We start from the raw sequence: 72,089 nt of genomic DNA on the forward strand, positions 1-72,089 counted from the left end.
AAGCATACAGTCATATCGCAAAGTCCTCAGCATCCAAAGAGTTCTTAATATACAGTACTTACGTTGGCTAGAACAGAACAGGTCAAACCTTGCTATATGATAAAAACACAGCAGATAAGAAAACATGGATTCATATAATCATGGACCAAAAGATTATCCAGTGATATGAGCACATTTTTTTCTAAAATTCAAACCAGAATGCTCTGCAAGTTGGGAAGTCTCCTTATGCATTTCCTAAATCTAGTTTATTGTCTAACAGATTTCAGGATACAGAATGCATCAGTGCTCCATCCCTTATATGATAGCTTTTCCTGTTAATCAAGTTCTTAATTACCCATTGCTTTAGTACTAAGGACAGAGTATTAAAACTGCAGAGATATCTGCATGCAGTTTAGACATATGTTCAAGATAAGCTTCCAATAGTGGATCTGAATTTATTATAAGGACATTTTTGAGATTTCTGTATACTCAATTATCTCTCAACTGTACAGATTTTCACAGAATGTGCAGATTCTTGGCTCATATTTTTGGCCTGTTGCTCTTTTTTCCTGGCAAATCACTGGAATGATCTCAGGATTTAAGTCACTAAACAATGACATACATTTGAGTTTCAGACTTCAAATCCTTCAGAAAATGTATATTAAAACAAATCCTGTTCTTTATAAACTTTCTAGGTTTATAAGAGCAACATTTAAAATATATCCCTATTTGTACCCCTTTTTGTCAAGCTTTGTCCAGATTTTTTGCATTAACAGGTTAAGAGGTAGTCCATTGCAGACAGGCCTGAGTTGCAGTCCTGCATTCTGTCTCAACACTTTCACATATGGAGAACAAGGGTGAAGTGTGAAAACAAATGATGCATTGCTATCATCAATGACTATAGTATAGTTTGGAGTTATATGACAAACTGCAATAAATTGCTTCACTAGCCAATAATAAACAGTCCTGCCCTTAGTAATATGGTGTCTTGATTGTTTGGAATGCATTTAAATACGTAGGTTCTACTTATACTTGTGATCCTAAGCTTTTTTCTTAGTGGAAAGCATATCAAGCATTCTAAATCAAGTGAAAAAGGATTTATCCAAATGGAGTTTAACCTACAGGCCCAGGTTTCAATATTTACAATGAACATCCTCTCCAAAATGTTATTTATATTAAATAACAAAATCTCTCAAATTAGGAATATGATTCTTAACCAAATAAACAAGATGGTGATGGACTTCATCTGGAACTACTGAAACCACAGATGTAGTCTTAATAAACTTGCAGGTACTATTGAAATAAAGATTGAAACTCTTTGAGTTTAACTTTTTACTACATAGTGAGCAGATGCTCAAAACTACTGAATATATTGGACCACATACATAGCATGCTCCCAAACCTCAACTCTGGTATGGGCTTTGCTCCTTCAGAAGGAGGCTAGAAGGGACAAGAGTAACCTTACGGCATTATCCTTCCTGGAAGTCTGATAGTATCAGGTAAATACATTTCCAAACCCACTAACCAACTCATTACAGATGTCTCCAAATTCAGTGAGAACATTCAATATCAAAAGGGAATTTAGATTCTTCACCTTGCCTCCTATTAGAATTTTAAGAGTCTTACATTTAAATGCCAAAACTCAGGAAAAAGTTAAGTGCAAGCCTTATAACATTGCAGCAAAGTGTGAAACTCAATGTTACACCGAAACAGTGTTTTTAGGAGACAAAGCCCACAGCATTACCAATGTGGGAGCTGTACCCCTCACAACCCAGTTATTTATATATACTAACTCTGAGACTGCTGTAGCTCAGAGAAGAGTGAATACTCCAAGATCAATATATGTTACTCCTAAATTAATGTATCTTTAAACTGAACTTAAATTTGTGCTGTCCCAAAGGTCACACTTATGGTTCTCAAACATGCAATGGAAACCTATACAGCCTATGTGTAATAATTACAATATAACTGTAACTAACCAAATGCTGATGTTGCTTGTTTTCACCAGTTTTTAGGTCAAGTCAGTAATGGACTTTATGGAGAAATATAGGCATAATCTGGATTTTTTTCTAATGGGCAAGTTCATTTCCAAAGGAATCTCCTCAAGATCCAAAGAAGTTACTCTACCACTGTATTCTTCCCTTTTTAGACCCTTCATCAAATAAAATGCACTCTTTGATATGTACAAATCAAAACATATCATTCAATTCAATTGGCTTCAAAGATTTCTAAGCAAGAAGACTAAAGGCTTTAAATTCTTCAACTGTCCCAGTAGATTAGCAGGATTCTCCTTATACTCCATGGCCTACCAAATGTTCTGTGGTTATACTCTGTGGCCTACCAAATGCTCTGTGGTTATACTCCATGGCCTACCAACTAGCCCATAGTTATAGGCCGTGGCCCACCAAATGCTCTGTGGTTACCAAGTCTTTTTTTTTTGGCCCATGAAAAACACAGCACTATCTGACCTCCTATTCTTCCCAAAACCAGTGGGCCTACAAACACCTGAAATAGGGACCTAACTCTACACCAACAAATAAAGAAGACTCACTAGAGGGAAAGGCACCTAACTCAATTATATTCCAAGCCCATGGAATAAGTTACATTGACAGGTCAAATAAAGTACTTCTTTGGCTATATATAAGGCTAGTATTGATGACTGGATGGCTACAAATTTACACCAGGGTTATAATAAACAGCCCTGCTTGATTTGGAAGGTGACCACCGTGATGTCCCCACCAATGGTCCAGTAAGCAAGGAGCCTCAATCCTCACCAATGGCAACAGTGGGGAACATACACTGGGATGATGACAAGTACACACACACAGTGTTTCCAGATGCAGTTCTCTGCATCAAGTGCAATTTCCCATAAGAGCATGCAGAGACCACAGTCAGTCCAGGGCTGGTTTCTCCCTCTTTCTCCAGATCCCCAGTAAGACTTCCCACTGGCACAGCAATAAAGTTGAGATCCCAGCTGAGTGGTCATTCCAAGACTTCCAGCACTCTCTCTGTCTCACCAGTGCTTCGTGTCCCTGCCCAAGTAGCTGACAGGTTTGATTTATACACACACACACACACACACACACACACACACACACATGCGTGCGCACACACACACACACACACACACACACACACACACACACACACACACACACACTCCCATGAGAAAGGCTGGCACAGGTTTACTAGCAATGCCCTCTTCTGCCCAGACTATAAGGTAGTTATCACTGTCACCAGTCACATCCTTATCAGCTACTTTAACGCCCTTAGCAAAGGTTGTCCAATCTTGCTGTTTAATGTTACTATCAACACAAATGGTAGTTTGACCAAGAGCAAAGCTATTAGGAGTGGCCTACGCAGTGTCACCATATAAATATGCAAGTACTCTTAGAACTTAAATATGTCTCACAAATATCAGCCACAATGAAAGGTTTAAATATATGTAATAACAAATAATAAAAGAACAAGAAATACTAAGTAAATAATCACAGTTACATCAGAGTTCAAAATCACAGGAAATATTTAAAACAACACTGCAGGACAGTTTGAAATAAAGAAAAAAAATCTAAGCTATACTTCACTATATTTCTGATTGTATCTAAGAGAAATTACTGTATCCTAGTTAACATACTTACAGAGCAAGCAAGACACATGTGATGAATGGGTCTTCCAGCTGATTTTGTCAGGTCAAAGAAAATACAGAATACCTAGTCTCTCTCAGAGAGTTCTTAAATTAATATCTCAAATATTACTGCTGGGATAGCTTACAGGATGACATCACTTCATGTCATCTAACTCTATCCCAGGTAAAACCCCCATTGATATGTCTGGTACCTTTAGCATCTACTTGTAAAAATACATAGACAAGGCTTTTCTTAGATTTAAGGCAGATCAAGGAAATCATAAAACAATAAAAACACTTCCAAGACAATACAGTTAATCTCTAGTTCTGGACATTGTGTCTGCTACTGCACAGAATCTGAAAAATAACACCCTTTTGTATGGCATGGTTATAAAGTAATTTAATTTCAACTATTTTTCTGAAGTTTTGCAAGTTAACCTTCTGTATTCCAGTTTCCCCTTTTAAAATATATACATTTAAACAGTTACGATAGTGCATGTACAGTACATTTCTGTTCTGTTCCAGTAGGGTACACTGTGGATACATTTTTAAAGCTCAGTACTTTGCAACCCTTTTCAACACACACTTCTGTACCAACACTTTAATATACACATAACATACAGTTCTAATGCAGTTGTAATACAAGCATATTAATCATGTTGATATTCACAAATGACATATAATTATTTATAAAATTCCAGATAGCTGGGCTGGCAGTGTCTCCTTTTGTGACAACCACTATAAGGTAACAAGAACTTTTAAGTGTGTCTATTTACAGATGCATATGATTTTGTGATCACTATGATTGCCTGCCTACTATTTCTGTATGTTCCTTTGTTTCTGTAGGTTTTCCTTGTAGAGGGCAGAAGATAAAATAGTAAAATCTGACACAAATCACATCTCAGATGTACAGTAAATGACTTCATGAGCATGCAGTAGAAATCAGCAGCACTGTCAATAAAATGCAGCTGAGAAATTCATACTAATAGCATAGAAATTACTGTGTAACTAGATACTCCTACTAAACAACAAAAAACGTGCTGCAGCAATTAGTCACTCATTATCGCTAAAGGTGATATGTCAAAATTATTTTAATATGTACATATTTGCATATATTGTCACAGAAATCAATTTTAGAATTAAGCCAAGCAGATGTAGGGGAGAATTTATTAACATCTTTGAAAATAAATCACAGCATGTTCCTTTGTCAAATGGGCTTCAAGATTTTTCTTAAACTTTGAGAGATTACTGAGTGCTTTTAGTTTGCTTGCCATTTTATATCATGACACTGGATTAATTTTGCAGGAGACTTTTTTGTGTAAGTTAGTGTAAAGTTAGATCTTACCAACTGCATGTCATTATGATCTCATATATCATGATAATACCTCTCAACCTCTTAAAGCAAGAAATCTGTACAAAGCCAAAACTAATGGGGGACAAAGGTCTCAGAATAGGGACACTTTTAAAATATTGTTTTGACAAACTTAGAAAGTTGATAGAATGACAGGTTTTACATTAGTACCAATTTTCTGAAGGATATAATGTCTGAAACTCAAATGTCTGCTATTATTTTCTGACTTCTGTCTTCACTGATTTGCCATTGATTCGGCAGAAATTATGAGAAACAGACCAAAAATATGAGGCAAAAATCTGGACTTTCTTTGAAAATCTGGGCAGTTGAGAGGTATGAATCAGTGATGTATATTATAAGAATATTCTTTAAATCACATAGTAATTTTTAATCAGTAATTTGAAGGTAAGAATATTTCACAGAAAGATATCTCAGGCAGCCATACAGACAACTATTTGGCCTTGTTTAATGTTAAACAGTGATGCTCAACAGGCTTAGGTAAATTAATAAACCTGACCATTTTATTATGACTAGTTTACAGTAAACTGAAGCTAACTTCTTAACTGTCGAGTTATAAATCATTTCACGACTATTCTCTACTGTAACACAAACATTCTTGTTAAATATTAAAAATGCAGGGCATGGAGTAGATTTAACTAACATGTATTTCAGAAATCCATCCATCCATTCACAACCCCTTTTACCCATTTTTATACATGGGGTCAGGGTGTCACTTCAACAATGACAATCATCTAGAGCCAAGGTTCACATGCCACTAACATTTTGCAAACAGTGACTGAGTTTTATAAACTGCAGTTGCACCCAAATTAGCAGACAGAAATCAATAAATACTGCTGTCATGTTGGTAGTATTTACTTAGTACATCAGAGACCTATTTTTATTTAAACACATTGTTTTACTTTGGGACATTAGTAACTGAAAGCTAAAATTGTTGATGATTTCCAAATGTTTAAATTAATGAGTTCATTGTATGAGTTCATTGTATGGATAGATTGTTTTACTGTTGTCAGAGGTGCTCCATTATCTTTTACATTTTGATTGTAGAGGGTGTCTATATCAGAGAGTTGTTCACTGTCTGTGGCAGATTGCATTTTAGGACCCAAGAGACAATCAGAATAGGTAGCAGCATACAAGGAAAGCAGGCAATTCATTAGGTCTTGCCCAACCACACATTTCTATGACATGAAATCATGTGCATTTTAGTAAACCACCTGGTGTTCTAGTTTTAAATGTGGCCTGCCATGGTGACTATATCATTGTAAACACCCTCTTATATCTGTGTTGTATGTTACATCTATGTGGTTAAAACAATATGAGACCAAATGTCATTTTCTGCTGTTTACTACATTTTGAAATTTTGTATATCTTGCATGGGTTAAAATAACCTTTTCACATATTTACTGACTTTACGGCAATGCCCTAATCATGTAACTCATGTCTTTTATATATTTAAATCAAAATAAAAAAATAAAACTGAAGTGTGTATTAATCAAAATATAGAAATTATAAAAATCATGAATACAGAAAAAAGCACCAGTGTGGAAACACAGCAGTCACAGTTCAAAATATCCAAAGGTAAAGGAGGCAGCAAAAAGCAGGCAGCAGGTAAAATAAATCCAAGTTTAATGCATATACAAACTGGGGAGCGCTTTCGCTATGGAATCATAGCTTCTTCAGACTCTAATAAAGCAGCATCTTCATGGAACATTTAGATAACAATATCATAATACATAAACCAATCAGGAGCTAAAACTAATAAAACAATTAAATAGTTAAAGCTGAACTCACTGAAGAAGTGAACCCAGCAAAAAGAGGTAAACATTACTTTTTCCTTCTCCTTATGGCTTTTAAAACAGGTTTCAAGGGTACAAATTCATTTAAGCCTAACCCCATATAAGAACACAGTTTGGCTGTTCATCTTGCTTCACATCTGAAGGAACTCAGAGTGTAAAACAACTAGTAAACAAAAAGGCACTAAGGTAACATAACAGGTAACCTCACAAAACATTTATTAATCCACAATTTGATGAATGAAGAAATAAAAACACAGCAACTTGAACTGACTAAGCGCTTTCACCCTCATGGGCATCTTCAGAGTCAGTTAACTTCAGTAAAAACAACCTTTAAATACAGCTATCAAATTGTGGATTGATAAAGGTTTTGTGAGGTTACCTGTTATGTTACCTTAGTGCCTTTTTGTTTACTAGTTGCTTCACATCTCTCTGTTTCACTTTCAGCATTGCCTAACCTAGCATTCTCATATATAATATCTAACACAATAAAAGAAAACCTGTGTGCCTTACCTTGCATCTGAACTTGCTTAGCTAATACAGACAGTGTTACCTTTATTTATACAATATATATAGTTCCTAATACGTTCACAAAACTGACGGTTGGTTTTGCCAACATAAAATGAGCTGCATTGCTCACAGTTAGCTAAATAAACAACATTCGTGGTGTCACAGTTAACCATAATATTTAAAAAATATTATTTCCCTGTCTGTGGATGAACAAATGCATTACCCTCTCTGACATACTGACAGAAATTGCAAGTGCCACATTTTTTGGTACCCTCTCCCTGTTGTCCAAAGCCCAACTTGTCCGGATAACACAACAAACTCTTTAAATTCACCATATTCCTGTAATAAAACTTGGGAGATGTGCCAACTAATGCTTCAATAGATAAATCAGAAGTTAAAATAATCCAATTCTTTTTAATTACATCAGTAACTTTATTTATGTGACTGGAAAAAGTCATAAGGCTCTTAAGATTTTACTCCTTCTAACTTGTGTATGTGGGTCCTGGGTGGGGGTCATAAAATAAGGTCTCCCAATACCCTTCCTAAGCTGGCAGGCTCCACACATACCCTTAGCTATCTCAGTCCCTTTCTAACCCATATGCTCAAGATCATCCTTCAGGGTCATAATAAATTCCTCAAAGTCATGATCTTTAACATGTAGCCTAGAGGCCCTTAACATTTGTCCCTTCACCACATTCTCAAATATAAGGTTACACTTAATGGGGACTATTAATGCTCTAATGGATTATTCTAGGAAGATAAACTTAAAATGTTTGTTTCATGATAAAACTAGTATGAAAGTAGAGCTATTTAAGAAACCTAGCCTATTCAATCCAAGTCTAAGGTCTGAATTAGAAGCCTTTCTCCTAATATGTGAAAATGATGTGAGAAATTTCTTAAATGCTAAGTCTAAAAATAAATTTTACAATTTAACAGTGGCAGAAAGAAATGCCTTATTTGTGTTAAAAAGCAATAGAAGTTTGTATATCAGGAAAGCTGACAAAGGGAATGCTATGGTGGTAATGGATATAAATTATCATTGTGGTGACTTAAAAAAAAGATGTTGAGTGATACAAAATTTTATATGAAGGTTTCTTGGGCAGAAGTAGTTAAATCATATAATATGATTGATGCTTGTGCCAAGGAATGGTGGATGGAACGATTGATTACCACAGAGATGGCAGATTATTTAAAAATTTGGAGACCTACGTTGGGAAGATTTTTTGGTCTGCCCAAAGTGCATAAAAGTGTAGACAAACCTACTTTTAGGCCAATAGTGGCCAGCCAAGGCAATAAAACAGAATCCATGGCCATTTTTGCGATAAGTATCTGCAGAAGCTGGTATGTCATAGTGATTCCTATATTAGGTATTCTTTTCAATTTAAAGATTTTATTACTAACTTAGTAGTAGAAGATTCCATGATACTGGTTACGGCAGATGTTGTGTCTTTATATACCACCATTCCCAATGTCGAAGGGCTTGAAATGGTAAATAGAGAAATACTTTCATCTAATCATTTCACATGTGGAGAACTCAGACTATTGACTTCAATTTTGGATGTTATTTTAAGTTACAATTTTTTTTTTGATAATGAAATATATAGGAAAAAGAATGGTGTGGCTATGGGGACTGTAATGGCCCCCAGCTACACTAATATATTTATAATGGGCTGAGAAAATGAATTTGTGTTTAATTCTGTGTTTTGCGATGATGTTATATTTTATAAACATTTTATTGATGATTTGTTCTTATTATGGATATGGAGTATGGAAAGATTATTTGAATTTTTAACACATTTAAATAGTGTTTCTAGTTATTTAAGATTTGTGTATAATATTAGTAAGGATGAGATTAGTTTTTTGGACCTGGTGGTTTATAATCTGCCAACAATTTAAAAGTTAGGTTTTTGAAAAAAGAGTTACAAAGCAACAGTTATCTTCTTTATAGACCAGTTGTAGTGGTTATATTTTGTTGTTGTTTTTTAAGTAATTAAAGTGAACTTGTTTTATTTGGAAGACAGTTGGCATGTTTTAGCTAGGATATTAGCTATTTCATTTGTGTCAGAGAGTGTGGTATTATTTTGGACTAGCTCTAAACACCATTGGTTTTTAGTTCTTAACTTCCTGACATAATTAAAGAAAGATTTGCAGTTATTTTTGGGCTTAGTGGCTATTTTAAATTCATACTCAGTGCTGGGTTTCCTAATGGTTCCCTTAAGTTCTTTGTTAGCCTGCTTACATGTGCTCTATAGGTAGGTATAATGAGACCTCTTATAAGCATTAAGCAGCTTCTTTCTCTTGTTATATAATTTATTTATACAGGCATTCCACCACAGGGTTTTGTTTTTAAACTTATTATTTTTGTTGTGCATAGAGACTGCCTTATCAACACAACTATTTAAGTCGTAGTAGAAGTCAGAGGCATCAGTACCAGCATTAGCAATTAGATCCTTCAAAGCAGGATTACAGCAGAATTTATTTAAGTCATCAAGTAACTGAAGAAGGTTTGTTTTTGAGAAGTCCATAAACACAGAGCTAATTAATGAGAAGTACCATTAGGTTTGAAGGAAAAGGTCATTAAATTATGGTCTGAATTAACAAGACATGATGATATATATTGAGCTGTGAGAGAAAGGACCATATTTATAAGGACTAGACCCAGGATATGAGGGCCCCTAGTTGGATGGTTAACTATTTGTGAAAGAGAGTTTGCATTTACAATGTCAAAGAAGTGCAGAGGATGTTGACCATTAGCAGTGTAGAACTTGTGTGTGTGTGTGTGTGTGTGTGTGTGTGTGTGTGTGTGTGTGTGTGTGTGTGTGCGTGCGCGCGTGTGTGCGCGCGCGCGCGTGTGTTTGTGTGTGTTATATTTATTTATTTATTACATTTGTTGAGGCCTGTTTTCAGGGGAGACCTGAGGAGAAAAGCTTCACAGTAATATATGACAATACAGAAACATAGTAACATTAGTACAATAAAATTATTTTACAACATCTAGAAACAGTAAAAATCAAAAACAAGGTCCTTTTAACAAGTGGAGACCCAGGGGTAAGACACCACAGTAGAACAATACCAACAAGTAATAGTAGATATAATATAATATAATTAGTAGAGCTATACAATTACATTTTCCAGAGACAATCAAGTAGCAGTAAATATAATACAATCAGTGGGACTGTACAAGAGTAAAAACACTACACAGAATATAAGTTAAAGTTAGCAAAATAGATGTTAGACGGTCAGGTGAGAAAGGTAACTAAGGGTGGAGAAGTAGATTAACCTGAGGAGAGGCAGGAACACAGCCAGAGACTAGTGAGGTGTTCTTTTAGGAGTGATTTGAACTCGTTACATACAGAATTTTTTGTTACTGTGTCAGGAAGGGTGTTCCACAGTTTGGCAATTTTGTGTGAATAGAGGGAGTCACCATGTTGGCTGTGGGAGTTGGATACTTTAAATAGGAGTTTGTTGGAAGATCTGAGGGATCTGCTATTAGCATTAGGTTGAACTAAAGAGAAGATAGCAGAGTAGTTGTTGGGGTGGTAGATTATTTTGTGGGCTAAAGACAGTTGATTAAGAGATAGAAGGTGGGGGACCTCTAGCCAGTTTAATGTTGAACGAGCTGAGCAGTGGTGGGACCTGGGAGGGTGATTAATGGCAAATTCAGCAATTTTATGGTAACATGGTTCTAGATTGTTGAGGTCAGATTTTTGATGATTTGTGAATATGAGAGAGCCATAGAGAATGGTAGATAGAAGGTGTGAGTGAGCAGTGGCTAGTCTCGTATTGGGAATTAGGAATGATTTGGTTCTGTATAGGGTACCTAGTTTGATGAGGACTTTTTTGATGGTTTGGGTAAAGTGTATGTCAAAATTCAGGTTGTCTTCTATGATGACACCTAAAAGTTTAGTGTGGTTAGTAGGGGCAATTTTGGTACCATTTCCAGAGGTGATTGATAGTGAAAACTGGGAAGTCTTGTGTTTTTTGGTACTAAAAACTATGATTTTGGTTTTGTTGGAATTTAAAATTAGTTGATATTGGGAGAGGTAGGTTTCAATGTCCTGAAAAGAAGATTGCATTTTTAGTTGGAGTTCTTGGGGTGAGGTGGCAGAGCAGGTAAGGGTAGCATCATCAGCAGATGACTTCTTTGAAAGATGAGATCTTGAAAACCATGGATCACCGATAGTTTATGTAGGGAAAACAACCACTTGTCCACCAGAGCAAAATAATAAAAATGAACATATTTAAACCCACCCAAATGGGGAGCTTTAAACCCCACACCACCCTAACTAAATATACCAACTCCGAGATTGCACTACAGTGGGGAAGAGGGCAATGTTCACCATGGTGGCCAAGTGGTTGTATTCCCTATGTAAAATATCAGTGATCAGTGGTTTCAAAGAGTTTGTCTTTTGAAGAAGTTATCAGGATTTAGTAATTCAAGTAAGTGTAATTTCAATAAATGAAAGTAGACCCATATATATATATATATATATGGGCTCCATACACTAGATCGAATTTTCACTAATTTGAATTAGTGCATGGAATGCTCACTGCAGCGAAAGTGCACTTAATCGAAAGTGCACTTACGCGAAGTTCAGTACAACGAATGGGTGTTGTACTGAACTTCCGTGCAGTACTCACGGACCTTAGGGTTAGGGCACGGGTCATAGTAAGGGGATAGCCCATAGGGCTATCCCCTTACTATGAACCATGCCCTCTAAGGTCCATGATGACTGCAGCGCAGTGAAGGACATAGCAATGTCCTCCACTATGGTGCAATAGTTATGAACCTTAGGGTTAGGGCATGGGTTAGGGTAAGGGGATAGCTTTACTAACTATCCCCTTACCCTAACCCGTGCCCTACCCCTAAGGTCTATGACTTTCACACCATAGTGGAGGACATAGCTTGTTTTTTATGTCCTCCACTGTGCTGTGGTGTTTTCAGTGAAGTGCACTTACGCAAAAGTTCACTTTCGTTAAAGTGAACCTTCGCAGAAGTGAGGCTTCCTATTACAAGTTCGAAGTAGTGAACTTTCGTTCTTGTAACAGGAATCCATATATATATATATATATATATATATATATATATCAAAAACTTCTTTGATGTGTAATGAGCATGTGTACATATAGATTACTACTTTTTTAACACATTGAAAAAGTAACAGAAAAAAGAAAATTATTAATGTAAGAACTATGTATAACAAGTCCTAAGTGCCATTTTATGATTTTAATTACTACAATACCAGTATTACACATCACTATGAACTTAAGCTTATGAGTGAAATTTATTGGTACTATTTCTTGCCCTTGTTGATTTAGCTTATCTTTATTTGTATATATTTGAGTTTATTGGAGTATGTGATCAAGAAGTATACTTCAAAACTGTGTATAGTAGGACCATTCGCTATGGTTATTAACTATGAACATATGAGTCATTGTAACTTAAATTGCCATTTGTTTAAAATCATCTCATGATGCATTTGATCTGTTATGCCAGTTTTGTGATATGTATAGCTTCATCAATGAGAAAAGAGTAACTAAAACATGTATTTTCTGTTTAATTAGTACCAAAAGATGAATGTGTAAAAGAGCAAATTCCCAGAACATAGTAGTCTTTTTGTAGTCCATCTTTTTTAGTCTGACCTTTAATGAACACCACAACTTATATGAATATTTACAGCTCCAAAATATATGCAATATATCAGCTCTTTGGACTTCACAGTGTGAACAGTTTGGTGAAGATGTGGAACAGTATTTATTTAAGTTTTACAGGAGTTAAATACACATTATTTACTATCATGAATTGGGTATACATACTTTTTTAAAAGGGAGTAATTTTAAGGATAGTTGAATTGATTGAGTTTTCTGATTATTTTGAATTGTAGTTTGCAGTTTGGACCAGTAGTCTGAATATAGGATATTATCTTGATATTTTATAGCTATGATTAATTTATATGTATTTGCTAGCATTTTATTTTAGTGGAACATATTTCACAGCACCTTACAAAGATATATGTTGTTGTCATTAATATTTGGATCCTCTAAGTGAGATGAGGTAATTTCCTTGATCTGTCTTAATATAACTAACTAGCTTTTAGGAAGGTTTAGGGCATTTCTCAAATCATTTATTGAAAGATTTTTATAATTATAAATGCCTAATATCTTCATTTCTTTAACTAACGGGGTAATTATTTAAGCTTAACATATAATTATTTAATTTAAGATTTAGATTAAGGTGATTTGGTTGTAAAATTTTAAAAGGACAAGTTACATTTAATGATTTATTTTTTTGCAAAATAGTTATATTTTTAGACATTTATTTTGATTCTACCAATGTTTTCTTTATTGAGGAAGGGTATGGCTTTAGGGTTATTTTTAGAATTAATTGTTAGAGTACACCATACTTTTACCCAAATAGGACTCTGTTCTGTTTTTATTGGACAGTAATTGGAAATTACTATAATTCCACTAGCATTTATTATATCATAATAGAGCTTAATGTCAGGGAGACCGCAAGCCACCAATCTTTTTGGGACAAATCAGTTTTTGGTAGCTAATACAGATCAATTATAGCTTCCATATAAATTTAGAGAGATTTGCTTTTACAGTTTTGAAGAATTTATTGGATGTTATTATATTAGTCACATTAAATTGGAACAGCAGTCATGGTAGTATATTCATTTTCATAATAGCCACCTTTGACAACAAGAGGAATTTTAAGTTGCTCCATCTGAGAATGTCTTGTTCAAGTGTTTTCCAAAGTTTCATTAAATTATTTTGACAGAACTTATTTGGGTCATGGCAGAAAGATATACCCAAATATTTCAATGTATCGTTTAGTTTAATGTCAGTCTCAGGAAAGTAATTTATTAAGTTATAATTTGGATTTAAAGGAAAAATAGTTGATTTATTCAAATTATCTTTATAATTAGAACATTTTGAATTTGTTTCAATGAAGTGCTGAGTTTTTGCTAGGTCATTATTAAAATAAAGGTTTAAGTCATCGGCAAAAGCCATTAATAAAAGTTTTGTATTATTTATTATAGGAAAATAGTGAAAAGTTCTTTGGGAAAGAGCAGTTATATATATATATATATATATATATATATATATATATATATATTAAATAACCATGGGGACAGTAGGCACTCTTGTCTTGTTCCATTAATAATTTTTAGTGGAGATGAAGTAGTCTTATTTGTATGTAAAGTTGTGTATGCATTTGCATATAGAGTTTTTATTGAGTTTATAAAAGCTTGCAGTAGGCTGAAATACAGCCTATTTTTTCCTGTTGAAAAAAGACCATCTAAATTGAGTCTATCAAAGGCTTTGGAAGCATCTGGAGCATGCACAAATATTGAGCTGTTATTTTGTCTAGATAATAAAATCAGCATATCCAAAGTTATTGTGTGGTCACAGGTTTGTCTGCCCTGAAGAAAACCCGATTAGTTAGGTGAGACTGTACTTGGCAATAACAGTTTCAATCTGTTTTCCAATAGTGAGGGAAATATTTTAATATCTATGTTTATAAGAGAAACTGGTCTATAATTTAGTAGCTTTTTAGTGTCAGTATTTTCCATGGAGATAAATATTGTTTTAGACTTCTTTAGATATAGATTTGTTATCCCATTTTTTTAATGTAACTAAATAGGCAAATGGGAATTATGTGCTTTTTTGACTAAAAGTTTTATAAAAGTCTGTTGTACAGCCATCAGGTCCAGGGGTTTTCCCATCATAATATTGTTTATTATGTATAGGATTTCTTGTAAGGTGAAAGGTGCTGTAAGTAGGTTATGCTGACTTTGGTTAAGTTTAGGAAAACCTAGCTGATTTAAAAATTAATCTTTTTCTTGTAGAGTAAATGGTGAGTTTTGCTTACCATAGAGTTGAGAATAAATGTGTTCAAAGATTTGAGTAATTTTGATATTTGAATTGTAAGTTTTGTTTTGGTATATGATTTCGTTATTAAAGGAGAAGCTTTATTAATATTTATCATTCTTGCTACTATTTTTGATGTAACTTGTGTCCATTCAGAATATCTAGCTAGCATTTTCATTTCACTGAATGATGCTTGAGTCGTATATAATAAGTAAAGTTCTTTCTGGAGATAATTTTTTTTCTATGTTTGAACTGTAGTGTTGATCAAGTCCTTGTTCAAGTTCACTGATTTTTTCCCTTCAGTGTTTTTTCTTTTGACCTATAGATTTTTTTTTATATCGAGATGCTTTCTTAATAAGTATACCCCTGATCTGGGCTTTAGCAACAGCCCATTGTATATCAAAAGGAATATTGGAACTAGAAAGGTTGTTCATAAACTCATCAAATACCTCATTAATTGCCTTAATAGTATCTTCTTTCTGAAGTAATGTAGGGTTAAGAGTCCAGTTATAGCCTCTCCTTTTGATATTTGATGTATTGGTCCAGTTAACAATAAGCTTAATTCTAGAATGTTCTGAAAATAATTGTGGTTCTATGTGAAAGTGGATATTTGAATCTCAAAAAAAATTTCTGAAATCAAGAAGAAATCCAACCTCGCCCAAGTTGTATAACAATATGAGTAGAACATAAACTTCTTTGATGTTTCATTTGTCTTCTAAAAGTTGAAGGGGGTCAAATAAACTGAAATCTATTTTTAAGTCTGAAATTGCTGTTGAAGCATGAACATTATATGTTTTACTTCTACTTGTCTTGTCAGACACAGGATCGTTAACTGCATTCCAATTTCCCCTTATAATATAATAATAATTAGGGAATTGGCTTAGTATTTTATAAATTGACATTCTAAAGTTATGTTGTTTGGCACAAGGTGCATATAAGTTCAGCAATAGTATATGTTTATTCAGAAATGTATTTTTAAAAACTACATAACACCACCCCCCCTTCCTCATCTGAGTTATACTGTAATATGTCATCCTTTAAAGACGTTTTTAGGATAATTACTACAGCAGTACTGTTTGACTTAGTACATGATTCAATTACACCCCCAATCCATGTTTTACCCAACTCTTGAGTCCATTGACCCAGCATCATGTGGGTCTCTTGAACAAATATTATTTCAGCCTTTGATTTGAATGCTAAGTAAAAAAATAAGCTTATTTTCTTTTTCATTTGTATTCCCTTTCACGTTCCATGAATCAATTGCCCACATTAACACTCCCATTAAAAGCATAAAATGGGATGGTGAGATAATCTTTCCTCAGACCATATGTTCCATTTTTATTGCAGAAATTCAAAGAAAAAGAAAATGACACACAGCACTTACGTCTTCCTGCTATTCTCCTGTGCATAAACCACGCTCCAAACGTGCCAGGAAGAGAATAAACTAACAATGCATAAAGAACCATACAAGTGAACAGCATCAGAATCTCGCATCCACCTATGTTCTTCATGCCTTACCATTTTCATCCTGATATTTGAAATAAAAAACATTCTTAAGCAGATTATAATAGCCCCACTATAAAAAATAAACTTGCAGTGTGTTAAAAGACAGCAGGAATATTTTTCAATCATTGTTTAAATTTGAGCAGGTTAACATCAAATAAGTGAACAAATTGATTTTATTTCAACAATTCATATTTAACTTGGTGGTTTTCTTATCTATATTATAAAATCAGTGAAGATATGTTATAAATAATAAAAACATTTACAATTTGAAAGCAAGGATAAACTTTAGTGCTTTCTTTCTCATATAAAATAGCTCCAGTACATATGAGCACTTTTGCAGGGACTTCCTTATGAAAAATGGCAGGAAGTGCACTGTATAAACTCTGTTGAGTATAAACAGGACCCAGGAGACCTCATTGCTGTTAAGAATGTTAGGTCAGCACAGACAAAACTCCAATACAAGACATGTTGCATTTATACCCTAATATTGTCCCATAATTGCAGTTATTTAGTTAACAAATCTTAGTTTCCACCTTTTACAGTATGTCCACTGGTATTTGGTATATGGTCTTCCTATAATACTTTAACAGTTAACCTTCATTCAGACATTTTGTTAAAAGCATTCATAAAGGCTTGTTTCACTTCTTTAGGTGACTCAACCAAGTATTTAGTTCCTTTCTCCTGGAATACTAAGGTAGTGGGGTATCTCATTTGGAATTTGATCCTTTTTGGGATCAAAAATGCACAACATTGTGATAGTTTTTGTCTAACTTGTTTGATTTGATATGGTAAATCCTGGGCAAAAGTAATTTTATTCCCATTCCATGTTAATGTTATTTTCTTTTTAGTAGCTGTTAGAATTTTAAAAGCATCTTGGTAATTTAGGATTCTCATGTATACTTGTCTCAGTTTATCCTGTGTTTGTACTGCTCTAAGTGCAAGGTATGCTCCCTCAATGGTAATTTGGTTAGATGCTGTCTGTTTATCTAGGAGACAGACGATAATTTGGTATAAAACTTCAATTAGTTTTAATTGTACTTTTCAGGTAACCCCTCATATCAAAATGCTATTTCTTCTACTTCTTGCTTCCAGGTCTAGGATTTTTTGTTGTAGTTCTTTAAAATAGTTTTAGTGTTAGATCGTGTTATTTCTTGCATCTGGTTATTTTTTTTTTCATTTTCTAGTGTTTTAGCTTCTGTTTTTTCTAATCTGTCAACTATTTGGTTTATTGTGTCTCCAAAAGTCTGCAGTTGGTCTGATAATTTTTGAATCATTGTTTGTCATGGTTGTAGCACCATTTTGAAGTCTACCAAGCCCATAAAATTGACTGTTTTCAGTTTGTTTTTGATCTTTTGGCTTTCCGGCTGTCTGGTAGTTCTTGGTTGTTTAGAAATAATTTATTTTTCTGGAGTGGTTATCACTGAAAATTTAGGTTTATATGTTTGTATGTCCATGGTTTCTGTTTCTTTTGACATCCTGTATTTCCTTTTGGTAATGCATGGTTTCTCTTCTTTGCAGCCCATTGTATCAGAGTTTCATCAGGAAAGTCATCTGTACTTCACAGGTAAGTTTCTGTATGTTAATTTATTTTTTTCCTCCCATTTTATGAAGCTTGCTGGTTAGCAGATGGTTAAGCTACCCTTTAAAAAGCATTTTGGAGCTTAGCTGACCATGGTTGCACTGGTTTATGTGTTGTGTCCCTGCTGTTTTCGTCAGAGCCACAATGATGCAGTGTTCACAGGTCGGCTGCCATTTTCTTCTCCCAGGCCAGCCAGTTTTTGATGGATAGTTAAAGTTTCCCATTTGAAAGGTTTTGGGTTTAATGGGAATTTCAGCTAATGTGTTAAGATAGCTATTGTGCTCAGACGGGGACACATAAGGTGTTCTATAGGTGGCTATGAAATTGTAATTAGTCTTGTTTAGGGTGATTTGAACTTCTAGTTCACATGTGGTATTTCAAGGAATCTGTCATGAGGTGATGATATCCTGACAAATATTGAAACTCCCCCATAATTGCCAGTGTGTCTGAAGATGTGATAGGCATTATAACCAGGAAAATACATGGTGCTTTCATTGCTCTGAAACCATGTTTCTGTAACTATACATATATGAATGTGTTCAAGTTGCAGGAAAGCCACAGTCCTGACATTGAGTATAACCACATTAATATGTTAAAGTTAGAATTTACTATGCTGGAATGTAATCATATGGACAGCAAAGGCTTTAGCCAGAATGCAAAAGTCTTGGTAAGAGAGATGAAGTCTTTCCCGGGCAAAGCAGGAAGGTTTGTCAACCATCTCATACAAAGCTGACACATACTGGATCCCACATAGAATGACATCAACTACATAGCCAATTATTAAAGACAGTTGCATTATCTTTGAGTCTCTGCATTATTCTGTGTGATGGAAAAATACCACTCAAACCCAGTGTCCTTCCTGCCTCAGATACATGCATAGTGAGCTCAGTCATATCCTTCTGCATGTCCTCCTGGTAGAGTGTCTAAGGTTGTTCACCCCCATGTGTGCCACTATCAAGTCATAGTCATATTTCTTAGGATGGGGGCATCTAACAGCCCTTGTTACATCCCAGATCCTGTTTCCAGAAAGACAGCTGTCACCCTATTCTTATCCAGCATGGTGAGCATGGTGAGCATGGTGTCCATGTGCCTTACAACAGATTCACCTATAACTAAAACATTCACACAGTTTAATGCAGTTTCAGTGCATAAGGGCTTTAGGTCTGGACCCTTGTGACTCTTAACAGGCATGCATCTTAGGTGTGGATGTGAAGGGGGAACATGGCTGTGTTGCTGTGTATACTAAAGTCTGAGGTTTCTTTGTCTTTAGCCTGGGAGGCTTAGGTAGTGCCCTCTTAACATCCTCAGCATAACTTTGTTTAGTGGAAGTGCTCTGTGCTGTGCTTGTATGGGTGTTCTACTTACCAAATGTATTCTGAAATGAGAAGGTAGCCTCCAAGTTAAGTAAATACTTACATCTCTCACATATTGAATCATTGTGGAGTAGCAGCGAAGATTTTTCTGTAAGCATGAGGTAGTTACTACACTGCCTCAAAATACCTAATGCTATCAGGCTGACTACAGAAGGGGAAATAGCTAAGATTCCATACTGTCCAGTACAAATGAGAGGTTATAGGACAGCTGACTAAGATTCCATACTGCCCAGTAGGGATGAAAGGGTATAGGACAGCTGACTGAGATTCCATACTGCCCAGTACAAATGAGAGGTTATAGGACAGCTGACTGAGATTCCATACTGCCCAGTAGGGATGAAAGGGTATAGGACAGCTGACTGAGATTCCATACTGCCCAGTACAAATGAGAGGTTATAGGACAGCTGACTGAGATTCCATACTGCCCAGTAGGGATGAAAGGGTATAGGACAGCTGACTGAGATTCCATACTGTCCAGTACAAATGAGAGGGTATAGGACAGCTGATTGAGATTCCATACTGCCCAGTACAGATGAAAGGGTATTGGACAGCTAAGATTCCATACTGCCCAGTACAGAGGAAAGGGTATTGGACAGCTAAGATTCCATACTGCCCAGTACAGAGGAAAGGGTATAAGATAGGTTAAGAAGAGGATAACTGACTGGGCTAGAAAAAAAGTGATAAACTAGCATGTGGTTAAAGGATTAAATAATGAGTTGTGACTACTGTAGAACTGCCAATGTGAAAAAAGAATTGTAAACACAACAGACTGTGTAGAGTCAATAAGAAAATCAGTAACAGTGGCAAATTCAGCTAAACAGCTTCACCCAATAGGTGAATGTGGCTTCTACCTAGCCAGTGGAAACCAACAATGGATAGTCTAAATCAATGGATTTGGATGCAGTAACTGTTATAGCTACAGATAATGTGTAGGAATAGTTTCAAGTTTAGTAACAGGATAGCAGTCAGTCAAGTAATAAACATATATCACAAACGTAACTCTCCACTGTTGTACTGTAGACAAATAGCTTTAAATGTCAAAAACACTATAGTAATTAGAGCAAGCAGAACTTCAACAATACAAATGATAAAAAAGTGAAGTCAGTTACTCAGATAATAACTAAATGTCTTTGTATATACTTAGAGTGAGCAAAAGACAACACTACAGTTTTATCTTAAGTAATGCCAGTAGTAACAGTACCAAAGCAGCAAGGCGCAATTGTGCAGTATTAAGTAAATCTAATACTACTACAGTCAGCAAATCAAAAGTGAACAGCAGTAGAATATAACCAAGGAGAACTCACTGAATATACATGAATGCATATCTCACAACTTTTACCTCCAGAATTTGGGGCAAAGCAAAGAATAACTAGGGAAAGAAGGACCCAAACTAGAGGCATTTCCCTTCTACAACACACCATCTGGTTAACACAACCACTAATAATGTATAAATATGAGACACAACACCAGAACAGACAGTGTACTTCCAAGCTTCAGCAGTCACTAAATGCTACCACCACCACCCCCACCACCCCACCATAATAGAAATACTGGTTTAAGCATTGTCTGATGAGATTGTAGTCAAATGAGTTTGGCCTGGATGATGCTGAGCTTTTAAGAATGTATGGCTGGAATATCAAAGCTGATCTGGATAATGTTGGGTTGCACTCCTTCTGATGGTCAAGCCATTGCAAATGGACATGATCAGTGATTAATACTAATTTCCTATTCAATAAATAGTACCTTATTTATGTATTTATCTACCTAGACTTTGTTGACTGAATTAGTTCCATAAAGCCAGTTTTAATGGCCCACTTTACGGCTAGGCTTTCTCTCTCTCTCTTTCTGTCTTTAGCTGTATAACATCTCTCTGGACTGCTGAATTCTACATGTATATAACAGATGGAGCGCTCACTCTTATCTCATCCTCATCTACTTTCTGAGACAAGACTGCACCTACCCCTACTTCAGAGGTATCTGTGTGCATTAAGAACTGTTTATAAAAGTCTGGAGTTACTTGTGCTGCTCTGAACACAGCATATTGTTTAGCTGGTCAAAGGCTTGTTCTCCCTCAACTGTACATTTATCCTTCAAGCATGCCTTATCCTTGATCAGTTCAGTAGTGGGACAAGCAACAGCAGCAAAATTAGGAGTAAATTATGATAATAGCTAGCCAGTCCCAAGAAGACTTTTACTTGTTGTTTAGTGGTCAATGTGGGCCAGTTTTGTTTGCTTCAATTTTCTTTGTCTGTGATTCTACTGACGCTTAGCCTATTACATAACCCAAGTAGAAAGTTTCTGCTATGTTTAGCATGCACTTAACTGGGCAGCACTCAGCCCACTGTGATGCAGGGAATTCAAAATGGCTTGGCTATTATTAAGCTAGCTTTCCCAATCTTCAGAAAATATTACTGTATCCTCCAGGTAATGTGATGAATATCTGCTAGAAGATGTAAAACATTGTTCATCAGCCTCTGAAATGTTGCAGGTGCTTGAGGAGAGTCCATCTGATTTCACAAAATTCTGCTTTTTCTCCCTTACCTTCTGGAGCTAGTGTAATTTTCCAATAATCTTTGGTTAGGTCCAAAAGAACAGAAAACTAGTCCTGTCCAATTTTTCAAATGTCCATCCTCTCAGGGCATGTGATATGAAACAAATTGAAATATGCTGTTTATTGAAAATGTTTTTTCTGGAAGCCGCGGTGGTGCAGCGGTAGCGTTGTTGCCTCACAAGAGGTTCTCCCATTCAATTCTTGGCTGGAGCATCTTCTGTGTGTAGTCTGCATGTCCTCCCCGCACTCGAGTGGCATTCAAAAGACATGCATGAATGGGTGTGCCTTCATTGAAGGTTGGGCATAGGGCTGGCACCTCGGCACCATAAAAATTGACTGCCAATCATTAGCGGACATTGAATATTTTTTTCTGTGGAGCTTTTTTCTCCAGGTCTCTGATGAATGAAAAGAATATTTTCTGCCCATTTAGAAAATAGAAATAATTAAATATATTTTTCTGAAGTCATTGTAAAACTTTATAGACCCATAAGGTATGCGGACAGTACAGTAGGGCTTCATTTATTGTATATTTTTTGAGTCTCTCTCTTAAATGTTTAACATTGGGTTCAGGTATTTGGATTTGTTTCAAATTTAGATTCTTATCTGCCACAATTCCCTGTTGTGCTGAATTAAACTGATTCTGCTAGGCAACTCAGAAAATACATCTTTATTCACAAGTACACATTTCTTTACTTCTTGTTTCTGAGACACTGAAATATCTTATTTACTTTGACTTCAGGACAAAGATTCATCTGTAATCATATTTACCACAGAAACTTCAGATTCCCTCTGAGGTTTACTCATTACTTCCACTGGAGTTCTGGAAGTTTGCACTGTAACTTCCAATGAGTGGAGCCTAAACTTTCAGATTATGCCATATTTCAAACAAATGTTCATACCTCTGGAATAGGGGTTATTAAAGATATACATGGCAAACTCTTCAGCACAAACAATTTTTATAGTGGTAGTATTCATTAGGTTCTACTTCTTAAACTGGATTTTCTAAGTCACAGTAAACACAGTAAATATTAAGTTTGCAATATTTTGTAAACAACTTAAAATATTTCAGCAACCACTCCAGTTAGACACACTGTCGGCAGCATTTTTTTATCTGAGAGCTTTCATACAAGGTAAAAGAAAAACTGGAGTTCTGGACAACACGGCTTAAAACTTTAATAAACTTCAGTAAAAAATGTAAGTGCTTTTGCAGAAAACAAACTCGCTTCTTCAGACCATATAAAAAGTTGCACAAACCACATAAGATATATATATATATATATATATATATATATATATATATATATATATATAAATAAATATATATATCTATATAAATATATATATCTATATAAATATATATATATATATATATATATATATATATATAAAAGCTGCAGTGGTACAGCGGTTGCATTGTTGCCTCACAGCAAGAGGTTCTCCCGTTCGATTCTCAGTTAGTGTGCGGGGAGTGCCTTCTGTGTGGAGTCTGCATGTCCTCCCCGCAGTCGAGTGGCCTCCGAAAGACATGCGTGAACAGGCATGCCTTCGCTGAAGGTTGGGTGTTGGGCTGGCAACTCGGCACCATAAAAATCGACTGCCAATCCTTAGCGGACCGGAGTTCCGCTGTGGCGACCCCTTACCGGGAAAAGCCGAAAAGGCCAACAACATATATATATATATATATATATATATATATATATAAAATTCAAAAATACATTATCTAATGAAAACAATCTTCCAGCCTAAAAACACAGCCCACTGGAGCAACGAACTCGCCAGTAAAACAAGTTTGGCATAGCTATTAGCACAAGCTGTGTCCATAGCTATGCTGACTCTTTGGAGAAAAAACTCATTGTGAAATATAAAACCGTTGTTTTCTAAAATAAAATAAATCAAAATATAAATCAAATTTATCTTCCCAACTGTGAAATCAGTGTTCTTACTTAAATATATCCTCACGTTCCTAAATCATTAGGAATAACAGTGAAAAAAGACATCACACCAAGTGCCACTAATTACACATCATTATCCGTGGGATATGATAGATACCATTGGTAGAAATCATTCAAAAAAATTCTTAGTATCCTTAAGCACAATAACAATATTGTCCAACACTTTCCTTAAATTGTTTTCAACAAAAATCAAAAGTTTCTCTGTAACCCATCCCCTGCTGGACACAATTGGACACATGGGTGGTATATGGACATCTTTGTGGACCTTAGGAAGTCCATATAAAGTCAAGGTCACAGGATGTTCCACTGTAAAATATTCAAACAATTCTTGTTCAATAGAGCTGTCTATCAACAAATCATATACTAAAAAATGTACGCTATCTATAACACATGTAACAAAACCCTTGTTAATTTGCAAATACATGACATTGTCAGAAAACATTTCAGACATGCTGTTTAAATAAAATTTCTTGTCCATCACAACCACTCCCCCTCCTTTATCACACGGACGTATAACAAGGTGGGGAGCTGAACATAGCTCATACAAAGCTTTTCATTGCTGTGAAGTCATGTTATAATAAGAATGTTTATATCCAACTGTTAAATGCTCTCAAATCTCATTCTCATTTAACCCTATAAAAGCCTGCAATTGAGTATGTATCACAGGATTAGAAGTACTGGTTTTCCTAAAAATATCAAAGTCACCATCTTCCGATTGTGGATATAGTAAGGAATGAGAAAAGTTTTGTGAAATCAGTCTCAAGTCTACCAGTATATAAGTCAAGTCAGAAGCCCTACTAGGGATAAAATTCAAGCCTTTGTTCAAAACCAAAAACTGTTCATCAGTCAGTTCAAAGGAAGAAATATTAAAAACGTACCCACTTGATTTTGTAGCATGTTGCGAGTTACCATCCCCTATGTTCTCCCTGGATGGTCAAGCTGCTGCACATGCCCCTTCCTCGCTTGACTCTTCACGCATCCTGTCTTGTAATCTCTGTTGATGGGTAAAGGGTCTGGAAGTGAAAAAGACAGTGACTGTATTACTTAATGAAGCAGAAGTAGATGGAGGCACAGGAGCAGACACTCTAATGGCATTATCATTGTCTGAATTCATAGGTGCTCGAGTGGAGGCTTCTTCTGTTTGTACAATAGCAATGTTAGTGTTGCTTACATTGCCATGACCCAGACTGTCCCTGGGTCAAGAGAAAACATTCTTAAAATCTCATAAATCCTGTTGAAGTTTCTTAATCTTAGTGACTTGAAGCCATTTTTCATACATAGCATCTTGTTCATATAAATCATCCAAACTGTTTCTATAAATATTCAATATGAATTTATTCACAATATCAGACTGTAAAGTCTGACTCTCCTTTACTAATGATGTTTCAATATGTAAAAAATAGTCAGTGAGTAACTGCATATAATCAATTCTCACCTGAAGTATAATGACAGCCAGCATTTGAGTAAATCGGGGTACTGAGTGCCATAATCTAGAAACAGAAATTAGGCATGCTCTACCATCATAACCGCTCACTCCCACTACTAAACTTGTACTCTCTAACACATTCCTCATTCCTTCTCTCCTATATGGTGCCTCACTTCTTACCAACCTTCAATCTTCGCTAAAAACAAAGCTATCCTCCTGTCATAACAAAATTTCTAAGTTTGCTACCGGCTATAAATCCTCCTCCCACCACTGCAGTGCCCTTCACAAACTAAATTGGCTCAAACTTCCTAACCATCTTACCTATATTCAACTTACTCATGCCCAAAAACTCATCTTTAATCCCTCCATCTGCCCCTACCTTGCCTCCTTCTTCAAAATGCACCCACCCAACAGACTTTTAAGATCCAATAACCAGAATTTGCTTGAACTACACAAGTCTGCTCGTCCTCCAGGCAAACACCTATTATCCTTTTCCCTAGGTCACCTCTGGAACTCCCTGACACCTCTTATTCATACTACAGACAAACACTCTACCTTTAAGACCCTGCTTCATTCCCATCTCAAAACCCTCTGAGAATGTTCCTGCTCTCATCTCACATGACTCACCTCTTTTTCCCCATTTCTCACACTCCTTTACTTCTCTCTTCTCTTCATCATATGGAGCTTCTCTAACTGCTACCATCTTCAGTTTTCTCATTTACTCCTACTCTTGCTCTACTTTTTTTTTCTTATTGTCCCACCTTTATTATATTCAACAATTAACACCTCTTATCCCCCATCCTACTTTAACTATGCTAAGATTTCATATAAAACTGTAATGTCAACCCTCTGTTATCTGGCATTCTAACAACTTTAGCAGGAATATGCACCAATGGATTTTTTTTATTTTAATTGACTGTGTGTGTGTGTGTGTGTGTGTGTGTGTGTGTGTGTGTGTGTGTGTGTGTGTGTGTGTGTGTGTGTGAGCGTGCGTGCATGCGTGTGTGTGTGTGTGTGTGTGTGTGTGTGTGTGTGTGTGTGTGTGTGTGTGTGTGTGTGTGTGTGTGTGTGTGTGCATGTGTAATTTTACCTTTTGTTTTTTTGACTGTATTTTCACTGCAGTCATGGATTTTTTGTCATGTTGTGTAATACCATCGTTCTTCAATAGTATTACATAAATGTAAATGCATTGTCTTCATATTATATTGTTGTTCATGGAGCTTTTCTCCCCGGGACTCCATTGAAAATGGGCTCTTCTTGGCCTAATAGACTATCCCAGTAAACAAACTGTAAAATAAAATAAATAAATAAAATAAAATAAGTAGGCATTTTTAAGACATGTAGGCCCCGTGGAATCACCCTATGGTGAATAGCTGCTTCCAAATGAAGCCTCTACCATTGCAAAAGTTTATATTAAAAATGTTTACCTTCCAGCTCTTTGTATTGCATGCTAAAAGCAGCCTGAGAGGCATTATCAACAGCTGAATCATCACCTGGACCATCCTCATAGTTTCACCTGCCTAGCAGCAAGAGGAATACATGACAAGAACCTTTGAGGCACTTCACTTTCAAATGGACTGATTGCTTCATTTGTAAATAGATCATAGTAAGCTTGCTTTAATTTATGCTTATATAAATGTTTATGCTTCCTGTTTAAAGTGAGTCAGAGTTAGAAAATTACTTTGTATGTCTTTTATATGGTTCTTGCTAGAAGACATGTACAAGAAACAGCTTAATCGAAGTAGACTTGCACTGTCTAAGAAATGTACTAAAGAGCACTCATATCTGTGTCATCTCTTTATTTCTGATTTAATACACAAGGGACTTCTTTTTAGCAGTGGGTATTAACATAAATATTTTCATGTTTTAGTCTGAATTCCCTGAGAAGTACATTTCTGTTATATGCTCTCTATTGTACATCCTGTGTTCACTCTCCCTTGCTTTCTCTGTATACACACTCACACACGCGCACGCACACACACACACACACATATATATATATATATATATATATATATATATATATATATATATATATACATATATACTGGATTATACATTTTAATGCAGTTGGGGGGCCTGGGCTAAATGAATTAGCAACTACACTGTTGGAAACTATTGGTGTTCTAATTGAAGTGTGATTCTCAAACAATCTGTAAATATATTGCTAAATGATAAGTATATTTCTTGGCATTTTGCCTGACTGAATTATTTTATATATCTTCTGTCATTGTTTTCTGTTTGTCATCTGTCCTGAAACAGTTTTTCCCTCCCTCCAACCCTATTCTTGTGGTGTTGTTATAGTTGGTGGCTTTGCAGTTGCCCGCCCCTACTGTAAATTTGATCTGGGACACCCCACCCAGTCTAGTGTTCACTTTACTTAATAAAGAAAGAACATTTGAAAAGGTTAACCCACTTAGGTTCTTATCCTTGAATTATCTTATTCTCCTCCTTCCTCTCTCCTTGCACTTTACTAACAAAAAAATTGCACTTTATTCATCTGCTTTTACTGTATTTGTGTTTCTTCCTACTTTTGTCTCTTCTTAAAAGTATTCAATTGTATTTATGCTGCTGCATTTATTAATGCTTGGTAGTAACCTGATTAAATTGTAACTGTTATTCTAAGCCTTTTGGTTTAAGCACTTGGGCTTCGCACCATTTGTTTTACATTAAGAAGGTTTGTGGTCTGCACAGTTGTGGCAGGACAGGTAGCTTACATCCTTCTAAGCTGGGAATTGCTAATTGAAGGCTTAGTGTCTGTTATTCTAAAAGTGTATTAGGTCTGGTTTAAGCACTTGGGCTTCAGGCCAGTTATTTTACATTAAGAAGGTTTGTGGTCTGTACTCTTTTGGGAGGAGAGACTAGATTCTGCCCTTCTGAGCAGGGAATTTATGGTAAAGGGTTATTGTACCTGCTTATTTGAACTGTTTCTGAAATTAGTATGCCTTGTTTGCTTTAGCATATACTAGATTCAGGCCTGCTGAATCTAGATTTTTTTATAACTTGAGCATTAATCCAGGCCATCTTTTTGGAGAAGGTTCTCCTGCACCCTATTGGCAAGAGTGTGCAGTTAGAACTTGTCTGATTGAAGACTGTTGGAACAGGGCTCAGTTTTGAGCTTTTTTACTGGTTAATTGGGTAATTTGTTTAAATCAGTTTGCTCATTTTCTGTTATATAAAAATGCACTTTATTCATCTGCTTTTACAGTATTTGTGCTTCTTCCTACTTTATTATTTTATTTTGCTTTTGCTGCCTGTTCTTAAAAGTACTTAATTGCATTTATTCTGCTGCATTTATTACTGCTTGTTAGTAGCCTGATTAAATTGTAACTGTCATTCTAAGCCTTTGGTTGAAGCACTTGGGGTTCAGACCAGTTGTTTTACATTAAGAAGGTTTGTGGTCTGCACTGTTGTGGCAGGACAGGTAGCTTACATCCTTCTAAGTTGGGAGATGCTGATTGAAGGCTTACTGTCTGTTACTTTAAAAGTGTATTAGTTCTGGTTTAAACATTTGAGCTTCGGGACAGTTATTTTACATTAAGAAGTGTGGTCTGCACTCTTGGAGGAGAGGGTAGATTCTGCCCTTCTGAGCTAGGAGGTTCTGGTTAAAGGCTTATTGTGCCTGCTTATTTGAATTGTTTCTTTCTGAAATTGCTACACCTTGTTTGCTGTAACATAGACTAGAATCAGACCTTCTTCTTGTTTAAAGTGAGTCAGAGTTAGAAAATTACTTTGTAAGTCTTTTATATGGTTCTTGCTAGAAGACATGTACAAGAAACAGCTTAATCGAAGTAGACTTGCTCTGTCTAAGAAATGTACTAAAGAGCACTCATATCTGTGTCATCTCTTTATTTCTGATTTAATACACAAGGGACTTCTTTTTAGCAGTGGGTATTAACATAAATATTTTCATGTTTTAGTCTGAAGTCTCTGAGAAGTACATTGCTGTTATATGCTCTCTATTGTACATCCTGTGTATCACTCTCCCTTTCTTCTCTGTATACACACTCACACATGCGCACTTACACACACACATGCACGCACGCACACACACACACACACACACACACACACACACATATATATATATATATATATATATATATATATAAGCACATATACTGGATTCTACATTTTAATGCAGTTGGGGGCCTGGGCTAAATGAATTAGCAACTACACTGTTGGAAACTCCTGGTATTCTGGCTGAAGTGTGATTCTCAAACAATCTGTAAATATATTGCTAAATGATAAGTATATTTCTTGGCATTTTAACCTTTTCAGAGTTTTGCATTGTCTTAATTTTGCCTGACTGAATTATTTTATATATCTTCTGTCATTGTTTTCTGTTTCTCATCTGTCCTAAAACAGTTTTTCCCTCCCTCCAACCCTATTCCTGTGGTGTTGTTATAGTTGGTGGCTTTGCAGTTGCCCGCCCCTACTGTAAATTTGATCTGGGACACCCCTCCCAGTCTAGTGTTCACTCTACTTAATAAAGAAAGAACATTTGAGAAGGTCAACCCACTTAGGTTTGTATCATTGAATTATCTTATTCTCCTCCTTCCTCTCTCCTTGCACTTTACTAACAAAAAAATTGCACTTTATTCATCTGCTTTTACTGTATTTGTGTTTCTTCCTACTTTATTACTTTATTTTGCTTTTGCCTCTTCTTAAAAGTATCCAATTGTATTTATTCTGCTGCATTTATTAATGTTTGGTAGTAACCTGATTAAATTGTAACTGTTATTCTAAGCCTTTTGGTTTAAGCACTTGGGCTTCGGACCATTTGTTTTACATTAAGAACGTTTGTGGCCTGCACTGTTGTGGCAGGACAGGTAGCTTACATCCTTCTAAGCTGGGAATTGCTAATTGAAGGCTCAATTTCTGTTATTCTAAAAGTGTATTAGGTCTGGTTTAAGCACTTGGGCTTCAGGCCAGTTATTTTACATTAAGAAGGTTTGTGGTCTGTACTCTTTTGGGAGGAGAGGCTAGATTCTGCCCTTTTGAGCAGGGAATTTATGGTTAAAGGGTTATTGTGCCTGCTTATTTGAACTATTTCTGAAATTGGTGTGCCTTGTTTGCTGTAGCATAGACTAGATTCAGGCCTGCTGAATCTAGCTTTGTTTGTTTAACTTGAGCACTAATCCAGGCCATCTTTTTTGGAGAAGGTTCCCTTGCACCCTAGTGGCAGGAGTGTGCAGTTAGAACTTGGCTGATTGAAGAATGTTGGAACAGGGCTCAGTTTTGAGCTTTTTTACTGGTTAATTGGGTAATTTGTTTAAATCAGTTTGCTCATTTTCTAATGTTATATAAAAAAATTGCACTTTATTCATCTACTTTTACAGTATTTGTGCTTCTTCCTACTTTATTATTTTATTTTGCTTTTGCTGCCTGTTCTTAAAAGTACTTAATTGCATTTATTCTGCTGCATTTATTACTGCTTGTTAGTAGCCTGATTAAATTGTAACTGTCATTCTAAGCCTTTGGTTTAAGCACTTGGGGTTCAGACCAGCTGTTTTACATTAAGAATTTTTGTGGTCTGCACTGTTGTAGCAAGACAGGTAGCTTACATCCTTCTAAGTTGGGAGATGCTGATTGAAGGCTTACTGTCTGTTACTTTAAAGGTGTATTAGTTCTGGTTTAAGCATTTGAGCTCGGGGCAGTTATTTTACATTAAGAAGTGTGGTCTGCACTCTTGTGGGAGGAGAGGTAGATTCTGCCCTTCTGAGCTAGGAGTTTCTGGTTAAAGGCTTATTGTGCCTGCTTATTTGAACTGTTTCTTTCTCTAATTGGTACACCTTGTTTGCTGTAACATAGACTAGAATCAGACCTGCTTCCTGTTTAAAGTGAGTCAGAGTTAGAAAATTAATTTGTATGTCTTTTATATGGTTATTGCTAGAAGACATGTACAAGAAACAGCTTAATCGAAGTAGACTTGCAAAGTCTAAGAAATGTACTAAAGAGCACTCATATCTGTGTCATCTCTTTATTTCCGATTTACTACACAAGGGACTTCTTTTAGCAGTGGGTATTAACATAAATATTTTCATGTTTTAGTCTGAATTCTCTGAGAAGTACATTGCTGTTATATGCTCTCTATTGTACATCCTGTGCTCTCTCTCCCTTTCTTTCTATGTATACACACGCACACACGCACACGCACACACACACACACATATATATATATATATATATATATATATATATATATATATATATATATATATATATATATATATATATATATATATATATATATATATATATATATATATGTATACATATACTGGATTCTACATTTTAATGCAGTTGGGGGGCCTGGGCTAACAACTACACTGTTGGAAACTCCTGGTGTTCTGGCTGAAGTGTGATTCTCAAACAATCTGTAAATATATTGCTAAATGATAAGTATATTTCTTGGCATTTTAACCTTTTCAGAGTTTTGCATTGTCTTAATTTTACCTGACTGAATTATTTTATATATCTTCTGTCATTGTTTTCTGTTTGTCATCTGTCCTGAAACAGTTTTTCCCTCCCTCCAACCCTATTCTTGTGGTGTTGTTATAGTTGGTGGCTTTGCAGTTGCCCGCCCCTACTGTAAATTTGATCTGGGACACCCCACCCAGTCTAGTGTTCACTTTACTTAATAAAGAAAGAACATTTGAAAAGGTTAACCCACTTAGGTTCTTATCCTTGAATTATCTTATTCTCCTCCTTCCTCTCTCCTTGCACTTTACTAACAAAAAAATTGCACTTTATTCATCTGCTTTTACTGTATTTGTGTTTCTTCCTACTTTTGTCTCTTCTTAAAAGTATTCAATTGTATTTATGCTGCTGCATTTATTAATGCTTGGTAGTAACCTGATTAAATTGTAACTGTTATTCTAAGCCTTTTGGTTTAAGCACTTGGGCTTCGCACCATTTGTTTTACATTAAGAAGGTTTGTGGTCTGCACTGTTGTGGCAGGACAGGTAGCTTACATCCTTCTAAGCTGGGAATTGCTAATTGAAGGCTTAGTGTCTGTTATTCTAAAAGTGTATTAGGTCTGGTTTAAGCAAATGGGCTTCAGGCCAGTTATTTTACATTAAGAAGGTTTGTGGTCTGTACTCTTTTGGGAGGAGAGACTAGATTCTGCCCTTCTGAGCAGGGAATTTATGGTAAAGGGTTATTGTACCTGCTTATTTGAACTGTTTCTGAAATTAGTATGCCTTGTTTGCTTTAGCATATACTAGATTCAGGCCTGCTGAATCTAGATTTGTTTGTATAACTTGAGCATTAATCCAGGCCATCTTTTTTGGAGAAGGTTCTCCTGCACCCTATTGGCAAGAGTGTGCAGTTAGAACTTGTCTGATTGAAGACTGTTGGAACAGGGCTCAGTTTTGAGCTTTTTTACTGGTTAATTGGGTAATTTGTTTAAATCAGTTTGCTCATTTTCTGTTATATAAAAAATGCACTTTATTCATCTGCTTTTACAGTATTTGTGCTTCTTCCTACTTTATTATTTTATTTTGCTTTTGCTGCCTGTTCTTAAAAGTACTTAATTGCATTTATTCTGCTGCATTTATTACTGCTTGTTAGTAGCCTGATTAAATTGTAACTGTCATTCTAAGCCTTTGGTTGAAGCACTTGGGGTTCAGACCAGTTGTTTTACATTAAGAAGGTTTGTGGTCTGCACTGTTGTGGCAGGACAGGTAGCTTACATCCTTCTAAGTTGGGAGATGCTGATTGAAGGCTTACTGTCTGTTACTTTAAAAGTGTATTAGTTCTGGTTTAAACATTTGAACTTCGGGACAGTTATTTTACATTAAGAAGTGTGGTCTGCACTCTTGGAGGAGAGGGTAGATTCTGCCCTTCTGAGCTAGGAGGTTCTGGTTAAAGGCTTATTGTGCCTGCTTATTTGAATTGTTTCTTTCTGAAATTGCTACACCTTGTTTGCTGTAACATAGACTAGAATCAGACCTTCTTCTTGTTTAAAGTGAGTCAGAGTTAGAGAATTACTTTGTATGTCTTTTATATGGTTCTTGCTAGAAGACATGTACAAGAAACAGCTTAATCAAGTAGACTTGCTCTGTCTAAGAAATGTACTAAAGAGCACTCATATCTGCGTCATCTCTTTATTTCTGATTTAATACACAAGGGACTTCTTTTTAGCAGTGGGTATTAACATAAATATTTTCATGTTTTAGTCTGAATTCTCTGAGAAGTACATTGCTGTTATATGCTCTCTATTGTACATCCTGTGTATCACTCTCCCTTTCTTCTCTGTATACACACTCACACACAAGACTTACACACACACACACGCACACACACACACACACACACACACACACACACACACACACATATATATATATATATATATATATATATATATATATATAAGCACATATACTGGATTCTACATTTTAATGCAGTTGGGGCCTGGGCTAAATGAATTAGCAACTACACTGTTGGAAACTCCTGGTGTTCTGGCTGAAGTGTGATTCTCAAACAATCTGTAAATATATTGCTAAATGATAAGTATATTTCTTGGCATTTTAACCTTTTCAGAGTTTTGCATTGTCTTAATTTTGCCTGACTGAATTATTTTATATATCTTCTGTCATTGTTTTCTGTTTCTCATCTGTCCTGAAACAGTTTTTCCCTCCCTCCAACCCTATTCCTGTGGTGTTGTTATAGTTGGTGGCTTTGCAGTTGCCCGCCCCTACTGTAAATTTGATCTGGGACACCCCTCCCAGTCTAGTGTTCACTCTACTTAATAAAGAAAGAACATTTGAGAAGGTCAACCCACTTAGGTTTGTATCATTGAATTATCTTATTCTCCTCCTTCCTCTCTCCTTGCACTTTACTAACAAAAAATTGCACTTTATTCATCTGCTTTTACTGTATTTGTGTTTCTTCCTACTTTATTACTTTATTTTGCTTTTGCCTCTTCTTAAAAGTATCCAATTGTATTTATTCTGCTGCATTTATTAATGTTTGGTAGTAACCTGATTAAATTGTAACTGTTATTCTAAGCCTTTTGGTTTAAGCACTTGGGCTTCGGACCATTTGTTTTACATTAAGAACGTTTGTGGTCTGCACTGTTGTGGCAGGACAGGTAGCTTACATCCTTCTAAGCTGGGAATTGCTAATTGAAGGCTCAATTTCTGTTATTCTAAAAGTGTATTAGGTCTGGTTTAAGCACTTGGGCTTCAGGCCAGTTATTTTACATTAAGAAGGTTTGTGGTCTGTACTCTTTTGGGAGGAGAGGCTAGATTCTGCCCTTTTGAGCAGGGAAATTATGGTTAAAGGGTTATTGTGCCTGCTTATTTGAACTATTTCTGAAATTGGTGTGCCTTGTTTGCTGTAGCATAGACTAGATTCAGGCCTGCTGAATCTAGCTTTGTTTGTTTAACTTGAGCACTAATCCAGGCCATCTTTTTTGGAGAAGGTTCCCTTGCACCCTAGTGGCAGGAGTGTGCAGTTAGAACTTGGCTGATTGAAGAATGTTGGAACAGGGCTCAGTTTTGAGCTTTTTTACTGGTTAATTGGGTAATTTGTTTAAATCAGTTTGCTCATTTTCTAATGTTATATAAAAAATTGCACTTTATTCATCTACTTTTACAGTATTTGTGCTTCTTCCTACTTTATTATTTTATTTTGCTTTTGCTGCCTGTTCTTAAAAGTACTTAATTGCATTTATTCTGCTGCATTTATTACTGCTTGTTAGTAGCCTGATTAAATTGTAACTGTCATTCTAAGCCTTTGGTTTAAGCACTTGGGGTTCAGACCAGCTGTTTTACATTAAGAATTTTTGTGGTCTGCACTGTTGTAGCAAGACAGGTAGCTTACATCCTTCTAAGTTGGGAGATGCTGATTGAAGGCTTACTGTCTGTTACTTTAAAGGTGTATTAGTTCTGGTTTAAGCATTTGAGCTTCGGGGCAGTTATTTTACATTAAGAAGTGTGGTCTGCACTCTTGTGGGAGGAGAGGGTAGATTCTGCCCTTCTGAGCTAGGAGTTTCTGGTTAAAGGCTTATTGTGCCTGCTTATTTGAACTGTTTCTTTCTCTAATTGGTACACCTTGTTTGCTGTAACATAGACTAGAATCAGACCTGCTTCCTGTTTAAAGTGAGTCAGAGTTAGAAAATTAATTTGTATGTCTTTTATATAGTTATTGCTAGAAGACATGTACAAGAAACAGCTTAATCGAAGTAGACTTGCAAAGTCTAAGAAATGTACTAAAGAGCACTCATATCTGTGTCATCTCTTTATTTCCGATTTACTACACAAGGGACTTCTTTTTAGCAGTGGGTATTAACATAAATATTTTCATGTTTTAGTCTGAATTCTCTGAGAAGTACATTGCTGTTATATGCTCTCTATTGTACATCCTGTGCTCTCTCTCCCTTTCTTTCTATGTATACACACGCACACACGCGCACGCACACACACACACATATATATATATATATATATATATATATATATATATATATATATATATGTATATATATATATATGTATACATATACTGGATTCTACATTTTAATGCAGTTGGGGGGCCTGGGCTAACAACTACACTGTTGGAAACTCCTGGTGTTCTGGCTGAAGTGTGATTCTCAAACAATCTGTAAATATATTGCTAAATGATAAGTATATTTCTTGGCATTTTAACCTTTTCAGAGTTTTGCATTGTCTTAATTTTACCTGACTGAATTATTTTATATATCTTCTGTCATTGTTTTCTGTTTGTCATCTGTCCTGAAACAGTTTTTCCCTCCCTCCAACCCTATTCTTGTGGTGTTGTTATAGTTGGTGGCTTTGCAGTTGCCCGCCCCTACTGTAAATTTGATCTGGGACACCCCACCCAGTCTAGTGTTCACTTTACTTAATAAAGAAAGAACATTTGAAAAGGTTAACCCACTTAGGTTCTTATCCTTGAATTATCTTATTCTCCTCCTTCCTCTCTCCTTGCACTTTACTAACAAAAAAATTGCACTTTATTCATCTGCTTTTACTGTATTTGTGTTTCTTCCTACTTTTGTCTCTTCTTAAAAGTATTCAATTGTATTTATGCTGCTGCATTTATTAATGCTTGGTAGTAACCTGATTAAATTGTAACTGTTATTCTAAGCCTTTTGGTTTAAGCACTTGGGCTTCGCACCATTTGTTTTACATTAAGAAGGTTTGTGGTCTGCACAGTTGTGGCAGGACAGGTAGCTTACATCCTTCTAAGCTGGGAATTGCTAATTGAAGGCTTAGTGTCTGTTATTCTAAAAGTGTATTAGGTCTGGTTTAAGCACTTGGGCTTCAGGCCAGTTATTTTACATTAAGAAGGTTTGTGGTCTGTACTCTTTTGGGAGGAGAGACTAGATTCTGCCCTTCTGAGCAGGGAATTTATGGTAAAGGGTTATTGTACCTGCTTATTTGAACTGTTTCTGAAATTAGTATGCCTTGTTTGCTTTAGCATATACTAGATTCAGGCCTGCTGAATCTAGATTTGTTTGTATAACTTGAGCATTAATCCAGGCCATCTTTTTTGGAGAAGGTTCTCCTGCACCCTATTGGCAAGAGTGTGCAGTTAGAACTTGTCTGATTGAAGACTGTTGGAACAGGGCTCAGTTTTGAGCTTTTTTACTGGTTAATTGGGTAATTTGTTTAAATCAGTTTGCTCATTTTCTGTTATATAAAAAATGCACTTTATTCATCTGCTTTTACAGTATTTGTGCTTCTTCCTACTTTATTATTTTATTTTGCTTTTGCTGCCTGTTCTTAAAAGTACTTAATTGCATTTATTCTGCTGCATTTATTACTGCTTGTTAGTAGCCTGATTAAATTGTAACTGTCATTCTAAGCCTTTGGTTGAAGCACTTGGGGTTCAGACCAGTTGTTTTACATTAAGAAGGTTTGTGGTCTGCACTGTTGTGGCAGGACAGGTAGCTTACATCCTTCTAAGTTGGGAGATGCTGATTGAAGGCTTACTGTCTGTTACTTTAAAAGTGTATTAGTTCTGGTTTAAACATTTGAGCTTTTGGACAGTTATTTTACATTAAGAAGTGTGGTCTGCACTCTTGGAGGAGAGGGTAGATTCTGCCCTTCTGAGCTAGGAGGTTCTGGTTAAAGGCTTATTGTGCCTGCTTATTTGAATTGTTTCTTTCTGAAATTGCTACACCTTGTTTGCTGTAACATAGACTAGAATCAGACCTTCTTCTTGTTTAAAGTGAGTCAGAGTTAGAGAATTACTTTGTATGTCTTTTATATGGTTCTTGCTAGAAGACATGTACAAGAAACAGCTTAATCGAAGTAGACTTGCTCTGTCTAAGAAATGTACTAAAGAGCACTCATATCTGCGTCATCTCTTTATTTCTGATTTAATACACAAGGGACTTCTTTTTAGCAGTGGGTATTAACATAAATATTTTCATGTTTTAGTCTGAATTCTCTGAGAAGTACATTGCTGTTATATGCTCTCTATTGTACATCCTGTGTATCACTCTCCCTTTCTTCTCTGTATACACACTCACACACGCGCACTTACACACACACATGCACGCACGCACACACACACACACACACACACACACACACACACACACAGATATATATATATATATATATATATATATATATATATATATAAGCACATATACTGGATTCTACATTTTAATGCAGTTGGGGGCCTGGGCTAAATGAATTAGCAACTACACTGTTGGAAACTCCTGGTGTTCTGGCTGAAGTGTGATTCTCAAACAATCTGTAAATATATTGCTAAATGATAAGTATATTTCTTGGCATTTTAACCTTTTCAGAGTTTTGCATTGTCTTAATTTTGCCTGACTGAATTATTTTATATATCTTCTGTCATTGTTTTCTGTTTCTCATCTGTCCTGAAACAGTTTTTCCCTCCCTCCAACCCTATTCCTGTGGTGTTGTTATAGTTGGTGGCTTTGCAGTTGCCCGCCCCTACTGTAAATTTGATCTGGGACACCCCTCCCAGTCTAGTGTTCACTCTACTTAATAAAGAAAGAACATTTGAGAAGGTCAACCCACTTAGGTATGTATCATTGAATTATCTTATTCTCCTCCTTCCTCTCTCCTTGCACTTTACTAACAAAAAAATTGCACTTTATTCATCTGCTTTTACTGTATTTGTGTTTCTTCCTACTTTATTACTTTATTTTGCTTTTGCCTCTTCTTAAAAGTATCCAATTGTATTTATTCTGCTGCATTTATTAATGTTTGGTAGTAACCTGATTAAATTGTAACTGTTATTCTAAGCCTTTTGGTTTAAGCACTTGGGCTTCGGACCATTTGTTTTACATTAAGAACGTTTGTGGTCTGCACTGTTGTGGCAGGACAGGTAGCTTACATCCTTCTAAGCTGGGAATTGCTAATTGAAGGCTCAATTTCTGTTATTCTAAAAGTGTATTAGGTCTGGTTTAAGCACTTGGGCTTCAGGCCAGTTATTTTACATTAAGAAGGTTTGTGGTCTGTACTCTTTTGGGAGGAGAGGCTAGATTCTGCCCTTTTGAGCAGGGAATTTATGGTTAAAGGGTTATTGTGCCTGCTTATTTGAACTATTTCTGAAATTGGTGTGCCTTGTTTGCTGTAGCGTAGACTAGATTCAGGCCTGCTGAATCTAGCTTTGTTTGTTTAACTTGAGCACTAATCCAGGCCATCTTTTTTGGAGAAGGTTCCCTTGCACCCTAGTGGCAGGAGTGTGCAGTTAGAACTTGGCTGATTGAAGAATGTTGGAACAGGGCTCAGTTTTGAGCTTTTTTACTGGTTAATTGGGTAATTTGTTTAAATCAGTTTGCTCATTTTCTAATGTTATATAAAAATTGCACTTTATTCATCTACTTTTACAGTATTTGTGCTTCTTCCTACTTTATTATTTTATTTTGCTTTTGCTGCCTGTTCTTAAAAGTACTTAATTGCATTTATTCTGCTGCATTTACTACTGCTTGTTAGTAGCCTGATTAAATTGTAACTGTCATTCTAAGCCTTTGGTTTAAGCACTTGGGGTTCAGACCAGCTGTTTTACATTAAGAATTTTTGTGGTCTGCACTGTTGTAGCAAGACAGGTAGCTTACATCCTTCTAAGTTGGGAGATGCTGATTGAAGGCTTACTGTCTGTTACTTTAAAGGTGTATTAGTTCTGGTTTAAGCATTTGAGCTTCGGGGCAGTTATTTTACATTAAGAAGTGTGGTCTGCACTCTTGTGGGAGGAGAGGGTAGATTCTGCCCTTCTGAGCTAGGAGTTTCTGGTTAAAGGCTTATTGTGCCTGCTTATTTGAACTGTTTCTTTCTCTAATTGGTACACCTTGTTTGCTGTAACATAGACTAGAATCAGACCTGCTTCCTGTTTAAAGTGAGTCAGAGTTAGAAAATTAATTTGTATGTCTTTTATATGGTTATTGCTAGAAGACATGTACAAGAAACAGCTTAATCGAAGTAGACTTGCAAAGTCTCAGAAATGTACTAAAGAGCACTCATATCTGTGTCATCTCTTTATTTCCAATTTACTACACAAGGGACTTCTTTTTAGCAGTGGGTATTAACATAAATATTTTCATGTTTTAGTCTGAATTCTCTGAGAAGTACATTGCTGTTATATGCTCTCTATTGTACATCCTGTGCTCTCTCTCCCTTTCTTTCTATGTATACACACGCACACAAGCGCACGCACACACACACACACACACACACACACACACACACATATATATATATATATATATATATATATATATATATATATGTATACATATACTTGATTCTACATTTTAATGCAGTTGGGGGGCCTGGGCTAACAACTACACTGTTGGAAACTCCTGGTGTTCTGGCTGAGGTGTGATTCTCAAACAATCTGTAAATATATTGCTAAATGATAAGTATATTTCTTGGCATTTTAACCTTTTCAGAGTTTTGCATTGTCTTAATTTTACCTGACTGAATTATTTTATATATCTTCTGTCATTGTTTTCTGTTTCTCATCTGTCCTGAAACAGTTTTCCCTCCCTCCAACCCTATTCTTGTGGTGTTGTTATAGTTGGTGGCTTTGCAGTTGCCCGCCCCCCACTGTAAATTTGATCTGGGACACCCCTCCCAGTCTAGTGTTCACTCTACTTAATAAAGAAAGAACATTTGAGAAGGTCAACCCACTTAGGTTCGTATCCTTGAATTATCTTATTCTCCTCCTTCCTCTCTCCTTGCACTTTACTAACAAAAAAATTGCACTTTATTCATCTGCTTTTACTGTATTTGTGTTTCTTCCTACTTTATTACTTTATTTTGCTTTTGCCTCTTCTTAAAAGTATTCCATTGTATTTATTCTGCTGCATTTATTAATGCTTGGTAGTAACCTGATTAAATTGTAACTGTTATTCTAAGCCTTTTGGTTTAAGCACTTGGGCTTCGCACCATTTGTTTTACATTAAGAAGGTTTGTGGTCTGCACTGTTGTGGCAGGACAGGTAGCCTACATCCTTCTAAGCTGGGAATTGCTAATTGAAGGCTCAGTGTCTGTTATTCTAAAAGTGTATTAGGTCTGATTTAAGCACTTGGGCTTCAGGCCAGTTATTTTACATTAAGAAGGTTTGTGGTCTGTACTCTTTTGGGAGGAGAGACTAGATTCTGCCCTTCTGAGCAGGGAATTTATGGTAAAGGGTTATTGTACCTGCTTATTTGAACTGTTTCTGAAATTAGTATGCCTTGTTTGCTTTAGCATATACTAGATTCAGGCCTGCTGAATCTAGATTTTTTTGTATAACTTGAGCATTAATCCAGGCCATCTTTTTTGGAGAAGGTTCTCCTGCACCCTATTGGCAAGAGTGTGCAGTTAGAACTTGTCTGATTGAAGACTGTTGGAACAGGGCTCAGTTTTGAGCTTTTTTACTGGTTAATTGGGTAATTTGTTTAAATCAGTTTGCTCATTTTCTGTTATATAAAAATGCACTTTATTCATCTGCTTTTACAGTATTTGTGCTTCTTCCTACTTTATTATTTTATTTTGCTTTTGCTGCCTGTTCTTAAAAGTACTTAATTGCATTTATTCTGCTGCATTTATTACTGCTTGTTAGTAGCCTGATTAAATTGTAACTGTCATTCTAAGCCTTTGGTTGAAGCACTTGGGGTTCAGACCAGTTGTTTTACATTAAGAAGGTTTGTGGTCTGCACTGTTGTGGCAGGACAGGTAGCTTACATCCTTCTAAGTTGGGAGATGCTGATTGAAGGCTTACTGTCTGTTACTTTAAAAGTGTATTAGTTCTGGTTTAAACATTTGAGCTTCGGGACAGTTATTTTACATTAAGAAGTGTGGTCTGCACTCTTGGAGGAGAGGGTAGATTCTGCCCTTCTGAGCTAGGAGGTTCTGGTTAAAGGCTTATTGTGCCTGCTTATTTGAATTGTTTCTTTCTGAAATTGCTACACCTTGTTTGCTGTAACATAGACTAGAATCAGACCTTCTTCTTGTTTAAAGTGAGTCAGAGTTAGAAAATTACTTTCTATGTCTTTTATATGGTTCTTGCTAGAAGACATGTACAAGAAACAGCTTAATCGAAGTAGACTTGCTCTGTCTAAGAAATGTACTAAAGAGCACTCATATCTGCGTCATCTCTTTATTTCTGATTTAATACACAAGGGACTTCTTTTTAGCAGTGGGTATTAACATAAATATTTTCATGTTTTAGTCTGAATTCTCTGAGAAGTACATTGCTGTTATATGCTCTCTATTGTACATCCTGTGTATCACTCTCCCTTTCTTCTCTGTATACACACTCACACGCGCACTTACACACACACATGCACGCACGCACACACACACACACACACACACACACACACATATATATATATATATATATATATATATATATATATATAAGCACATATACTGGATTCTACATTTTAATGCAGTTGGGGGCCTGGGCTAAATGAATTAGCAACTACACTGTTGGAAACTCCTGGTGTTCTGGCTGAAGTGTGATTCTCAAACAATCTGTAAATATATTGCTAAATGATAAGTATATTTCTTGGCATTTTAACCTTTTCAGAGTTTTGCATTGTCTTAATTTTGCCTGACTGAATTATTTTATATATCTTCTGTCATTGTTTTCTGTTTCTCATCTGTCCTGAAACAGTTTTTCCCTCCCTCCAACCCTATTCCTGTGGTGTTGTTATAGTTGGTGGCTTTGCAGTTGCCCGCCCCTACTGTAAATTTGATCTGGGACACCCCTCCCAGTCTAGTGTTCACTCTACTTAATAAAGAAAGAACATTTGAGAAGGTCAACCCACTTAGGTTTGTATCATTGAATTATCTTATTCTCCTCCTTCCTCTCTCCTTGCACTTTACTAACAAAAAAAATCGCACTTTATTCATCTGCTTTTACTGTATTTGTGTTTCTTCCTACTTTATTACTTTATTTTGCTTTTGCCTCTTCTTAAAAGTATCCAATTGTATTTATTCTGCTGCATTTATTAATGTTTGGTAGTAACCTGATTAAATTGTAACTGTTATTCTAAGCCTTTTGGTTTAAGCACTTGGGCTTCGGACCATTTGTTTTACATTAAGAACATTTGTGGTCTGCACTGTTGTGGCAGGACAGGTAGCTTACATCCTTCTAAGCTGGGAATTGCTAATTGAAGGCTCAATTTCTGTTATTCTAAAAGTGTATTAGGTCTGGTTTAAGCACTTGGGCTTCAGGCCAGTTATTTTACATTAAGAAGGTTTGTGGTCTGTACTCTTTTGGGAGGAGAGGCTAGATTCTGCCCTTTTGAGCAGGGAATTTATGGTTAAAGGGTTATTGTGCCTGCTTATTTGAACTATTTCTGAAATTGGTGTGCCTTGTTTGCTGTAGCATAGACTAGATTCAGGCCTGCTGAATCTAGCTTTGTTTGTTTAACTTGAGCACTAATCCAGGCCATCTTTTTTGGAGAAGGTTCCCTTGCACCCTAGTGGCAGGAGTGTGCAGTTAGAACTTGGCTGATTGAAGAATGTTGGAACAGGGCTCAGTTTTGAGCTTTTTTACTGGTTAATTGGGTAATTTGTTTAAATCAGTTTGCTCATTTTCTAATGTTATATAAAAAATTGCACTTTATTCATCTACTTTTACAGTATTTGTGCTTCTTCCTACTTTATTATTTTATTTTGCTTTTGCTGCCTGTTCTTAAAAGTACTTAATTGCATTTATTCTGCTGCATTTATTACTGCTTGTTAGTAGCCTGATTAAATTGTAACTGTCATTCTAAGCCTTTGGTTTAAGCACTTGGGGTTCAGACCAGCTGTTTTACATTAAGAATTTTGTGGTCTGCACTGTTGTAGCAAGACAGGTAGCTTACATCCTTCTAAGTTGGGAGATGCTGATTGAAGGCTTACTGTCTGTTACTTTAAAGGTGTATTAGTTCTGGTTTAAGCATTTGAGCTTCGGGGCAGTTATTTTACATTAAGAAGTGTGGCCTGCACTCTTGTGGGAGGAGAGGGTAGATTCTGCCCTTCTGAGCTAGGAGTTTCTGGTTAAAGGCTTATTGTGCCTGCTTATTTGAACTGTTTCTTTCTCTAATTGGTACACCTTGTTTGCTGTAACATAGACTAGAATCAGACCTGCTTCCTGTTTAAAGTGAGTCAGAGTTAGAAAATTAATTTGTATGTCTTTTATATGGTTATTGCTAGAAGACATGTACAAGAAACAGCTTAATCGAAGCAGACTTGCAAAGTCTAAGAAATGTACTAAAGAGCACTCATATCTGTGTCATCTCTTTATTTCCGATTTACTACACAAGGGACTTCTTTTTAGCAGTGGGTATTAACATAAATATTTTCATGTTTTAGTCTGAATTCTCTGAGAAGTACATTGCTGTTATATGCTCTCTATTGTACATCCTGTGCTCTCTCTCCTTTCTTTCAATGTATACACATGCACACGCACGCACACACACACACACACACACACATATATATATATATATATATATATATATATATATATATATATATATATATATATATATATATATATATATATATATATATATGTATACATATACTGGATTCTACATTTTAATGCAGTTGGGGGGCCTGGGCTAACAACTACACTGTTGGAAACTCCTGGTGTTCTGGCTGAAGTGTGATTCTCAAACAATCTGTAAATATATTGCTAAATGATAAGTATATTTCTTGGCATTTTAACCTTTTCAGAGTTTTGCATTGTCTTAATTTTACCTGGCTGAATTATTTTATATATCTTCTGTCATTGTTTTCTGTTTGTCATCTGTCCTGAAACAGTTTTTCCCTCCCTCCAACCCTATTCTTGTGGTGTTGTTATAGTTGGTGGCTTTGCAGTTGCCCGCCCCTACTGTAAATTTGATCTGGGACACCCCACCCAGTCTAGTGTTCACTTTACTTAATAAAGAAAGAACATTTGAAAAGGTTAACCCACTTAGGTTCTTATCCTTGAATTATCTTATTCTCCTCCTTCCTCTCTCCTTGCACTTTACTAACAAAAAAATTGCACTTTATTCATCTGCTTTTACTGTATTTGTGTTTCTTCCTACTTTTGTCTCTTTTTAAAAGTATTCAATTGTATTTATGCTGCTGCATTTATTAATGCTTGGTAGTAACCTGATTAAATTGTAACTGTTATTCTAAGCCTTTTGGTTTAAGCACTTGGGCTTCGCACCATTTGTTTTACATTAAGAAGGTTTGTGGTCTGCACAGTTGTGGCAGGACAGGTAGCTTACATCCTTCTAAGCTGGAAATTGCTAATTGAAGGCTTAGTGTCTGTTATTCTAAAAGTGTATTAGGTCTGGTTTAAGCACTTGGGCTTCAGGCCAGTTATTTTACATTAAGAAGGTTTGTGGTCTGTACTCTTTTGGGAGGAGAGACTAGATTCTGCCCTAATGAGCAGGGAATTTATGGTAAAGGGTTATTGTACCTGCTTATTTGAACTGTTTCTGAAATTAGTATGCCTTGTTTGCTTTAGCATATACTAGATTCAGGCCTGCTGAATCTAGATTTGTTTGTATAACTTGAGCATTAATCCAGGCCATCTTTTTTGGAGAAGGTTCTCCTGCACCCTATTGGCAAGAGTGTGCAGTTAGAACTTGTCTGATTGAAGACTGTTGGAACAGGGCTCAGTTTTGAGCTTTTTTACTGGTTAATTGGGTAATTTGTTTAAATCAGTTTGCTCATTTTCTGTTATATAAAAATGCACTTTATTCATCTGCTTTTACAGTATTTGTGCTTCTTCCTACTTTATTATTTTATTTTGCTTTTGCTGCCTGTTCTTAAAAGTACTTAATTGCATTTATTCTGCTGCATTTATTACTGCTTGTTAGTAGCCTGATTAAATTGTAACTGTCATTCTAAGCCTTTGGTTGAAGAACTTGGGGTTCAGACCAGTTGTTTTACATTAAGAAGGTTTGTGGTCTGCACTGTTGTGGCAGGACAGGTAGCTTACATCCTTCTAAGTTGGGAGATGCTGATTGAAGGCTTACTGTCTGTTACTTTAAAAGTGTATTAGTTCTGGTTTAAACATTTGAGCTTCGGGACAGTTATTTTACATTAAGAAGTGTGGTCTGCACTCTTGGAGGAGAGGGTAGATTCTGCCCTTCTGAGCTAGGAGGTTCTGGTTAAAGGCTTATTGTGCCTGCTTATTTGAATTGTTTCTTTCTGAAATTGCTACACCTTGTTTGCTGTAACATAGACTAGAATCAGACCTTCTTCTTGTTTAAAGTGAGTCAGAGTTAGAGAATTACTTTGTATGTCTTTTATATGGTTCTTGCTAGAAGACATGTACAAGAAACAGCTTAATCGAAGTAGACTTGCTCTGTCTAAGAAATGTACTAAAGAGCACTCATATCTGCGTCATCTCTTTATTTCTGATTTAATACACAAGGGACTTCTTTTTAGCAGTGGGTATTAACATAAATATTTTCATGTTTTAGTCTGAATTCTCTGAGAAGTACATTGCTGTTATATGCTCTCTATTGTACATCCTGTGTATCACTCTCCCTTTCTTCTCTGTATACACACTCACACACGCGCACTTACACACACACATGCACGAACGCGCACACACACACACACACACATATATATATATATATATATATATATATATATATATATATATATATATATATAAGCACATATACTGGATTCTACATTTTAATGCAGTTGGGGGCCTGGTCTAAATGAATCAGCAACTACACTGTTGGAAACTCCTGGTGTTCTGGCTGAAGTGTGATTCTCAAACAATCTGTAAATATATTGCTAAATGATAAGTATATTTCTTGGCATTTTAACCTTTTCAGAGTTTTGCATTGTCTTAATTTTGCCTGACTGAATTATTTTATATATCTTCTGTCATTGTTTTCTGTTTCTCATCTGTCCTGAAACAGTTTTTCCCTCCCTCCAACCCTATTCCTGTGGTGTTGTTATAGTTGGTGGCTTTGCAGTTGCCCGCCCCTACTGTAAATTTGATCTGGGACACCCCTCCCAGTCTAGTGTTCACTCTACTTAATAAAGAAAGAACATTTGAGAAGGTCAACCCACTTAGGTTTGTATCATTGAATTATCTTATTCTCCTCCTTCCTCTCTCCTTGCACTTTACTAACAAAAAAATTGCACTTTATTCATCTGCTTTTACTGTATTTGTGTTTCTTCCTACTTTATTACTTTATTTTGCTTTTGCCTCTTCTTAAAAGTATCCAATTGTATTTATTCTGCTGCATTTATTAATGTTTGGTAGTAACCTGATTAAATTGTAACTGTTATTCTAAGCCTTTTGGTTTAAGCACTTGGGCTTCGGACCATTTGTTTTACATTAAGAACGTTTGTGGTCTGCACTGTTGTGGCAGGACAGGTAGCTTACATCCTTCTAAGCTGGGAATTGCTAATTGAAGGCTCAATTTCTGTTATTCTAAAAGTGTATTAGGTCTGGTTTAAGCACTTGGGCTTCAGGCCAGTTATTTTACATTAAGAAGGTTTGTGGTCTGTACTCTTTTGGGAGGAGAGGCTAGATTCTGCCCTTTTGAGCAGGGAATTTATGGTTAAAGGGTTATTGTGCCTGCTTATTTGAACTATTTCTGAAATTGGTGTGCCTTGTTTGCTGTAGCATAGACTAGATTCAGGCCTGCTGAATCTAGCTTTGTTTGTTTAACTTGAGCACTAATCCAGGCCATCTTTTTTGGAGAAGGTTCCCTTGCACCCTAGTGGCAGGAGTGTGCAGTTAGAACTTGGCTGATTGAAGAATGTTGGAACAGGGCTCAGTTTTGAGCTTTTTACTGGTTAATTGGGTAATTTGTTTAAATCAGTTTGCTCATTTTCTAATGTTATATAAAAAATTGCACTTTATTCATCTACTTTTACAGTATTTGTGCTTCTTCCTACTTTATTATTTTATTTTGCTTTTGCTGCCTGTTCTTAAAAGTACTTAATTGCATTTATTCTGCTGCATTTATTACTGCTTGTTAGTAGCCTGATTAAATTGTAACTGTCATTCTAAGCCTTTGGTTTAAGCACTTGGGGTTCAGACCAGCTGTTTTACATTAAGAATTTTTGTGGTCTGCACTGTTGTAGCAAGACAGGTAGCTTACATCCTTCTAAGTTGGGAGATGCTGATTGAAGGCTTACTGTCTGTTACTTTAAAGGTGTATTAGTTCTGGTTTAAGCATTTGAGCTTGGGCAGTTATTTTACATTAAGAAGTGTGGTCTGCACTCTTGTGGGAGGAGAGGGTAGATTCTGCCCTTCTGAGCTAGGAGTTTCTGGTTAAAGGCTTATTGTGCCTGCTTATTTGAACTGTTTCTTTCTCTAATTGGTACACCTTGTTTGCTGTAACATAGACTAGAATCAGACCTGCTTCCTGTTTAAAGTGAGTCAGAGTTAGAAAATTAATTTGTATGTCTTTTATATGGTTATTGCTAGAAGACATGTACAAGAAACAGCTTAATCGAAGTAGACTTGCAAAGTCTAAGAAATGTACTAAAGAGCACTCATATCTGTGTCATCTCTTTATTTCCGATTTACTACAAAAGGGACTTCTTTTTAGCAGTGGGTATTAACATAAATATTTTCATGTTTTAGTCTGAATTCTCTGAGAAGTACATTGCTGTTATATGCTCTCTATTGTACATCCTGTGCTCTCTCTCCCTTTCTTTCTATGTATACACACGCGCACACACACACACACACACACACACACACACACACACACATATATATATATATATATATATATATATATATATATATATATATGTATACATATACTTGATTCTACATTTTAATGCAGTTGGGGGGCCTGGGCTAACAACTACACTGTTGGAAACTCCTGGTGTTCTGGCTGAAGTGTGATTCTCAAACAATCTGTAAATATATTGCTAAATGATAAGTATATTTCTTGGCATTTTAACCTTTTCAGAGTTTTGCATTGTCTTAATTTTACCTGACTGAATTATTTTATATATCTTCTGGCATTGTTTTATGTTTCTTATCTGTCCTGAAACTTGTTTTTCCCCCTACCACCCTATTCTTGTGGTGGTTATTATAGTTGGTGGCTTTGCAGTTGCCCGCCCCTAATGTAAATTTGATCTGGAACACCCCTCCAGTCTAGTGTTCACTCTACTTAATAAAGAAAGAACATTTGAGAAGGTCAACCCACTTAGGTTCGTATCCTTGAATTATCTTATTCTCCTCCTTCCTCTCTCCTTGCACTTTACTAACAAAAAAATTGCACTTTATTCATCTGCTTTTACTGTATTTGTGTTTCTTCCTACTTTATTACTTTATTTTGCTTTTGCCTCTTCTTAAAAGTATTCCATTGTATTTATTCTGCTGCATTTATTAATGCTTGGTAGTAACCTTATTAAATTGTAACTGTTATTCTAAGTCTTTTGGTTTAAGCACTTGGGCTTCGCACCATTTGTTTTACATTAAGAAGGTTTGTGGTCTGCACTGTTGTGGCAGGACAGGTAGCCTACATCCTTCTAAGCTGGGAATTGCTAATTGAAGGCTCAGTGTCTGTTATTCTAAAAGTGTATTAGGTCTGGTTTAAGCACTTGGGCTTCAGGCCAGTTATTTTACATTAAGAAGGTTTGTGGTCTGTACTCTTTTGGGAGGAGAGACTAGATTCTGCCCTTCTGAGCAGGGAATTTATGGTAAAGGGTTATTGTACCTGCTTATTTGAACTGTTTCTGAAATTAGTATGCCTTGTTTGCTTTAGCATATACTAGATTCAGGCCTGCTGAATCTAGATTTTTTTGTATAACTTGAGCATTAATCCAGGCCATCTTTTTTGGAGAAGGTTCTCCTGCACCCTATTGGCAAGAGTGTGCAGTTAGAACTTGTCTGATTGAAGACTGTTGGAACAGGGCTCAGTTTTGAGCTTTTTTACTGGTTAATTGGGTAATTTGTTTAAATCAGTTTGCTCATTTTCTGTTATATAAAAATGCACTTTATTCATCTGCTTTTACAGTATTTGTGCTTCTTCCTACTTTATTATTTTATTTTGCTTTTGCTGCCTGTTCTTAAAAGTACTTAATTGCATTTATTCTGCTGCATTTATTACTGCTTGTTAGTAGCCTGATTAAATTGTAACTGTCATTCTAAGCCTTTGGTTGAAGCACTTGGGGTTCAGACCAGTTGTTTTACATTAAGAAGGTTTGTGGTCTGCACTGCTGTGGCAGGACAGGTAGCTTACATCCTTCTAAGTTGGGAGATGCTGATTGAAGGCTTACTGTCTGTTACTTTAAAAGTGTATTAGTTCTGGTTTAAACATTTGAGCTTCGGGACAGTTATTTTACATTAAGAAGTGTGGTCTGCACTCTTGGAGGAGAGGGTAGATTCTGCCCTTCTGAGCTAGGAGGTTCTGGTTAAAGGCTTATTGTGCCTGCTTATTTGAATTGTTTCTTTCTGAAATTGCTACACCTTGTTTGCTGTAACATAGACTAGAATCAGACCTTCTTCTTGTTTAAAGTGAGTCAGAGTTAGAAAATTACTTTGTAAGTCTTTTATATGGTTCTTGCTAGAAGACATGTACAAGAAACAGCTTAATCGAAGTAGACTTGCTCTGTCTAAGAAATGTACTAAAGAGCACTCATATCTGTGTCATCTCTTTATTTCTGATTTAATACACAAGGGACTTCTTTTTAGCAGTGGGTATTAACATAAATATTTTCATGTTTTAGTCTGAATTCTCTGAGAAGTACATTGCTGTTATATGCTCTCTATTGTACATCCTGTGTATCACTCTCCCTTTCTTCTCTGTATACACACTCACACATGCGCACTTACACACACACATGCACGCACACACACACACACACACACACATATATATATATATATATATATATATATATATATAAGCACATATACTGGATTCTACATTTTAATGCAGTTGGGGGCCTGGGCTAAATGAATTAGCAACTACACTGTTGGAAACTCCTGGTATTCTGGCTGAAGTGTGATTCTCAAACAATCTGTAAATATATTGCTAAATGATAAGTATATTTCTTGGCATTTTAACCTTTTCAGAGTTTTGCATTGTCTTAATTTTGCCTGACTGAATTATTTTATATATCTTCTGTCATTGTTTTCTGTTTCTCATCTGTCCTGAATCAGTTTTTCCCTCCCTCCAACCCTATTCCTGTGGTGTTGTTATAGTTGGTGACTTTGCAGTTACCCACCTCATGTAAATTTGATCTGGGACACCCTCCCAGTCTAGTGTTCACTCTACTTAATAAAGAAAGAACATTTGAGAAGGTCAACCCACTTAGGTTTGTATCATTGAATTATCTTATTCTCCTCCTTCCTCTCTCCTTGCACTTTACTAACAAAAAAATTGCACTTTATTCATCTGCTTTTACTGTATTTGTGTTTCTTCCTACTTTATTACTTTATTTTGCTTTTGCCTCTTCTTAAAAGTATCCAATTGTATTTATTCTGCTGCATTTATTAATGTTTGGTAGTAACCTGATTAAATTGTAACTGTTATTCTAAGCCTTTTGGTTTAAGCACTTGGGCTTCGGACCATTTGTTTTACATTAAGAACGTTTGTGGCCTGCACTGTTGTGGCAGGACAGGTAGCTTACATCCTTCTAAGCTGGGAATTGCTAATTGAAGGCTCAATTTCTGTTATTCTAAAAGTGTATTAGGTCTGGTTTAAGCACTTGGGCTTCAGGCCAGTTATTTTACATCAAGAAGGTTTGTGGTCTGTACTCTTTTGGGAGGAGAGGCTAGATTCTGCCCTTTTGAGCAGGGACTTTATGGTTAAAGGGTTATTGTGCCTGCTTATTTGAACTATTTCTGAAATTGGTGTGCCTTGTTTGCTGTAGCATAGACTAGATTCAGGCCTGCTGAATCTATCTTTGTTTGTTTAATTTGAGCACTAATCCAGGCCATCTTTTTTGGAGAAGGTTCCCTTGCACCCTAGTGGCAGGAGTGTGCAGTTAGAACTTGGCTGATTGAAGAATGTTGGAACAGGGCTCAGTTTTGAGCTTTTTTACTGGTTAATTGGGTAATTTGTTTAAATCAGTTTGCTCATTTTCTAATGTTATATAAAAAATTGCACTTTATTCATCTACTTTTACAGTATTTGTGCTTCTTCCTACTTTATTATTTTATTTTGCTTTTGCTGCCTGTTCTTAAAAGTACTTAATTGCATTTATTCTGCTGCATTTATTACTGCTTGTTAGTAGCCTGATTAAATTGTAACTGTCATTCTAAGCCTTTGGTTTAAGCACTTGGGGTTCAGACCAGCTGTTTTACATTAAGAATTTTTGTGGTCTGCACTGTTGTAGCAAGACAGGTAGCTTACATCCTTCTAAGTTGGGAGATGCTGATTGAAGGCTTACTGTCTGTTACTTTAAAGGTGTATTAGTTCTGGTTTAAGCATTTGAGCTTCGGGGCAGTTATTTTACATTAAGAAGTGTGGTCTGCACTCTTGTGGGAGGAGAGGGTAGATTCTGCCCTTCTGAGCTAGGAGTTTCTGGTTAAAGGCTTATTGTGCCTGCTTATTTGAACTGTTTCTTTCTCTAATTGGTACACCTTGTTTGCTGTAACATAGACTAGAATCAGACCTGCTTCCTGTTTAAAGTGAGTCAGAGTTAGAAAATTAATTTGTAGGTCTTTTATATGGTTATTGCTAGAAGACATGTACAAGAAACAGCTTAATCGAAGTAGACTTGCAAAGTCTAAGAAATGTACTAAAGAGCACTCATAAATGTGTCATCTCTTTATTTCCGATTTACTACACAAGGGACTTCTTTTTAGCAGTGGGTATTAACATAAATATTTTCATGTTTTAGTCTGAATTCTCTGAGAAGTACATTGCTGTTATATGCTCTCTATTGTACATCCTGTGCTCTCTCTCCCTTTCTTTCTATGTATACACACGCACACACGCACACGCACACACACATATATATATATATATATATATATATATATATATATATGTATATATATATATATATATGTATACATATACTGGATTCTACATTTTAATGCAGTTGGGGGGCCTGGGCTAACAACTACACTGTTGGAAACTCCTGGTGTTCTGGCTGAAGTGTGATTCTCAAACAATCTGTAAATATATTGCTAAATGATAAGTATATTTCTTGGCATTTTAACCTTTTCAGAGTTTTGCATTGTCTTAATTTTACCTGACTGAATTATTTTATATATCTTCTGTCATTGTTTTCTGTTTGTCATCTGTCCTGAAACAGTTTTTCCCTCCCTCCAACCCTATTCTTGTGGTGTTGTTATAGTTGGTGGCTTTGCAGTTGCCGCCCTACTGTAAATTTGATCTGGGACACCCCACCCAGTCTAGTGTTCACTTTACTTAATAAAGAAAGAACATTTGAAAAGGTTAACCCACTTAGGTTCTTATCCTTGAATTATCTTATTCTCCTCCTTCCTCTCTCCTTGCACTTTACTAACAAAAAAATTGCACTTTATTCATCTGCTTTTACTGTATTTGTGTTTCTTCCTACTTTTGTCTCTTCTTAAAAGTATTCAATTGTATTTATGCTGCTGCATTTATTAATGCTTGGTAGTAACCTGATTAAATTGTAACTGTTATTCTAAGCCTTTTGGTTTAAGCACTTGGGCTTCGCACCATTTGTTTTACATTAAGAAGGTTTGTGGTCTGCACAGTTGTGGCAGGACAGGTAGCTTACATCCTTCTAAGCTGGGAATTGCTAATTGAAGGCTTAGTGTCTGTTATTCTAAAAGTGTATTAGGTCTGGTTTAAGCACTTGGGCTTCAGGCCAGTTATTTTACATTAAGAAGGTTTGTGGTCTGTACTCTTTTGGGAGGAGAGACTAGATTCTTCCCTTCTGAGCAGGGAATTTATGGTAAAGGGTTATTGTACCTGCTTATTTGAACTGTTTCTGAAATTAGTATGCCTTGTTTGCTTTAGCATATACTAGATTCAGGCCTGCTGAATCTAGATTTGTTTGTATAACTTGAGCATTAATCCAGGCCATCTTTTTTGGAGAAGGTTCTCCTGCACCCTATTGGCAAGAGTGTGCAGTTAGAACTTGTCTGATTGAAGACTGTTGGAACAGGGCTCAGTTTTGAGCTTTTTTACTGGTTAATTGGGTAATTTGTTTAAATCAGTTTGCTCATTTTCTGTTATATAAAAATGCACTTTATTCATCTGCTTTTACAGTATTTGTGCTTCTTCCTACTTTATTATTTTATTTTGCTTTTGCTGCCTGTTCTTAAAAGTACTTAATTGCATTTATTCTGCTGCATTTATTACTGCTTGTTAGTAGCCTGATTAAATTGTAACTGTCATTCTAAGCCTTTGGTTGAAGCACTTGGGGTTCAGACCAGTTGTTTTACATTAAGAAGGTTTGTGGTCTGCACTGTTGTGGCAGGACAGGTAGCTTACATCCTTCTAAGTTGGGAGATGCTGATTGAAGGCTTACTGTCTGTTACTTTAAAAGTGTATTAGTTCTGGTTTAAACATTTGAGCTTCAGGACAGTTATTTTACATTAAGAAGTGTGGTCTGCGCTCTTGGAGGAGAGGGTAGATTCTGCCCTTCTGAGCTAGGAGGTTCCGGTTAAAGGCTTATTGTGCCTGCTTATTTGAATTGTTTCTTTCTGAAATTGCTACACCTTGTTTGCTATAACATAGACTAGAATCAGACCTTCTTCTTGTTTAAAGTGAGTCAGAGTTAGAGAATTACTTTGTATGTCTTTTATATGGTTCTTGCTAGAAGACATGTACAAGAAACAGCTTAATCGAAGTAGACTTGCTCTGTCTAAGAAATGTACTAAAGAGCACTCATATCTGCGTCATCTCTTTATTTCTGATTTAATACACAAGGGACTTCTTTTTAGCAGTGGGTATTAACATAAATATTTTCATGTTTTAGTCTGAATTCTCTGAGAAGTACATTGCTGTTATATGCTCTCTATTGTACATCCTGTGTATCACTCTCCCTTTCTTCTCTGTATACACACTCACACACGCGCACTTACACACACACATGCACGCACGCACACACACACACACACACACACACACATATATATATATATATATATATATATATATATATATATAAGCACATATACTGGATTCTACATTTTAATGCAGTTGGGGGCCTGGGCTAAATGAATTAGCAACTACACTGTTGGAAACTCCTGGTGTTCTGGCTGAAGTGTGATTCTCAAACAATCTGTAAATATATTGCTAAATGATAAGTATATTTATTGGCATTTTAACCTTTTCAGAGTTTTGCATTGTCTTAATTTTGCCTGACTGAATTATTTTATATATCTTCTGTCATTGTTTTCTGTTTCTCATCTGTCCTGAAACAGTTTTTCCCTCCCTCCAACCCTATTCCTGTGGTGTTGTTATAGTTGGTGGCTTTGCAGTTGCCCGCCCCTACTGTAAATTTGATCTGGGACACCCCTCCCAGTCTAGTGTTCACTCTACGTAATAAATAAAGAACATTTGAGAAGGTCAACCCACTTAGGTTTGTATCATTGAATTATCTTATTCTCCTCCTTCCTCTCTCCTTGCACTTTACTAACAAAAAAATTGCACTTTATTCATCTGCTTTTACTGTATTTGTGTTTCTTCCTACTTTATTACTTTATTTTGCTTTTGCCTCTTCTTAAAAGTATCCAATTGTATTTATTCTGCTGCATTTATTAATGTTTGGTAGTAACCTGTTTAAATTGTAACTGTTATTCTAAGCCTTTTGGTTTAAGCACTTGGGCTTCGGACCATTTGTTTTACATTAAGAACGTTTGCAGTCTGCACTGTTGTGGCAGGACAGGTAGCTTACATCCTTCTAAGCTGGGAATTGCTAATTGAAGGCTCAATTTCTGTTATTCTAAAAGTGTATTAGGTCTGGTTTAAGCACTTGGGCTTCAGGCCAGTTATTTTACATTAAGAAGGTTTGTGGTCTGTACTCTTTTGGGAGGAGAGGCTAGATTCTGCCCTTTTGAGCAGGGAATTTATGGTTAAAGGGTTATTGTGCCTGCTTATTTGAACTATTTCTGAAATTGGTGTGCCTTGTTTGCTGTAGCATAGACTAGATTCAGGCCTGCTGAATCTAGCTTTGTTTGTTTAACTTGAGCACTAATCCAGGCCATCTTTTTTGGAGAAGGTTCCCTTGCACCCTAGTGGCAGGAGTGTGCAGTTAGAACTTGGCTGATTGAAGAATGTTGGAACAGGGCTCAGTTTTGAGCTTTTTACTGGTTAATTGGGTAATTTGTTTAAATCAGTTTGCTCATTTTCTAATGTTATATAAAAAATTGCACTTTATTCATCTACTTTTACAGTATTTGTGCTTCTTCCTACTTTATTATTTTATTTTGCTTTTGCTGCCTGTTCTTAAAAGTACTTAATTGCATTTATTCTGCTGCATTTATTACTGCTTGTTAGTAGCCTGATTAAATTGTAACTGTCATTCTAAGCCTTTGGTTTAAGCACTTGGGGTTCAGACCAGCTGTTTTACATTAAGAATTTTTGTGGTCTGCACTGTTGTAGCAAGACAGGTAGCTTACATCCTTCTAAGTTGGGAGATGCTGATTGAAGGCTTACTGTCTGTTACTTTAAAGGTGTATTAGTTCTGGTTTAAGCATTTGAGCTTCGGGGCAGTTATTTTACATTAAGAAGTGTGGTCTGCACTCTTGTGGGAGGAGAGGGTAGATTCTGCCCTTCTGAGCTAGGAGTTTCTGGTTAAAGGCTTATTGTGCCTGCTTATTTGAACTGTTTCTTTCCCTAATAGGTACACCTTGTTTGCTGTAACATAGACTAGAATCAGACCTGCTTCCTGTTTAAAGTGAGTCAGAGTTAGAAAATTAATTTGTATGTCTTTTATATGGTTATTGCTAGAAGACATGTACAAGAAACAGTTTAATCGAAGTAGACTTGCAAAGTCTAAGAAATGTACTAAAGAGTACTCATATCTGTGTCATCTCTTTATTTCCGATTTACTACACAAGGGACTTCTTTTTAGCAGTGGGTATTAACATAAATATTTTCATGTTTTAGTCTGAATTCTCTGAGAAGTACATTGCTGTTATATGCTCTCTATTGTACATCCTGTGCTCTCTCTCCCTTTCTTTCTATGTATACACACGCACACACGCGCACGCACACACACACACACACACACACACATATATATATATATATATATATATATATATATATATATATATATATATATATGTATACATATACTTGATTCTACATTTTAATGCAGTTGGGGGGCCTGGGCTAACAACTACACTGTTGGAAACTCCTGGTGTTCTGGCTGAAGTGTGATTCTCAAACAATCTGTAAATATATTGCTAAATGATAAGTATATTTCTTGGCATTTTAACCTTTTCAGAGTTTTGCATTGTCTTAATTTTACCTGACTGAATTATTTTATATATCTTCTGTCATTGTTTTCTGTTTCTCATCTGTCCTGAAACAGTTTTCCCTCCCTCCAACCCTATTCTTGTGGTGTTGTTATAGTTGGTGGCTTTGCAGTTGCCCGCCCCCTACTGTAAATTTGATCTGGGACACCCCTCCCAGTCTAGTGTTCACTCTACTTAATAAAGAAAGAACATTTGAGAAGGTCAACCCACTTAGGTTCGTATCCTTGAATTATCTTATTCTCCTCCTTCCTCTCTCCTTGCACTTTACTAACAAAAAAATTGCACTTTATTCATCTGCTTTTACTGTATTTGTGTTTCTTCCTACTTTATTACTTTATTTTGCTTTTGCCTCTTCTTAAAAGTATTCCATTGTATTTATTCTGCTGCATTTATTAATGCTTGGTAGTAACCTGATTAAATTGTAACTGTTATTCTAAGCCTTTTGGTTTAAGCACTTGGGCTTCGCACCATTTGTTTTACATTAAGAAGGTTTGTGGTCTGCACTGTTGTGGCAGGACAGGTAGCCTACATCCTTCTAAGCTGGGAATTGCTAATTGAAGGCTCAGTGTCTGTTATTCTAAAAGTGTATTAGGTCTGGTTTAAGCACTTGGGCTTCAGGCCAGTTATTTTACATTAAGAAGGTTTGTGGTCTGTACTCTTTTGGGAGGAGAGGCTAGATTCTGCCCTTCTGAGCAGGGAATTTATGGTTAAAGAGTTATTGTGTCTGCTTATTTGAACTGTTTCTGTAATTGGTGTGCCTTGTTTGCTGTAGCATAGACTAGATTCAGGCCTGCTGAATCTAGCTTTGTTTGTATAACTTGAGCACTAATCCAGGCCATCTTTTTTGGAGAAGGTTCCCCTGTACCTTTGTGGCAGGAGTGTGCAGTTAGAACTTGTCTGATTGAAGACTGCTGGAACGGGGCTCAGTTTTTAGCTTTTTATTGGTTAACTTGTTTAAATCAGTTTGCTCATTTGTTACTGTTATATTAAAAAATATATACACTTTATGCATCGCTGCTTAGCTAGGGTTAAACTACTCCCGGCGCCATAAAGTCTGTTCTTCCAATTTTCACTTAGAACTAGCCTGTTTTTTTGTTTTAGCACTCAAATCTGTTTCTTTGAGCTCAGCACTTGTTTAGAACTCATTGTAAGCACTAAATAAGCTACAAATTATTACAGCACTCAATATTCCTCACTTGTCTAGAGGAAATATTTTTAGTACTTAATAAATAAGCACCTATGTAGGCATGTCTAAGGGTCAGCTCCCGATATTTTCTCCTGTCCACCTGATGAGTCTGGGCATTTTTGGGCAATGCAGCAATTGCCTCATGTACACAGACAACCGTCTCCTCCTACCACACACCACTACAATCTGTGAGAGATGCACTTATATAGCCAAAATGGAAGCAAAGCTCTCTTCACCCAAGACTGGACTAGACAGACAAGAGGAGAAGGTAAACACTTGCACCACATCACACTCATCACATAGTCCCTCAAAACCTACACCGCCAAAGCACACACATAGAAACACAAAACACACACCTACATTTGCGGAGGCTCTCAATAAAAATTTGCTCAAACAACAGAGACCTCCAAAACAGAAATGTAAGCAACCTCCACCCCCCCCCAACACAACCCAAATGACACATAGCCCGCAAACTCAGTGTGCCACTCAACCACAGCCCATAAGGCATAACAACGTACCCAACATTCTAGTCATAGGTGACTCTATAGTCAGGCACACTGATGCTCCACTCACCAGGCTAAACAAGGAGAAAGTTACTGTCAGCTGCCTGTCGGGTGCCAGGATCCACCACATAATGCATGCATGCAGTTTACTCCACAACAAGTACAAATATGACTCTGTCATTGTCCATGTTGGTGTGACCTGAGACGTTCCTCCCTGGACTACATGAAAAGAGACATGGAGGAGCTCTCCGATCATGTAGCCCAGGCAAGTATGACTCAAGCCCTGAGTAACATCCTGCCATCACCCAGAATGATACTATAGTACAAGGACAAAATGATTGACTTCAACAATTGGCTAAGCTTCTGGTGTCATTCTAAGGGGATCCAGTATCTGTCTGCCTGGGATGGCATGATCGATAGACCACGATGCTTTGCCAGAGATGGCTTGCACCTGTCACCCTTGGGATTCCAGATACTGGCTAAGGTTCTTGCCACCCGTGTAGTGCCTTTTTAGGCAAGGTTCAAATGACAAATTCACCACTGTAGCAGGTACAAGCAAGCAAAATCTGAGGGTAATGCTACTCAATGCTAGAAGTCTAAACCTCAAAATGCACTAACTCAAGGCACTCCTTAAAATGGAGATCATTGACATCTGTGCAGTGACAGAGACCTGATTCAAGGCTCCAGAGAGCACCCCTGCATTTCCAGGCTATAATTCATACCACATCTTTCAGCCACCTAACCTGGACCGAAACACTAAAGGTGGAGGCATGTCCATATTCATTAAGGATATCCACACCTCCAGGCTAGTTGCTCAGCATAATGCATCTGAGATTATCCAAGTGCAACTAGCTCTGGGCAAGACCACAATCCAAATTGTAGCTTGCTACAGATCCCCCACCATGCCCCAGGATTCCCTCTCCTCTTTTCTTGATACACTGGAAAATATTAGGCTACAATCCAACACCCTATTAATGGGCGATTTCAACTACCCCACCATTAACTAGGAAAACTACTCATGTACCAGATCTTTTGCTCAACGTTTTCTGGAATTCATAAATTCCAATGCCTTGGATCAACTTATCCACACCCCCACCAGGGGCAGCAATATCCTAGACCTGGTCATTATCAACATGGACCACCAGTGTTCCACACCAGAGGTCAATTCCTCATTGGTCAGATCCGACCACAAGCTAATCACCCTAGACATCCACATCCCACCACCACCCCCCCCCCCCCAATTAGGGAAATCACTGTAAAAAATTTCTCCAAAGCCAACTTCATGCTTCTTAAGGCAGAAGTGACAAACTTCACAACACCCATGCAGACAGACAATAGACATATGACTGTTGAATCCTACACAAATACACTTTATAAGCACTTACACAAGTGCATGGATTGTGCTATCCCTAACAGAACCAAGATGCTATCCTCCAAAAAAAGGAAGCCAATCTGGTGGTCCCCTGCCATAAACAAACTCGACAACAGAAGAAAGAAACTGTTCTAAAAAAGAGTAAAATACCATGATTGAAGGAACTCCCTGGTCAGCCTCAGTAAGAAGCTGAGATCCCTCATAAAATCCTCCAAAGCAGGTTACGAAAACAAAATCAACACTGATTCTAAAGACAACCACAAAGCATTCTATAGCTAAGCCAAGAATCTCAGTGGCAACACTCAGATCTGCTCTGAGTTACAGCACAATGGCACTAAATATACAGAAGCAACTGATATTGCCAACATCTTGGCAGATAGGTTCAGTGCTAACTTTACCCCCCTCTCACCCACTAAAGGGCCCATCTCTATACCGGAAGAATGCAAAGTTCCTGTAATCATGGCTGCACAGGTAAAAAACACACTCTCCAAAGCCAAGAACACAGCATCCACGGGACCAGACAACATCCCAGGCTGAATTCTACACGAACTATAGAATGAACTGGCACCCCCACCTAAGTACCATGTTCAGTCATAGCCTCACCTCAGGCTTTGTGCCCACTGAATGGCACACAGTGATGGTTATCCCACTCAACAAAGGGGGAGCCACCACAGATCCCAGGAACTACCACCCCATTAGCCTGATGAGCCTGGTCTGCAAGGCCATGGAACATATCATCGTGGAACTTATAAACAAAGACATTGGTAATCTCCAAACTCTGGACCCCACCCAGTTCAGGTTTGTAAAAGGCAGATCATGTCTCCTAAACCTGATAGACTTCTTTGAAGCAGACACCAAAGCCATAGACGAGGGTAAGGTGGTTCACACAGCCTAGCTAGATCTCGCCAAGGCTTTCAACACCATCCCCCACTCTGGAATTATAGATAAACTCACTAAGCTAAGTATAAATCCCTATGATGGGTTGCCAACTGGCTCACTGACAGAACCCACACTATGAAAGTAACAGACTCCAAATCCGACTTCAGACCAGTGACAAGAGGAGTATCACAGGGTTCGGTCCTGGGTCCTCACCTGTTTGGTATCTACTTTTCTGAAGTACAGGCTAACACAGAAGGTCTTTGGCTAATGAAGTTCACAGATGCCGGCAAACTAGGAGCCATAATTGAAACTCCTAACGATGTCGACTTCCTACAAAAGGGCCTCACTGAGACAGATGTCTGGTGTCAAAGCCATGGCCTCAAGCTCAATGCCAAAAAGTGAATTGTCATCCCCTTTGGTAAAAACTCTGTACCCATGAACTACCACATAGGCAGTAGTCTACTTAACACCGAAAGTATGATAAGAGACCTTGGGACACAGGTGGAAAGTAGTCTCTTGTTTGGTAATCACATTGCCACCGTAGTCAGGAAATCCTTCTACATGGCACACCTCATCACAAAAGGTTTCTCATCCAGGAAAAAAGAGGTTATTGTTTCCCTCTACCCATCACTCATTAGACCCATTATAGAGTACAATGCCACTTTTGGTATGTACCTCACAAGACATCTACAACAACTGGAAAGGCAGCAGAAATACCTCACAAAGCGGATTACCGGCCTCAAAAAGATGCCCTACGCAGACCGTCTCAAAAAATCCCATTGCATATCACCAATGCAGAGGTGATCTCTGCCTAACATTCAAAGCTATGTCAAACCTAGCGCTGTTGGACATGCTCTACTTAAAGAAATCCCAATCCCTCCAAGCTACACGCTCTAGGAACCTAAACCTTGTCACCACAGTAAACATAACATACTGGAGGGATAGATTTCTGTCCCAGAGACTTCCCATACTATGGAACAAACTACCTATCTATGTCAAACAAAGCTCCTCATTAGCACTCTTCAAGAAAAATCTTGATGATTGGATGGGAAACAGGAAATTCACCCCAGGGATCACTTCTGTGGCTTTGCTCAACAGGGTCACAGGAAAATAATTTTCTTGGGTGGTGAAAGCCAGGGTACCTTTTTGGCTAGGCTTATATAGGCCCTAGGGCCAATAGCCTAGTACCTACCTATGAACCTGTGAACCTATTGGTTGTCTGTTAAAGCTAAAAGCCCAAGTCAGATGATATGTTTAATTAATATAGAATTTGGTAGGATTTTATATGTGGGTATTTTTATATATGATAAGAATTTGGCTACATTAATTGTGTATTTATATATGTTTAATTGATATTTTTATTTATACTAAAATATTTAATTATTTGTTTAATGAAAGCCTATTAAGATGGTGGTATGTGATTGGTTTTGTTACTATATAAAGTAAGATGGTTCTCTTGGTATTTGAGACAAAAGTGCTCATTTTTATTTTGTGGTCTCAATAATTTGTGAATTTCATGGTTTAGTAAATCGTGGTGTTTTTTTTTTACTTGGTCCAGCTGTTTTTTTTTTTTTTTTTTTTCATTACTTTTAATGCAGTACTTTGGGTATGCTTTTACAATGGAAGAATTTAGGTACCCTAAACTAGTTATTGAAATTAAAGGATGAAAATGTCAGCATTTACTGTCATGTAAAACAAATGCAATGCACCAGCCAGCTTGGGGGAATACGAAACAATACTGCTCAATGTTACATGCAACTGTGATGAAAGGGTGTAGATTTCCATCCTTACAAATGCTAACAAGGAATAAAATAGCAAATAAATATATAAATAAATAAAATGAAAAATTTACAATAAAATGTCTTTCATTGACATCACCTGCATCTTGAAACCTGCAGCAGCAACAGCCCCATTAGCCCTGCCCTTCCTATGGCCGTGGCTACGTCTAAAATAATAAGTTTGAGTGAAAAACAAATATCAACAAATTAACTGTGTATCTGTGAAACAGTGCTAACCATTGGGGAGTTAATAAAGACAAACCAATACAGATGGTGTAAAATGAAGCTTGGCCAAAGGAAACACCTGTAGTGCTTAGTGCTATAATTTAGACTAAATGTGGTGATGATGGTGACAGGTATGGGGGGGTTGGCTTGGGGGAGGTTTACCCCAGATAGTGGATATGTTACCATTGCAAAAGTGTTCTGGTGTCAAGGAATCAGTAAAGTAGGGATAGTGGAGACAACTAAGACTATGAATCTGGAATGGAGGTGTTATCAGTATACAAGTGTTGAGATATGATGGAGGGAAGAGGTTTTCATTGTATCAGGCCAAAGTGGCTGATGTATATGCTAAATGTCATCTGACTCATGCTTCCTGGCCAAATAGTAGCTGAGAGGAAAAAAAAAAAAAAAAAAAAAATATATATATATATATATATATATATATATATATATATATATATATATATATATATATAGGGTTCCTATCTGCTGACAGAAGACACAGGTTAGCGAATTCGACTTGGTCGAGCTGTAAATGCCGAAATGGCAAAATATCAAAGCGGCATGTAAGCAAATTCTTTCCCTGGGAAAGAATTCGCTTGTCCGCTTCGGTAGTTTGCAGTTTTTAGCACTGTAGTGTGGTCTTGGAGTTAGTATATTTAAGTAGGGGGGGTGTGGGGGGCAAAGCCCTCCAGTTAATATCATGTATTAAAGTGTTTTCTTTTTTTTTTTTTTTTGTTGGATCAGTGATTTTTTTTTCCCTTGGAAAAAAAAAATCGCTGTTCTGACAGTTCGGTTTTGTAAGCTTTCGCTTATATGGGATCAATTAATCACTGTTCGCTAACCTAAGCATTCGGTGATCTAATATAGACCCATATATATATATATATATACATATATATATATATATATATATATATATATATATATATATATATATATATATAAAAGGAAAGTAGTAAGTGACAAGGTTTCACACAGAATTTTTTATTCCACTAGTGTTTCAACAAAAGTCCTCCAAGGAATAAAATAATTACAGAAAGGCATGAATAATAAACAGTTAAGGCAAACAATAAACAATAGACAATAGAAAAATAAACAATAAACAATAGAAAAAATCCAATTAAATCAACTGAAAAACAATTTAAAAAGGAAATTAATCAGAAACATAAGCTCCTATCATGTAAAATATTTTTAAGCTGCAGTCAATACTTAAACCTCTGGAAATCAAAGTATTACATTTTAAAATAAAAACAGTTCTATGACAAATCTATGACTACAAAGTCTTATTGTTAACAAAAAATCTTCCTTAAATGCAGCCACTTTAACATGAGAAAAATGATGGCTATTAATATACAGTCAAAAGTTGAATATGAATCTCTAAGAAGTTTGCATGAAATACTGGAATTATGATTTTCTAAAAAGTTTTTTTTTTTTTTTTTGCATTTTGCAAGTAGGTTTTCCACAAAAGGTAAGATCCAAATCATAATAACAATAATAATTATATTATATCCATAAGACAAACCAAAGCCAAATGTATTGTTTAGAAAAGAAATAATACAATCAACTTTAGCCCCGTCATCTTTACATGGAAATATTTAGTTATCTATGAAGTGCTAACATGAAACTACATGATACTGTATTCTAATTCAAAATGGGCCATAGGTAGATACACATAAGATGAGCCAAAAGAAATGTTTTTATTCATTTTATAACACAATAACTTAGTATAGTAACAAGAAAAAACAAATAAGCTATATACAATGTCCATAACAACTAAAAAAGCACTATACATAGGAGAACACTTAATATTTCTCTAATCGATTACACAATTTTTTCCAAGCAATTAAATAATGAGTTGTGTTGTTAGTCCTTGCTTTTATAGTAGCAATCTCATTCTTACAAATGTATTTCACAACATGAATAAACTCAAGTTTAAAGACAGGAGTAGATTGGAATTTCCAATTTTTAGTAACAATTTTCCTTGCTATAGAGAGGCTAGACCATAGTAAAAATGTTTAGGTGTAGGAATGACTTCAGGAACAGAAACATTAAAAAGGATAAGGGAGTCAAAATTATACAGTTGTCATTTCATATAGCTTTACAAAGATATTTAAAGTCTAACCAAAATGGGGACATTATTTTGCAATTAACAACCATATGCATCCAGTCAGCATCAGGGTGTCCACATCTCCAGAATTTCATTTAATCTTTCTTGTACATTATTGCTAGTCTATGTTTGATGAAAAAACATCTATGTAAATTTTTTATGTATATACATGCCAGAACAGGGAAAATGTGGATTCCTTCACTGACTGTAAACAAAGGTTTTTTTTATCTTTTTTCTGAGAATACTTGTCTATTAACTTCACTTGAATAATTCCAAAAAGAAACATCTGTTTTGCTAAAATAATTGCTGAGAATTTTATAAATAACAGATAAGTATGAAGTATTCTTGGGTGAGCTATTAATAATTGTTGAGATCAAATCCAAGATTTTTAAGTTACTCTTATTGTATACCTCTAATGAGGGCACACGCCTAGTATGTATAAAATCCTTACAAGTTTGGATGTTCAGCCAATTGCAATTTTGCAAACTATATATGCTGATCAAATAGTCTGCAGAACGTATTTTATTAGCTGAGAGAAATTGATTCCAATATAATAGGTCACCCTTCTTAAATTCTAACATTTTCTGAGTATCAAAAGATATCAAACATTCATTTGTGTAAGCAATAGGAAACATAATTATTAATAAATTCTTAATTAATTGATTAGAAAACATAAGCTATTTAATCAACAGCAATATTTGGTTTATAAGAGGTGTGAGAACAAGTTTAGACCTTTCACTTTGAATGTATATTTTTAAAATCCATATATAGATGTTTGTATGTATTTAAGTATATGGTTCAAGCAATGTCCTATTGCTATTAAGAAGTAAGGTTTCATGTACTGATTTCCGATATGATGTATAAGAAGTATTATTCCAAAGCAACACTATGTTAATAAATGCAGAGTTCAAATAAAAATCAATATTTGGAAACCCTATACCTTCTTCATCCCAGCTTGTGGTGTGCCAGAGAAGAGAAATTTTTGGGTTTTTTTTGGATACCAAAGAAAGTTGAGTAATAAGTTATTAATTTTCTGTTTAATTTTGAAAGGTGGGGGAAGTATTAGAGCTTAGCCAATGAAAAAGATTTTAGGTAACAGCATCATTTTGATTAAAGTTAGTCTATCTTTAAATGTGAAGAAGAGTCTGTTCCAACTGTCTATTAGACTAGTAATTGAGTTTATAAGTTGTTGGCAATTAGATGTGAGTGATTATTCAATAATGATACCTAGATATTTAATATGCGTACCCTCCCAGTTTATGTATCTTTTTGATTTAAGTTTCATAGTAACATTTGCATTCACTAGAAGTGCCTGAGTTTTGTTGTGATTGAATTTTAGCAGAAACATGTTTTTTTAACAGTCAGAAGACATTAATAGATGAATCTTCCAGAGAGGGACTTTTGCTAAGAATTGTGTGGAGGTAGGACTTCTGGCCATCAATTATTTTGACAGTCTGTATAAAGGCAAAAGACTATTTAAACAATTATTCTTATTGTTTCTGATGTTGTTGTTGTTGTTGTTGTTTCTGATATGCTTTCTAATTCTAATGCCAAAAGATCTCTAGGTCTGACTGATGTAAAATAAAACAGAGGGGCAGACCACAGCATACACTACCCCTGCATTATTAGAATCAAATCTGTCTCTTGTGGAGAACTCTTTTCCATTGATTGACTGAAAACTTTTATCAATGTTTTAATTTTTTTAGTGAAGAAATGCATGAATTTAAAGATTATACTAATAATACAACAGATTATTTCAACTTTGTGGTACAATGATCTAAAACTGTATTAATTTTTGGATGTATATTTGTCACACAATGAAGTAAGCAGCTGGTCATTGGCCAACATCATCTATTTATAGAAAATCAGCATTTGCAAACACATATCTAGAACACAGATATTTGCCATACTAATTATAGTAAGGCTAATGATTTTAAAAAGTACATAGTAAAGCTGTCTAAACTTTGTTCAGATTAAATTAGTTTTGAAAAGGAATTAGGAATGCTACATGAATTGTTTGCACAATATGGTTACCATCTCACCTGTGTGTAATTTAAGTTACATCAATCAGGAATTCTTTATATAGGTTCCTATGTTCATAGGAGATTACTAGTCTAGCAGCCCCAGAGTTCTTACAAGCCTAACCATGTTAATCCCTAGTTGCCCATCTGTCCTTATTAAGTGAACGTTTTTTGCAGAGCTAGTCTATGGTCAACACTGACTTGTCCTGTCCATGAGGGTCTTGGGTGCCACCCTGGGATGAATTTGTTGTCTCCCATCCATTTGTCCAAGTTGCGCTTGAATAGGGTCAGTGAGGAGCTCTGCTTCACATGAATTGGAAGTTTGTTCCAGAGGAGTGTCAGTCTCTGGGAGACATATTTGTCTCTCCAGCATGTTCTGTTAATGCCATATGCTAGGTTAAGATCCCTGGAGTGAGTCACTCTTTTACCATTAGATGTGTGTATGTAAAGCATATCTATCAGGGCAAGATCGGAGATTGCCCTGTAGGCCAGGCACAAGTCTTCTTTTAGCAGCCTATATGATACAGAGCAAACTGACAGGGCTTTTAGTCTATCCACATACATCATGGTTTAGAGGTCCTGTATTTTCTTGGTGAGGAACCTCTGTGGTCTCTCCAGCTGCTGCAGGTGTCTGTTGAGGTATGTGCAAAGGGAGCATTATACGCTATTAGTGATCTGATGCGGGTCAAGTACAGTGGAGCTATAACATTCTTAGACCTGGATACGATGCCCTTACTTATAAGATGTGCAATGTAGAATGCTTTCCTTAGTACAGAGACAATTTGGTGGTCAAAATTCAGATTGCTATCTGCCTTTCTACCTGTGTTCCTAGGCCTCACACCACTGAGTTTGAGCTTGTTGTTGAGGTGTTGTCGATACTGTAGTTAGTGGGGAATTCTACTTTTCCAAAGGGAATAATAAATCACTTTTTTGCATTGTGTTTTACACCATGGCTTTGGCACCATTCATTTGTCTGTGTTAGCCTTCCTGCAGTATGTTAACATTATTGGGGACTTAATGATTTCACCCTATTTGCAATCATTAGCAAACTTGATAAGCCAAAGGCCATCTAATTTAGCCTGGATTTCTGAGAACTAAATTCCGAACAGAAAGGACCCAGCACAGAACCTCATGGTATGCCACTGGTGATAGGTCTACTGGTAGAGGTGGTGTCACCAGCTTTGACAGTATGTATTCTGGCGATGAGCCAATTGGCTACACATCTAGTGACGTAACGGATAATCCCTAATTTTTTTTATGTTTGTCAAGTCTTTTGGGTTTATAATACCATTACGGGAATGGACCCCTTTCCTAGGTCAAAGCTTGATTAAAGTTCATGAAATTAGTATTGTTTCAATCTTTGATATTAGCTAGAAGTGCTCTTCGCAGTACCCACAATATGCCTGGTAAGGATTCCTTCTGCCATTTGTATGGTGTTACATGTATTGGTAACATATCTAAGTATGATCGTAAATTCTTTTTATAAGACCAGTTGCTCCTACTACTACTGGAACTGTTTGGGTATCTTTCTTCCACATTGCCTTCATTTCTCCCTGCAAACCCTAGTATTTATAACTTTGTGTCTCTCAGTACATAACAGTGGTGGCTGGTGACTTCAAATCAAAAGGGGGCTGCAGGAGATAGCTGAATGGGTGGGGTCAATGGGAAGGGGTGCAGCCAACTAGAAAGGGGAGGAGCTATGTTCAAAACCACAAAAACTAACTTTAATTAAATATGCTGCCCTGGGTGCCAAACCCTCATTATGAGAGTCCAATCAAGACAAATGAAGTGTAAAAGAATAAAAATATTTCAGTGCATTGGCTGCATGACAGCTTACTTGATATCTAGATGGAAACAAAATGGTTGTGAGGCATGAAAAAATAAATTACTTTTTAAATACATTACTAGAATGCCAGTCAAAAATCAAGTATAAGAAAAACAAGCAGTTCTCAACTCAAACTGCTTCTCCTTGCACTGCAGTTCTAATTATAATTTATATTCAGCTTTATTAAAGTACCAAGTAACATGCTGAAAGTAGCAATTTCTGTGATGCCCCCACTTGTAAAAATGTTTCTTATCCCAAAAAGACCTGCTGCCTGACAACTATCTACTTGTTTCATGGGGAAAACATGATCAAAGTAAAAATGAAAAGCAAACAAGAAACAAGCTCAAGATACATTGCTTAAAGGATTACTGTACAGGTTATGGACCACACATGAATGGCATTCTGTTTAGTTTACAGGTAAAGCCCTCAGAGATCACTGGAAGTCTCCAACAAGTGTAATGAGCTTCTTAAAATAATGTAATCCTGTCCTTTATTACAAATACTGTCATATGCATTTCAATACCTAACGCTTATACATTATATAATGGAATCCTGTCCTTTAATACCCAAGGCTTATACGTTATCTAGTCAAGTATTCTCTGCATGGAAACAACAGAAAGGCTTCAATGTTGGCAATTCTTTAACAGTATGCTTATTAAAGCTTACTTGCATGTTATGATCTCAGACAAGCTTACCTGATGGTCATTAAAGCAATGCTACTGAAAACACAGAGCAACAGGCACTTTGAGTAATAAGCATAAATCAACAGTACAAAAAATATGACAGAAACCAGACCATTCTGCAAAATCAAGAACAGATGAAAGGCCACTGTAGTACTTGTGTCTACCTTGGATGGGGGGATACCCTACACATTTACACTGCATAACTGCTCCTTGCCTTGCTTGGACACATCCAGAGTCACTACATGGGGGAGTGGGGTGCAACAAGTATGTCATAATTTGAAATGTCTCTGGCTGACGGTGATGGCCCTGACACATTTGTCATACCTTTCACCCTCAGAGCAAGAAATCTGGGCAAAGCCATACATAGAAGTGGGACAAAGGCCCAAAAATAAGGACAATTTTTAAATATTGCTCTTATAAACTTAGAAAGATAATAGAATAGTAGGTCTTGCATTAGTATGAATTTTCTGAAGGATATGAAATCTGAAACTCAAATGTCTGTCATTTTCTAACTTCAGTCTTTAATGATTTACCACTAATTTGCCAAAAAAAACACAATTTTATGAAAAATGGACCAAAAATGTGATGCAAAAATATAAAATAGCCACACAATACAGCTGGGAACCTGTCAAAGAAGGGACACTTTTTTAATATTAGTACTGCTAACTTGAGCAGCTGACAAAATAAAAGAATCTACATGCATTTCTGAAATAAAAGTAATCTATAACTCTGATTATTACAGTTATTTCTTAATTGCAAACCCTCCATGTTTTCTTCCAAAATTGCTATTTTGCGGAGGGATTATTAGGGGATGAGCAACATTTTGAGCCAAATTTGGGGACAGTTGAGAATTTTGGATGTACCTCTCAACCTGTTAATGCAATAAATCTGGACAAGGCCAAATATATTGGGGGAACATATAAACAGTACTAAAAATTGCCCTTGTATAAACTGAGACAGTTGATAGAATAACAGGTCTTACTTTAGCATGCATTTTTCTGAAGGTTATGAAGTCTGAAACTCTGTGTCATTATTTAGTGACTTAATTCCTAAATGATTTTCCAGACAACCACAAATTGTATGAGGAACACACCAAAAATAAGAAGCAAAAATCTATTCATTCTGTGAAAATCTGGATAGTTGGTTCAGCTGGGGCTGTCTTTGAGTTTGCCGCCCTTCCCCCTCACAAAATCAAGGTCGAATGGAGCCCTTCCCCCTGCAGCCATTCCAATGATCCATTACTTGGCTATTTCACTCCATTTACCATAAACACTAATGTGCATACTGCTTTACTTCTATGATGATTTGGATTTCATTTGAAAGTTTTATTTTGCATTTTACAGCACAAACACTAAGACATCTGCTAAACAAAGCAACGCAGTCTCACAATGAAAACAGGCTTAGCATTAAAAACTTCTCTGCCCTTGAAACTCACATTCAATGAAACAGCATTGAAACCCACATTCAAAGAAAATACATTTTGCCAGTGGCGGATAAAGATTAACTTTGGGCTGTTTTCAAATCATAGTCCCCTTGCACATGAAACATACATGTGCTCTTTGATACACCTTCCTGATTGTACTAAATTATATTCCTTGGCCAATACAGTACAGTTGTTAGACGGCATTTTAAATTTATTGTTTTGAACATTTTTCCAGTAAACAATGAAACAAAATGCATGCACCAATGACAAAACTACCCAATTCAGAACATTTCCATCATAAAAGTCTACTCAACCTTCTACAGTCCACCAGTATCAGTAAATATGCACAATCTCTGAAGTAGTAAAAGTCATCTAAATAATTCCACATTAAAGAAATCTGTAACAATGAAGAGGTTGCTGCTAGCAAACAACTTTATGTGTCATTGTTTATTCATCTACAAATAAAGTGCCTGTTGCCCTTGAGGAATAAATTGCCTATGTTGCATGCATTAAAAAAAATGATAAGCTAGTAATATCGCAACAGGGACTGTATGGCAAACTGATAACAGGTTTATAGTTACTACTCTAGGTATCTTTGCCAAAAAGGACTGCAGCATCCACCCACTTTACAACACAGTACAGTATCAGCAATGCATCTATCTACTGTG

Source organism: Protopterus annectens, chromosome 4.part1 (genome assembly GCF_019279795.1).
Source record: "Protopterus annectens isolate FY-2018-M chromosome 4.part1, PAN1.0, whole genome shotgun sequence".
Lineage (NCBI taxonomy): Eukaryota > Metazoa > Chordata > Ceratodontiformes > Protopteridae > Protopterus > Protopterus annectens.